The sequence below is a fragment of the Orcinus orca genome, chromosome X, assembly GCF_937001465.1.
Source record: "Orcinus orca chromosome X, mOrcOrc1.1, whole genome shotgun sequence".
In the NCBI taxonomy this organism is placed as follows: Eukaryota; Metazoa; Chordata; class Mammalia; order Artiodactyla; family Delphinidae; genus Orcinus; species Orcinus orca.
The window spans coordinates 52,739,423-52,811,070 of NC_064580.1; the positions used below are offsets into that span (position 1 = coordinate 52,739,423).

At 41.9% G+C, this 71,648-nt stretch overlaps 3 protein-coding genes and 1 long non-coding RNA gene across 12 annotated transcripts; 1 reads left to right on the forward strand and 3 right to left on the reverse strand.

The window, feature by feature from the left end:
• Nucleotides 1–18,238: 18,238 nt before the first annotated feature.
• Nucleotides 18,239–19,525, reverse strand: LOC101277243 (actin-like protein 7B). The gene is given in 1 exon segment (XM_012539082.2): nucleotides 18,239–19,525. A coding segment is annotated over 1 exon segment (1,254 nt). The 5' UTR covers nucleotides 19,493–19,525.
• An 8,181-nt stretch (nucleotides 19,526–27,706) lies between these two features.
• On the forward strand, nucleotides 27,707–34,085 carry LOC101277491 (actin-like protein 7A). Its single transcript, XM_012539083.1, has 2 exons — nucleotides 27,707–27,785; nucleotides 32,722–34,085. Exons 1-2 carry the CDS (start codon nucleotides 27,707–27,709, stop codon nucleotides 34,083–34,085), a joined length of 1,443 nt encoding a protein of 480 aa, XP_012394537.1.
• Nucleotides 34,086–38,723: 4,638 nt separating this feature from the next.
• On the reverse strand, nucleotides 38,724–45,098 carry LOC117198801 (uncharacterized). The gene is made up of 2 exons (XR_004480034.2): nucleotides 42,588–45,098; nucleotides 38,724–39,235 (listed from the first exon to the last, which is right to left on the reverse strand). It is a non-coding gene; the product is annotated as an uncharacterized LOC117198801 (long non-coding RNA).
• A 4,735-nt stretch (nucleotides 45,099–49,833) lies between these two features.
• On the reverse strand, nucleotides 49,834–58,903 carry LOC101276490 (protein Abitram-like). Of its 9 annotated transcripts, none has more exons than XM_049704660.1 (7): nucleotides 58,651–58,892; nucleotides 57,469–57,520; nucleotides 57,228–57,335; nucleotides 56,735–56,864; nucleotides 54,513–54,589; nucleotides 51,052–51,243; nucleotides 49,834–50,259 (listed from the first exon to the last, which is right to left on the reverse strand). In XM_049704660.1, exons 1-6 carry the CDS (start codon nucleotides 58,745–58,747, stop codon nucleotides 51,054–51,056), a joined length of 654 nt encoding a protein of 217 aa, XP_049560617.1. In that variant the 5' UTR covers nucleotides 58,748–58,892; the 3' UTR covers nucleotides 49,834–50,259; nucleotides 51,052–51,053. The 9 variants fall into 9 exon arrangements, 6 of the variants coding, with proteins under 6 accessions (XP_049560617.1, XP_049560616.1, XP_033272532.1 ...); XM_033416641.2 differs by lacking the exons at nucleotides 49,834–50,259; nucleotides 51,052–51,243 and adding exons at nucleotides 52,972–54,268; nucleotides 54,364–54,433 and having other exon boundaries at nucleotides 54,513–54,580; XM_033416640.2 differs by lacking the exons at nucleotides 49,834–50,259; nucleotides 51,052–51,243 and adding exons at nucleotides 52,972–54,268; nucleotides 54,364–54,433.
• Between the last annotated feature and the right edge of the window lie 12,745 nt (nucleotides 58,904–71,648).

A 71,648-nucleotide genomic window follows, 5' to 3' on the forward strand; every position in this document is an offset into this window, starting at 1 on the left:
AGAAAGCTGATTTGCTCAATTAGGAAACTGTCAGAAAAGGAAAAGAGATGGGGAATAGTTCTACAGAGAAACTCTGTGCCCAATCCAGTAATTTTCCAAAAGGGGTTTTGCTCAAAATATCACTCACTTCCTATTATGCTCTGCCCATTGAAGTCAAAGTAAAGGATAAGCTTCTATATCCAAAAGACCCCCAAAATATTGTAGTTGAAAGGAGATGGAGATTTGTTTTTCTGTCACTGATGGCCCTGCGGTCTAGATTAGTGAGTGGTTTCCCTCCATGTAACCCTTCAGGAATCCAGGTTCCTTCCATCCTATTGCTCTGCCATCATCAAGGGCATTATTCTTGTCTGCATGGTCAAGGCTAGGTCACAGCACATTCATGTTCTGGCTCAAGGAAAGAGGAAAGGGAAAGCTATTCCAGAACATCTTCTTTTAAACTGAAGATGACCCAGAAGTTGCACACAGCATTTCCATTCACACCTCATTGGCCTGAATTTAGTTCCATGGCCACACCACACTTAGCTGCAAAGGAGGCTGGTAAATGCAGGCTCCAACTGGGCAGCCATGTGTCCAGCTAAAAATCCTATCGAAGAAGAGGAATGTTTTGCTAAATGACTTATTATTCTCTGCCATGACCTTCTTCCTGCTTTACCCATCTTCACCAAGAAGGCTTGGCTTGTTCTTGATCTAGCTGTGAGCCTATGCCATTTGTGGGAAGTGTGTTTAATGCCATCACACCTCTTGGTGAGATACAATTGGCCATGTGAGCTCCCTAACACTGATGGAAAAGCTGGGGCCCAAAGAGGGTGCCTGGGAACTCAGGCCAGAGCACCACCACACTGTCTTCTGAAGATATGGTTTTGATGTGTGGAGTCTTTTCCCCCAGTATTGTGAGAGAAACTGGCTTGGCTGTTACTGGAGGTGACTCATTCCTGCTCTCCGCAGAGGGAGCACAATCACATTGTTCCTGCAAAGAGTGCACTCCTGTCAGGTCACTTGAACTTGCAGACAAGTCTGTTGCTTAAGTGATTCTTAAAGGATTAGAAACCAGTGCAAAGGCTTTGGATGTGCCAAGCTGCATATAGCTGCACCAGAATCTCCAATGCTGTAGAGAGAGTGCAGGACCAGACCCTGGGGAATCTCACAATGGTCCCAGCTCCTCCATTTGCCAGTCATGTGTCCTTGGGCAAGCTGCTTCCCAACCCAGAGCCTGTTTTTTCATCTAAAAATCATCTGACCAGGTCATTTATGTTTCAGTTCCCCAGTTGTTCATGACCTTTCCTTATCTATTTCTTGCTTGGAACACTTCAGCAGTAACTACAGGAGAAAGGCAAATTTTTCCTTCTCATCTGTTTCTCCTATGTCCATTACCAGACTTGGGAAAGTCCAAGGTTCCCAAAGTGACTCACCCCTGTGCACCTCCTGGGGACCAGGAACTTGGGCTGGCACTTTGGGCCAGTCTCAAACAGGTGTCAAATGAATTTTAATACAGTGTTCACTATTGGTCCCCACAATCCAAGTCTACAGAGAGACTGATGTAGACAGCAGGCACTGAGAGAAATGAAAAATGTGTGCAATGGTTAGAACAATATTTTCTCCTTAAGCTAAGACTGTATGGACACACCCAAGGCATGACACATCCTGAGGCATAAATCTTTGTTTCTAAGGGTGAAAGTGACCAAAACCATAGATCTCCACAAAACCCACTCCAAGATGACTAAAGAAAGAATGAAATGTAAATGAGAGCACTTTTTTCAGGCTCTTACACTATGTTACCAAAATTTCTAGTGTTTTCTCCTTTTCTTAAAAATAAATTTCATTCAAATAGCACTTTTACTTGGAGGAAAAATAAAAGGGCATAAAAGGATATAAATTAAAAAGTAAGTTTTCCTCCCACCATTTCCAGGTCTCTTAGTTCTCATCAGAGCCTGCCTTTCAGAGACGGCCCATGTCCACACATCCATAAGTGCAGGTCTATAACTTTGGGGGACCTCCATGGTTGCCTTGTTTTTTATGAAACTGCCTTACTGAGTGTAAACTACATTAAATACTAAGAATAGCTATGAGTTGCAAGCAGAACATTGGCAAGGTAGGACTTTAGCATTCTTATTCACTTCTCATTCAGTCCTTGGGTGATTTCATTCATGCCCTGGCTTTCCTCACCTCCAATCTTAAGCCTCCCAAACCTCTACCCCCGGCCCTGCTTTCTTTCCTGATTCCAGCCACATCTCTCCACCTGGAGTGGGCACCCCAAACTCAGGTGCCAATGGAATTGGTCACTTTCCCCCAAACCAGCTCCTCTTCACCTCTTGCCAGGCTCCAGCTTTTCCCACTCACCCCTGTTAGGAATGTGTGTCACTTCTCTTCCCCTCCACCTTCTGCCTCACTCCTCTGCTCCCCCGGTCAGTTGAGTCCAGTAACGTGACCCTCTGGAAAATCCCTTCCTCTTCCTCAGCTTTTCCCTTCCTTAGTTAATTTCACTGTCACCTCTCACTGGAGGAGATACATACATAGTGCTTACTCTGTGCCAGGCACTTTCCTAAGTGCCTCACACATATAAACTCATTTTATCCTCACAAAAATCCTACAACAGGCATGCTATTATTACCCCCATTTTACGGATGAGGAAACTGAGACCGAAATGATAAATAACCCCATTCCCTAAGCTCGCTGGACTCTATTGTGCCTCCTTTGACTACATTTTCTATGGCCTCTACTGCCTTCAAGACCCAACTCAACTGTTACTTATTCCAGGAAATCCTCCCAGAATACCCACTATTTGTCACAATAGTTTCAGACTTTTAGTCTACTTTCCTCCATGTAAAATACTGCCAGATAAAATTGGATGGGACATGTTTATACTGAAAATTACTTCTTATTTATTGAAATTCCAATTTAACTGGGTATCATTATCATTATTTGCTAAATCTGACAACCCTACCCCGACAAACCATAAATAACTTGACAGCAAGGCTAATCCATCTGTCCCACCCACCCACCCTCACGGGCTAGAAGAGAGCCTGGATCAGGTGGGTGCTCAGTTCAGTTTACTGTATTGAATTAAAGTCAGATGCTCAGCGAATGGTGATTGTCTGCCCTCTTAGCTTTTACTATGCTTTGCATGGGGAATGATATGTCCCTTATGTCCCCCCAGCGCAGCAGACACAGTGCTATGTGCACAATAATTAAATTCAATGTATCTTGGAGCCTCACTTTTCTCATCTATAAAATGAGAATACTGTTCAACACCCACTCCCCCACACTTTCTTCTAGGCTACTTATAAGTATCAAATGCCACAGGTGAAGTGCAATGGTGCTTTGAAACTGAGAAAAGCTGCAGTTTGTGAAAGATGACTACGATTACCAATATTAGCATTTCTAACATAATAAAAGGGAAATATACAGCCTATATCTAATCTGATTTTTCAATAGTTTTAAATATTGAAAGCTACTAATTGCTTGCTAAGAAACAGCATGGCAAAGGAATTGAGACAGTGAGAAAATCCAGGGGTTCCCTGATAGCTAGGAAGAGGGTAAAAAGAAGAGCAGAGGGGAAGTACCCATTGGAGACAGAAGCAGATACTGTCCTGACAGGTGCCTCACCAGAAACCCCAATGCCCAGTGACCCAGGCCAATGCCAAGAAGATCCCCGAGATTGCCAAATGGTTTTCCATACCATGTTTCTTATTACCATCTCACAAGTTTAGGAAAATAAGACCAAGAATGGTAAAATTCCATGTCCAACTTCTTCAAGTCTTAGATGTCCTCAAGTTAGGACTGAATCCGGCCACTTCCCCCAAGACCTGGGTCAGTAGGAAGGTTGCTTCTTGGTTTCAAAAGGAAAAAAGGAAAAGGAATAAGCTGCAAAAATAGATTCCTCATGTCTTTACCTTCCTCTTCCCCCATCTCTTAAAATTCATCCCATGAGTTGCTGCCAATTCACTGAGCTAAAACTTTAAGGATCTAATTTACTTGGGAATCTGTACCAGAGATTATAGTGGATGGAAAAATATCATTCAGAGGTGGAAAGATGGTGGCTAGTTCGTGCAAAGCTCCAAATTCTTGAAAGATCATTAGAGAAACGTTGCCAGGTGGCCAGCATTGAGGCTGATCCCTTGTTCCAACTCCATCTGGGAGGTAGAAGACCTTGAATTACTTGGTCTCTATTTGCACACACATGGCTGGTCAATAAAGTAATTGTCTTAATTCAAAAAGCATACCAGTGACCAAGATATTTTCAGCTACATATGTGGACTTTTTAACATATAATTGTCTCAGTTCTCGGATCTATTTGGAACTGATCCCTCTTAGACTTTATTTTTACAAATGTTCCAGTAATTAATTTAATTTATAACAGAAGCACATAAAAAGGTGAGAGCTTCCTTCTCTCCTCTACATTGGCACTTATTTTGTAGAAGTCTGATGCCAGCCAGAATCACCTTTTCCATACTTAAGGCATTTTTAACTTCCTTCCTAATCAAACAAGGGCATAAAGAGGGATTTAACACTTGCTAATGGCACGCCACAAGCCCTAACTCATTCTTACCCCAGGTGGCCTCTCTTCTGGCTTCATGCTGGGAATAAATCATTTGGAAACCAGATGCTTTCTTATTCTCAATTGTTTTTCTGTTTTCCTCACTTATACCTAGCTTCATCTGTATAGGAATATGAAGTGAAGAATTCAGACTATTACTCAGATAATTCAACAGAAATTACCCTTACAGGAATTTTATTTGTTTGTGTGTCTTAGAAGTGAAAGTAGGGGCTTATCTTTAAACCTAAATGACTTGACATCTGCTGCTGTTGGGCAAACCCATGGCCAGTGAGTGGAGTTTTGCTGGACTACAATCTACTTATACTCCTAACACCAGGGGTGTTACTATTTATCTCTATGAGCCTCTTGCTCCTCCTCTCTGTAAAATCAGAATCACAATTCCTACATTGCCAGGTTGTTGATGAAATTAAATGAGATAAATATGAAGATTTCTGCATGCAGTAGGTATTCTGTACATATTTAAAAACACACTTGCACATATATACAGCACACACTGTACGTTGATCAGAACATTTATATTGCACTTTACAATTTATAAAACACTCACCTACATTCTCTCTTTGATCTTCAGAAAAACGCTGGGAAGTGTAAGGACAGGTAGTCACCGTTTTTACAAATGAAGAGCCTGAGGTTAAATGAAATTAAATGGCTTTTCCAAGACCACACAGCTGGTCTAAGTTGTTATGTACAAGCACTGAAGCTCTCCACCACCTCTACACTGATGCCACATGCTCCACACAGGTGTCTAAAAAACTGGCTCTTTAATTTGGCTTCACACTGAAACTACATGGAAAACTTAAAAATAAACACTAATACCTGGTCCCACCCCCAGAGATTTCTATTTAACCACTCTAAAGTGTGGCCTGGGCATGAGGATTTTTTCTCAGTCTATCTCTTCATTTTCAATTAAACTTTTATTGTGAGATAGTGGTAGATTCACAGGGAGTTGTAAGAAATAATATACAGAGATCCCATTTCCCCCCAGTAGTAACACCTTGCAAAGCTATAGTATAATGTCACAACCATGATACTGACACTTACACAGTCAAGATGCAGAACACTTTCACCACCACAAAGATCTCTTGAATTTTCCTTTTATAACTACACCTAGCTCTCCCTACCTACCTTTCCCTAACCCCTGGTAACCATTAATCTGTATTTCTTTTTCTTTTCTTTTCTTTCCTTTTTTTTTTTTTTTTGGCTGCATTGGATCTTTGTTGCTGCGTGCGGGCTTTCTCTAGTTGTGGCGAGCAGGGGCTACTCTTCATTTTCGTGCGTGGGCTTCTCATCCCAGTGGCTTCTCTTATTGTGGAGCACAGGCTCCAGGCACGTGGGCTTCGGTAGTTGTGGCTAGCAGGTTTCAGACTCAGTAGTTGTGGCACATGGGCTTAGTTGCTCTGCAGCATGTGGGATCTTCCCAGACCAGGGATCGAACCCGTGCCCCCTGCATTGGCAGGAGGATTCTTAACCACTGCACTACCAGGGAAGTCCCATCTCTATAGTTTTTGTCATTTCAAAAATGTTATATAAATGGAATCATGCAGTCTGTGACGTTTTGGGATTGGCTTTTTCTACTCAGCATAATTCCCTGGAGATTCATCCAAGTTGTGTGTTTCAATAGTTCATTGTTTTTCATTGCTAAGTAGTATTTCCTGGTATGGATGTACCAGCTGATTTAACCACTGAAGGACATCTGAGTTATCTCCAGTTTTTGGTTATTATGAATAAAGCTGTTATGAATATTTGTGTACAGGTTTTTGTGTGAAGAGAACTTTTAGTTTCTCTGGGATAAGTGTCTGAGTGCATTTGCTGGGTGATACAGTAGTTAACATGTTTAGTTCTGTAAGAAACTACCAAATGGATTTCTAGAGTGACTGTATCATTTTACATTCCCATGAGCAATGTGTGAGTGATCTACTTTCTCATCCTCACCAGCTATGGTGCTGTCATCATTTTTTCTTAAAAGCCATTCTGATGTGTGATAGTTCTCATTGTGGTTTTAATCTGCATTTATTTCTCTAATGGCTAGTGATGTTGAATACTTTTTCATGTACTTATCTGCCAACTATATATCCTTTATTAAAAATTTTTATTGGAGTGCAGTTGATTTACAATACTGTTTTAGTTTCAGGTGTACAGCAAAGTGAATCAGTTATACATATACATATATCCACTCTTTTTTAGATTCTTTTCCCATATAGGCCATTACAGAGTACTGAGTAGAGTTCCCTGTGCTATACAGTAGGTCCTTATTAGTTATCTATTTTATATATAGTAGTGTGTATATGTCAATCCCAATCTCCCAATTTATCCCTTCCCCCCTCCTTACCCCTCGGTAACCATAAGTTTGTTTTCTACATCTGTGACTCTATTTCTCTTTTGTAGGTAAGTTCATTTGTACCCCTTTTTTAGATTCCACATATAAGTGATATCATATGATATTTGTCATTCTCTGTCTGACTTACTTCACTCAGTATGACAATCTCTGTGTCCATCCATGTTGCTGCAAATGGCATTATTTTGTTCCTTTTTATGGCTGAGTAACATTCCATTGTATGTATGTACCACATCTTCTATATCCATTCCTCTGTTGATGGGCATTGAAGTTGCTTCCATATCTTGGCTATTGTAAATAGTGCTTCTTGAACATTGGGGTACATGCATCTTTTCAAATTATGGTTTTCTCTGGATATATGCCCAGGTGTGGGATTGTTGGATCATATGGTAGCTCTATTTTTAGTTTTTTAAGGAACCTCCATACTGTTCTCCATAGTGGCTGTACCAATTTACATTCCTACCAATAGTGTAGGAGGGTTCCTTTTCTCCACACCTCTTTAGCGTTAATTGTTTATAGATTTTTTTTTTGGCGATGGCCACTCTGACCAGTATGGGGTGATACCTCATTGTAGTTTTGATTTGCATTTCTCTAATAATGAGTGATGCTGAGCATCTTTTCATGTGCTTTTCAGCCATCTGTATGATTCTATGACATCCCTATCAAATTACCAATGGCATTTTTTCACAGAATTAGAACAAAAACTTTTACAGTTTGTATGGAAAAACAAAAGACCATGAATAGCCAAAGCAATCCTGAGAAAGAAAAACAGAGCTGGAGGACACAGGCTCCCTGACTTCAGACTATACTACAAAGCTACAGTAATCAAAACAGTGTGGTACTGGCACAAAAACAGAAATATAGATCAATGGAACAGGATAGAAAGTCCAGAGATAAACCCATGCACCTGTGGTCACCTAATCTATGACAAAGGAGGCAAGAATATACAATGGAGAAAAGACAGTCTCTTCAATATGTGGTGCTGGGAAAACTGGACAGCTGCATGTAAACGAATAACATTACAACACTCCCTAACACCGTACACAAAAATAAATTCAAAATGGACTAAAGACCTAAATGTAAGGCCAGATACTATCAAACTCTTAGAGGAAAACATAGACAGAACACTCTATGACATAAATCACAGCAAGATCCTTTCTGACCCACCTCCTAGAGTAATGGAAATAAAAACAAAAATAAACAAATGGGACCTAATGAAACTTCAAAGCTTTTGCACAGCAAAGGAAACCATAAACAAGACCAAAAGACAAGCCTCAGAATGGGAGAAAATATTTGCAAATGAAGCAACTGACAAAGGATTAATCTCCAAAATTTACAAGAAGCTCATGCAGCTCAATAACAAAAAAACAAACAACCCAATCCAACAATGAGCAGAGGACCTAAATAGACATTTCTCCAAAGAAGATATACAGACTGCCAACAAACACATGAAAGAATGCTCAACATCATTAATCATTAGAGAAATGCAAATCAGAACTACAATGAGATATCATCTCACACCAGTGAGAATGGCCATCATCAAAAAATCTAGAAACAATTAATGCTGGAGAGGGTGTGGAGAAAAGGGAACACTCTTGCACTGCTGGTGGGATTGTGAATTGGTTCAGCCACTATGGAGAACAGTATGGAGGTTCCTTAAAAAACTACAAATAGGACTACCATATGACCCAGCAATCCCACTACTGGACATATACCCTGAGAAAACCAAAATTCAAAAAGAGTCATGTACCAAAATGTTCATTGCAGCTCTATTTGCAATAGCCCGGGGATGGAAACAACCTAAGTGTCCATCGTCAGATGAATGGATAAAGAAGATGTGGCACATATATACAATGGAATATTACTCAGCCATAAAAAGAAATGAAATTGAGCTATTTGTAATGAGGTGGATAGACCTAGAGTCTGTCATACAGAGTGAAGTAAGTCAGAAAGAAAAAGACAAATACCGTATGCTAACACATATATATGGAATTTAAGAAAAAAGAATGTCATGAAGAACCTAGGGGTAAGTCAGGAATAAAGACGCAGACCTACTAGAGAACGGACTTGAGGATATGGGGAGGGGGAAGGGTGAGCTGTGACAGGGCGAGAGAGAGTCATGGACATATACACACTAACAAACTTAGTAAGGTAGATAGCTAGTGGGAAGCAGCTGCATGGCACAGGGATATTGGCTCGGTGTTTTGTGACCGCCTGGAGGGGTGGGATAGGGAGGGTGTGAGGGAGGGAGACGCAAGAGGGAAGAGATATGGGAACATATGTATATGTATAACTGATTCACTTTGTTATAAAGCAGAAACTAACACACCATTGTAAAGCAATTATACCCCAATAAAGATGTTAAAAAAAAAAAGACAAATGACAGCTTGGGAAAAATAGCTGCAACACATAAAGATAATAGCTCCCAGAAATTCCTAAGAAAAAGGCAAACAATCCCAGAAAAATGGGCCACTGATAAAAATGAGTAACAGAGGAAGCAATCCAAAAAGCCAGTAAACACACCCCTGCTAGTAGTCATGAAAATAAAAAAAAGAAATAGTAGAAATGAGGTAGCATTTCTCACTGATAAGAGTGGAAAAAATTCACACACTTTGTGTGTTACCTTTGGATGGTGGGATTTTAGGTGGTTTCCCATGGATTTCCTTATACTTTTCATTATGGTTTGAATCTGTTTTTACAATGAGCGCACTTTAATTATATAATAAAAAAGACAAAGCTAATTTTTATTTAAAAAGGAAAAAAAAAATAAACCAATGGGACCTAATGAAACTTCAAAACTTTTGCACAGCAAAAGAAACCATATACAAAACAAAAAGACAACCCTCAGAATGGGAAAAAATATTTGCAGATGAAGTAACTGACAAGGGATTAATCTCCAAAATATACAAACAGTTCATGCAACTCAATATCAAAAAAGCAAACAACCCAATCAAAAAATGGGTGGAAGATCTAAATAGACATTTCTCCAAAGAAGACATATACATCCTTTTTAGTGAAATGTCTGTTCACGTCTTACATCCATTTTTTAATTAGATTGTTTTTAACTGTTAAGTTTTGAGAATTCTTTACATATTCTAGATACTAGTCCTTTGCTGGATATATGGGTTGCAAATATTTTCTCCCAGGCTATAGATTGCCTTTTGTTTGTTTGTTTAAAAGATTTTATTTTTAAACAGTTTTAAATTTAGAGAAAAATTGAGCAGATAGCATAGAAAGTTTCCATGTACCACCCCCCCACCCATACACATTTTCCCTATTACTGACATCTTGCAGTACTGTAGCACATTTGTAATAATTAGTTAACCAATACTGACATATGATTATTAACTGAAGTCCATAGTTTTTATTCCTGAATAATGTTTCATTGTACAGATGTACCACCATTTATCCATTAACCTATTTAAGGATATCTTAGTTGCTTCCAGTTTTTCGCAACTAGAGTAGAGATGCTATAAACATTCATGTGTAGGTTTTTCTGTGGACATAAGTTTTCAGTTCAATTGAGTAAATATCTAGGAGTGTGATTGTTAGATCATATGGTAAGAATACATATAGCTTGGTTTTTAAAAACTTGCCTTTTAAAGTGGATGTACAATTTTGCATATTTTATATAGGATGAGCATCTCTTCATATGTGTATTTACCACCTGTATGTCTTCTTTGTTGAAATGTCTGTTTAGATCTTTTGCCCTTTTTTTTTTTTTTTGCGGTACGCGGGCTTCTCACTGCCATGGCCTCTCCCGTTGTGGAGCATAGGCTCCGGACGCGCAGGCTCAGCGGCCATGGCTCACGGGCCTAGCCACTCCACGGCATGTGGGATCCTCCTGGACCGGGGCACGAACCCGTGTCCCCTGCAACGGCAGGCGGACTCTCAACCACTGCATCACCAGGGAAGCCCTCTTTTGCCCATTTTTTAATTGGATTGTTCATTTACTTACTGTTGCATTTTAAGAGTTCTTTGGATACCAATCATTTATCAGATTATTTGTTTTGCAAATATTTTCTCCCGTTCTGTGGCTTGTTTTTTCATTCTCTTAGTGTCTTTCACAGGGCAGTTTTTCCTGTTAATAGAGTTCAACTTATTAGTTCAATTTTTTCATTCATGGATTGTGCTTCTGGTGTTGCAGCTGAAATTTCATCACCAATCCCAAGGTCATCTAGATTTTCTATGTTGTCTTCTGGAAGTTTTATAGGTTTGTGTTTAGGTCTATGATCCATTTTGAGTTGATTTTTGTGAAGGGTGTAAAATCTGTGTCTAGGTTTATTTTTTTGCAAAAGGATTTCCAATTGTTCTACTCTATTAAAAAATTATCTTTTCTTTATTGAATTGTCTTTACTCCATTGTCAACAATCAATTGATTATATTTGTGTGGGTCTATCTTGGAGCTCTCTATACTGTTCATTGATCTACTTGTCTATTCTTTCACCAATCCCACACTGTCTTAATTATTGTACCTTAAGTAAGTTTTTAAGTCAGATAGTGTTAGTCTTCCAAATTTTTTCTTCTTCCTCAGTGTGGTATTGGCTATTCTGGGTCTTTTTCCTTTCCATATAAACTTTATAATCAGTTTCTTGATATCCACAAATTACTTGCCTCCAAGTGGGGGTGTAAAATCAGCTTCCCACTGGGCCCCCTTGTCACCAGAGAATGAAGAGGAGAGAGGTAAGTGCCAACTAGCCTCACCTCTAATCACCTTTTTCTGCCTCATTGTTGCTGCATGAGGTTGGAGGTACAGCAATGCTGGACCCACTGACACTACCCCACTGCATGGCACCCACTTCCATGCCACAGGAAGATGGAGTGGGAGATCAAGTCTGCATTCAGCCCTATTGAAACCCACTCTGTGTTTTCTTTTCTTTTCTTTTGCTCTATTTTTTTGGTCACGCTGCTTGGCATGTGGGATCTTAGTTCCCTGACCAGGGATCGAACCCACACCCCCTGGAGTGGAAGCACAGCATCTCAGCCACTGGACAGCCAGGGGAGTCCCAAACAGAGTTGTTTTCTTTTTTTTTTTTCTGGCTATGCCATGCGGCATACAAGATTTGTGTTCCCTGACCAGGGATAGAACTCTTGCCCCCTGCACTGGGAGCAGTGAGTCTTAACCACTGGACAACCAGGGAAGTCCTAACTGTGCTTTCTTAGAGTCTGTGTTTGTCTATTTGGTATCCATTCATCACTGGGCCAATTATATTAAAGATATTTTCTTATTTTTTAAAATTTGTGTTGCTCTGGCATTTGGGGGCGTTACGAAAAATAAGAAAATATAGTTAATATAAGTAATTTCTAAAGATAATAACAACTTGCCTACAAGTACTTCTTTCACTTTTTGGAGTCTTCCTATGTTTATTTGGTGTGTCATATTATCAAAGTTAAACAAAGGTAGACATTAGTTTAAGTGGTAAGAACAGATTTTAACCAATAAAATACTATTACAGGAGAGAAAAGAGTTCCACTTTGATTTACATAGAGGTGACTGCATTTTTTTTTAAAGATGCTCCTATTGCTCTTTTTTAAAAAAATATATTTATTTATTTATTTTTGGCTGTGTTGGGTCTTTGTTGCTGCGCGTGGGCTTTCTCTGGTTGTGGCGAGTGGGGGCTACTCTTTGTTGTGGTGCGTGGGCTTCTCATTGCGGTGGCTTCTCTTGTTGTGGAGCACGGGCTCTAGGAGCGCAGGCTTCAGTAGTTGCAGCACGTGGGCTCAGTAGTTGTGGCTCGTGGGCTCTAGAGCTCAGGCTCAGGAGTTGTGGTGCATGGGCTTAGTTGCTCCGCAGCATGTGGGATCTTCCCAGACCAAGGCTTGAACCTGTGTCCCCTGCATTGGGAGATGGATTCTTAGCCACTGCACCACCAGAGAAGTCCCAAGGTGACTGCATTTTAAAGGGAGAATGAAGGCATAGGGAGGGAGTCAAGCAGGGGCTTAGGAGAGTCAGAGAAGTGAAAAAATACAAAAATGCAGGAAGCAGGGGCTGGTCTCTGTGAAACCCATCTGGGTTTGCCAACTGGCACTTATTGAAATTAGGCTCCTACCCTCTCACAGAGGCTGGGAGACAGGGAACCTATCTTCCTTCGGGTGTTGGCTTGAGCAAACAGTAAATTCTTTGGGCATCCTTGAGTTTTCTCAGACAAACATTCTACGGGGGTATGGGGTCATCCTATGGATGCAGCCTTGAGCTGTTAGAAACTATTTTAGTGTTTTTTCCAGTCTTTATAGGCCAAGGTTGAGGTTTAGTTAAGAAAGGGCTCAGGGGACCCTGGCTAGAGTTTGGTCAAGGAGAGAATCTCTGTCAGTGTCCAGGGGGCTTTAGTTGTAAGAGGGAGGACCTGAGAGAATAAGGTGACTCCATGAGCCAGAAGTTCTCAGCATTAAGTTTTGAAAGCTCCTCAGGTGACTCTAATAAGCAAAAAAATTTGAGAACCACAAGACCAAGACAAGAACTTTGCCCTCCATTTTAATGCCCCCCTTCACAAAGAAATAAATTCCTCTAAGGAGACTGCATGCCCTGTGTACATGCCTGTACATGTATGTATAACGGTTTGTGTATATGCAGGTATGCATGCACACACCAGGGTGAGAGGTGGAGAAGAGGCCTGGTCCTCTCAAACCACAAGAAGATGAAAAAAGTGCTTAGAGCTATGGAAATGTACCAAGCTGCCTTCGTTTTAGCGATGGGGGAGAAAGGGATCCTGGAAGAATTCAACCCCATATCCATTTATTTGGCCATAAAAATGAGGGAGGGGTGCTTCTCAAGGCTGTGGTTGAGGGGTTACATTCATGCTAGCTCTTGCTGATCCAGTTCCTATCCTCACGGTTTTCCCTGCTGGACGCTTCCTTCCTGAGACCACGGAAGTGGCTCTCAGTCTCTGCAATTGCTCAAGGGTCATCCGTAAAGCACTGCTTTCTGGCCTGACTTTCCAAGAACTCACTAAGCATAGTCCTATTGCTTCTTCTATGACTCATTTAGATCCTAATTATTATTCTACATATTTATGCAAATGCAGAAGCCGGGAGGGGTGAAACTCCTTTCAGAAGCCATGCAGTGGTCTCTGGAATGTTAAAGGCTCAGAAAATTGGCAGATTCTCAGGTTCCATCTCAGGAAAAGAACATTTTTCTAGACCGAGTGCTGCCTGAAATGTTTGGCATTTCTGCTCATGAAAATGAAAGACTAGGTGGGGCCTGAGGCTTCCCTAGGGCAGTGGTTCCCACATCAGAATCACTGGGGGCCTGTGAGATCACACTGGTGCTTCCACTCCACCCACACATTCTGATTTAATTGGTACTGAAGTTGGGCGTGGGTCTTTCTTAAAAGCTCCCAAGATGATTCTGACAGGCAGCCAGTTGAAAGCTGAGAACCCTAGAAATTCTGCAGAGTTCTGGGAGGAAAGAGCAAAAGGTCCAGGACTAGCAAATACAAATTAGGGAGCCTCTGAGCAATACATAGAGCATACTTTCCCCAGGGCACCTACTCTGAGCCATGACACAGAGATGGAAAAGGCACAGTCCGTCCTTTCTGCTGAGTTTGGTGGATGATAAAGCCAAGGCTGGTGTGTAGGCCACAGTGGTGGGAAGTGGCATTGGGCTGGGCCTTGAAGGTAAGTGGAACTGGGACAGGTGGTAAAAGGCGTTCTGACCTTATAGAGCTGTGTCTTTATGAGGAAGCAAACTTTATTTTTAAGACAGGACAAGAAAAAATTAACATGAAATTTTTATCTGCCGTTTGAGCCACTACCCCCTCCTCTTTAGTGTGCAATGTGCATCTGCATTATACATGAACTAAATCCCCTTAGAAGACACAGGAATGCCTACTTGCAAAAAAAAAAAAGGCAATACTTCTACCTTGGCCTATTTCAAGCTACCAACATGGTTTAACTGGCTTGCTAAATTCCTGACATTAACAATGGACTGTCACAAGCCATTAAGAGCTAGCTCCAGCATCACCAATACCCCACATTCCCTCTCCTCACTGGTTAAGAACCACTACATTACAAGAAAATGTAGGATTTAAAAAAAAACACTTATCAAATAAAACACCATTAATGGTTTGTATTATAATAAAGTGAATTGCTGAAACCCACCTTTTGCAGCTAATTCTTAGGACAAACTTGGTAATACATTTGAGGGAGAGAGATCAGGCTGCCCAGACAGGCAGTGAGGATAACAGGCCTCTTGTCATGTCTAAATAGTAGGACATTACCACATGATGTCACTCTAATACTTGCTTATTTATGTCTCTGGGAGTCTCAAGCAAGTTGTCTCTCCTTTGCTAAATGATTGGCATTCTTAACTTTTATACCTTGGGATGATTATGAAAATTACATCATACCTGTTGTTCATTACTTGAAAGGAATCTTTTACACATATTTTTTTTCTTGTAAAAGAGACTGAAAATTTTCAGAAAGGAGATAAGGGCAGAGACGCATTTTGGAATCACAGAACTTTGATTTAGCACAAGACTGTGATTTACCAGGTGGGTAAACTTGGACAAGATTCTTAACTTCTACTAGCTTCAGGGTCCTCACCTGTAAAATATGGAAAGATACTTGTAACTTCTACCTCACTGACTGGGAGTAAGTCACTTCCATTGGCATGTACTAAACACCCACCCCATGCCATTTCTCTGCACTGGGCCCAGAGAAAAACAAGATGAGGAAGTCCGAGTTCCTGCCCTTAAGAAGCTCAAGTTTAACCTCGAGGACAAAAACCTAAACAAGAGAATATAGAACAACGGCCAATTGACATGCTTAGGTTAGCACTCTAAAGTGTGAATGTGTTATCTGACATTCTCTAATACTGTGACAAAAATTCTTCATGTGTAGTAGCTTTTTTGTTGGGAAATAAATGAAGTGTTGGTCTTAATATTTCAATTATAAGAGTCACCAGAGATTAAGTGATTAGTGTTTTTATAACATCTGCCACACAGGGATGCTTTTAGAGGAGAGGACCAGGAGATGAGGGCACTGAAGCTGTGACTGTGGAGACAGGAGGAGTTGCTGAGAATGTGGGGAGTAAGGAAGAACAGATTGTAGAGGCGGGGAGGTAGACATAGGCATGGTTTTCAGAGATAGTCAAGATGAGCACGTGGAAGAACGTGCACATGCAGCACTAATTTACTGCCTGTGTGATTTGAGGCACATCACTTTCCCCTCTACAAGCCTCCATTTCCCTCTCTATAACTCATCAGGTATTTAGGATAAGTATTAAGCAAATGTTCTTGGGTTGCAAGCAGCAGAAATGAATGCTGGCTAATAAAACAAAAGTTATGTTGAAGCAGCAGGTATATATGAAGACATCAGAGTGGTAGAGACTTTGGCAACACAAGAATATAGGCCCCACTGAAAGAATTCACATTCCAGAAAAAAATTTATACACTTTTCTGGCCGAATAAAATGTGTCTACTGGCACCATCAGCCTCCAGTCCTCCAGTCTGCAACTCTCTCTACAGGAAAGAGCCCAGGTTCCTGCATAGCACCAAGGCCCTGTCAGCCCCAGAGGAACTCAAACTCCAGGCTAGAAACCCAGTTCTAGGCAACAGGGAGGGCCTAGATGGCAAGGCGTTAGGTGATAAAGACCATGTCTGGTTCTTTCCCAAAGCTGCAGCTCCCGCACAAGGCCAGGGACAGAGGCAGCCTCACAGATTGTCCCCAAATCCGGACTCTTTGTCTAAGGTAAGAGTTGGCTCACAGATATTTGATAGCCCATCAGATTACGCAGCTCACCAATGTCTGATTTCACAGACAACTGCTCATGGACCCCTGGTCATGGGCCGCATCAGGAGGTGGGGTAGGAGAAGAGGCAGGAACCACCTTCTTCTAGGCAGTCAGTCATTCACCAGCTAAAATCTCACAAGACTCGATGGCTTCTCCCTCAGCCCTAAAGCTACTAAGTGGTCACCACGCCTAGCACTTCTTTCTCCATTTGCAGCTTTCCAATACACCGCCTCCGCCTTCCTACCCCCAGGAACTCTGAGCTCAGCCACCAACGTGACTGTCCACTGGATCCCCCACTAGCTGTGTGTAATCCCAAGGGAAGGGCCATATTCTGGCCATTTCTGTCTCCAGCTCTGGGCCTCACCCATAGTAGATGCTTGGTAAGTGCTTAATGGTTGCTAACCATTAAGAACCATTGCTATAGATTGAGTGTTTGCTTCCACCCTCCCAATCCCCCACCCCTCCCTCCAAATTCATATGTTGAAAACCTAATGCCCAAAGTAATGGTATTAGGGGAGACCTTTGGAAGGTGACCGTTGGGAGGGCAGAGCCTTCATGAATGGCTTTAGTGTCTTTATAGAAGAGGCCCCAGAGATACCCCTCATCTCATCCACCAAGTGAGAGCACAGCCAGATGTCAGGAGTTTGTAACCCAGAAGAAGGCCTTCACCAGAACCTGGCCATGCTGGCACCCTGATCTTGGCCTCCCAGCCTCCAGAACAGTAAGAAATAGATTTCTGTGGTTTATAAGCCACCCTGTCTGTGGTATTTTGCTATAGCATTCCAAACTAAAGTAACCATGTTTGCCCTTCTAGAAATAATCATGACCTGGGTCAGGAGACCTAGGCTCAACCACTGACATGGCCCCTCTGTCCTGGTCCTCAGTTTCCCCATCTCTACAGGAGGGAGAGAACACATGATTTCTAAATGGCCTTCTGGTTTCTCTAACACCCTCCTGATTCAGTGGTTATTTGTGACTCTGTAAAAATAGCTGCAACTTTGGCAGGTGTCTAAAGGGAGAGGGCCACCGATGGGTAGAAATGGCCCCTCCCACTCAGGAGACACCCATGGACTGTTCCTTTGAAGGGGGCAGGTAGTGAGGGTTGGTTAGTGAGGCAGTCAAGCAGTGATAAAGCTGGGGACAGGTGACCATCAGGGGCAGAAACAGGTGACGGAAATCAGACACCTAGTTGTGAGTCTCCCACCCACCACTTAACTATGTGACCCAAGCTTGTCCCTTAATCTGAGCCTTTGTTTCCCCCTTGGTCCATGGGTGAGCAAGCAGTATGAGTGTCTGTTGGATTGAATTTTGAACCCTGAAGAGCTAATAGAACAGGAAGCTACATTCTGGGCTCTATGATGATGTTGCCCTCATGGGGAGAGCAGAGGGGGAGGGCCCAGTGAGCCTCCCCAACCCCTGCTGCTCCCCACCCAGCAGAGCAGAAGGTGCTGATATGCCTAAACCCAACTCACCATCACCTTCTGCTACCACACTAGAGCAAGAAATCCAGACCAGACAAGAGGCATTGCATCTTAAAATTTTATGTGAAATTCTGTAAATGTGTATAGAGTGGCCTGTGGCTGTCTGCACACAGGCCTGGACTGTAGGGACACCACTGCTCAGCCCTTGCTGTAGATAGCTGCCCTGCCCCGCTCCTCAAACTCTTCCTTGCTGACCCAAAGCTGCTGGATGGCCTGCAGGGAGGCCAGGATGGAGCCGCCGGTCCACACGGAGGTCTTCCTCTCAGGAGCAGCAGCCACTGTGGGGCTGTCCCCCGGGCAGGGGAAACTCAGCTCCCTCTGGAAGCACTCTGGGAAGCCGTCCAGCATGGTGCAGCTGCCACACAGCAGCAGGTTGGCTGCCATCTCCTCCTTGAAGCCGGCCTCCTGGCAGTGGTTCAGGCAGGCGGCCATGAGCTTGGGGAGACCAGGCTGGTTGCTGCCCACCAAGGTGGGCTTGAAGAGCATCTCGGTGAACAGAAAGCGCTACTGACCGATGGTGATGAGCTTGCCGTTGGGGAGCTCATAGTCCACACGCAGATCCTCCAGGCACAGGCCAAGCTCCTCCACTGGCTTGAGTGCCGAGTAGCAGCACTTCTTCTTGATGTGCTCGATGATGTGCAGGTGGTTGTCCGTGAACTTGTGGCCGGCCTCATTGAGCAGCTGCAGCAGGTAGTTGGTGAGGTCACTGCCGGCATAGTCGGCACGACTTGTCAGGCCTGGCAGCACGTCGCCCTTGGAGATGGGCACCACATGTGAGACACCGTGCCCACTCTCCACCACCAGCCCAGAGGTCTTGCCATAGGAGTAGATGGACAGCAACGACTGGGAGGTCACGTGCATGGCAGGGATGCCAAAGGTCTCGAACATGAGCTCTGCATACTTCTCACGGTTGCTGGTGGGGCTGAGCAGGGGGTCGGAGACCAGCACAGCATGCTCCTCGGGGAGGACCTTCATGGCCGTGTGGAAGATGTACTCCCAGATGTTCTGGACACAGTCCCAGTCCACCACGATGCCGTATTTTAGCGGATAAATCAGCTTCAGAGGCACCTCCATGTTGAGCAGCTCGTGGCCCATGTAGGTCTGCTTGTGGGTGTCACAGGCGTCAGCTGCCTCAGAGCAGAGCTTGCCCACAGTGGAGGAGATGAAGTAGGTCGGGCTCGGCTCGCCCACATAGCCACACTTACAGTACTGGGAGCCCAGGTCAATGATGAGTGCCTTGATCTTACTCACCTTCTTGGGCTTCATCTTCAGCTGAGTGGATGAACTTGTGTCCCGGATGCCAGCCTCAGGACCTGGCAGCGTGCCTGCCTCTCCAGGGTCCCCCTGAGCCGTGCCCATGGTCTTGGGGCTAGGGCTGTTCCTTGTCTCCATTTGCCTTCCTTGCTCACTTTTCTCACATCCACATCCTAGAGCTCCGTGGGGAGAAATAAGAGGTCCACCTCCAGCAGTGCCTTGGCAACCCCTCAGGATTGTGATGTCACCACGGGCTAGTCCATTCTGGCAGCCCAGGGAGGGCTTGGCCTTGGCAGGCCCTTGATCTATCACCCCCACCTCCATTGGCATAACTCGACTTTGCTCCCAGACAGACCAGGTGGCCAGCACAGTTTTAGAAGTCCAACCACACTTGGGTCTCAGAGGTTTCTGCTCCCTCTCCTTATATCCTCACTCCTAATCCCTCGTTCACTAGCTGAACACCTCTTCCTCCTCAGCTTCTTGGCCAAGAGGGTGATAAATACTTGAGCAGTATTGATAAATACTACAGCCAAACACTGTAGCAGGCACCTCACATGACACTTCACAGAATCTTGGGAGGTAGGCAGAGCTAAGGAAATCAAGGCTCAGAATGCAAATGACTTGCCCAAGAGAAAACAGCTCTTGGAGTGTTTGTTTGTACTTTAACCCAAGTTCCTCCAAATCCAATGTACCAGGTCACCTTAAAGAGTGTGTAGGTGGTAACTACAGCTAGAGGGGAAGATGGTAGAAGAGTAAGACGCGGAGATCACCTTCCTCTCCACAGATACACCAGAAATACATCTACACGTGGAACAACTACTACAGAACACCTACTGAACGCTGGCAGAACACCTCAGACCTCCCAAAAGGCAAGAAACCCCCCATGTACCTGGGTAGGGCAAAAGAAAAAAGAATAAACAGAGACAAAAGGATACAGACGGGACCTGCACCAGTGGGAGGGAGCTGTGAAGGAAGAAAGGTTTCCACACACTAGAAAGCCCCTTCCCGGGCGGAGACTGCGGGTGGCAGAGGGGAGGAGCTTTGGAGCCGCAGAGGAGAGCACAGCAACAGGGGTGCAGAGGGCAAAGCGGAGATTCCCGCACAGAAGATCGGTGCCAACCGGCACTAACCAGCCCGAGAGGCTTGTCTGCTCACCTGCCAGAGCGGGCGGGGCTGGGAGCTGAGGCTCAGGCTTCGGTCGGGGCGCAGGGAGAGGACTGGGGTTGGCGGCGTGAACACAGCCTGCAGGGGGTTAGTGCGCCACGGCTAGTTGGGAGGGAGTCCGGGGAAAAGTCTGGACCTGCCGAAGAAGCAAGAGGCTTTTTCTTCCCTCTTTGTTTCCTGGTGCGTGAGGAGAGGGGTTTAAGAACGCTGCTTAAAGGAGCTCCAGAGATGGGCGTGAGCCACGGATAAAAGCGCGAACCCCAGAGACAGGCATGAGAGACGCTAAGGCTGCTGCCGCCGCCACCAAGAAGCCTGTGTGCGAACACAGGTCACTATCCACACCCCCCTTCAGGAGAGCCTGTGCAGCCCGCCACTGCCAGGGTCCCGGGATCCAGGGACAACTTCCACAGGAGAACGCATGGCACGCCTCAGGCTGGTGCAACATCACGCAGGCCTCTGCCGCCGCAGGCTCGCCCTGCACTCCGTGATCTCCCCTCCCCCCGGCCTGAGTGAGCCAGAGCCCCCGCATCAGTGGCTCCTTTAACCCCGTCCTGTCTGAATGAAGAACAGACGTCCTGCGGCGACCTACACGCAGAGGCGGGGCCAAATCCAAAGCTGAGCCCCTGGGAGCTGTGAGAACAAAGAAGAGAAAGGGAAATCTCTCCCAGCAGGCTCAGAAGCAGTGGATTAAAGCTCCACAATCAAAAAAAAAAAAAAAAAAAAAAAAGCTCCACAATCAACTTGATGTACCCTGCATCTGTGGAATACATGAATAGACAATGAATCATCCCAAATTAAGGAGGTGGACTTTGAGAGCAAGATTTATAATTTTTCCTTTTTTTGTGAGTGTGTATGTGTATGCTTCTGGTGAGATTTTGTCTGTATAGCTTTGCTTCCACCATTTGTCCAAGGGTTCCATCCGTCCGTTTTTTGTTTTTGTTTTTTTTTATTTTTTTCTTAATAATTATTTTTATTTTAATTATTTTATTTTACTTTATCTTCGTTCTTTCTTTCCTTCCTTCCCTCCTTTAGAAAACGAATCATCCCAAATTGAGGAGGTGGACTTTGAGAGCAAGATTTATGATTTTTTCCCCATTTCCTCTTTTTGTGAGTGTGTATGTGTATGCTTCTGTGTGAGATTTTGTCTGTAGAACTTTGCTTCCACCATTTGTCCCAGGGTTCTAACCATCCGTTTTTATGTTTTTTGTTTTTTTTTCCTCTTAATAATTATTTTTTATTTTAATAACTTTATTATATTTTATCTTACTTTATTTTTTTTACTTTATCTTCTTTCTTTCTTTTTTCCTTCCTTCCCTCCTTCCTTCCTCCCTCCCATCCTCCCTCCCTTCTTTCTTTCTTTCTTTCTTTCTTTCTACTTCTACTAATTGTCACTTTCTACTTTTTCTCCCTTTTCTTCTGAGCCATGTGGATGAAAGACTCTTGGTGCTGCAGCCAGGAGTTAGTGCTGTGCCTCTGAGGTGGGAGAGCCAACATCAGGACATTGGTCCACAAGAGACCTCCCAGCTGCACATAATATCAAACGGAGAAAATCTCCCAGAGATCTCCATATCAACACCAGCACCCAGCTTCACTCAACGACCAGCAAGCTACAGTGCTGGACATCCTATGCCGAAAAACTAACAAGACAGGAACACAACCCCATCCATTAGTAGAGAGGCTGCCCCAAATCATAATAAGTCAACAGACACCCGAAAACACACCACCAGATGTGGAACTGCCCACCAGAAAGACAAGATCCAGCCTCATCCACCAGAAAACAGGCACTAGTCCCCTCCACCAGGAAGCCTACACAACCCACTGAACCAATCTTAGCCACTGGGGACAGACACCAAAAACAAATGGAACTACAAACATGCAGCCTGCAAAAAGGAGACCCCAAACACAGTAAGATAAGCAAAATGAGAAGACAGAAGAACACACAGCAGATGAGGAGCAAGATAAAAACCCACCAGACCTAACAAATGAAGAGGAAATAGGCAGTCTACCTGAAAAAGAATTCAGAACAATCATAGTAAAGATGATCCAAAATCTTGAAAACAGAAAAGGCAAAATGCAAGAAACATTTAACAAGGACCTAGAAGACCTAAAGATGAAACAAACAATGATGAACAACACAATAAATGAAATGAAAGATACTCTAGATGGGATCAATAGCAGAATAACTGAGGCAGAAGAACGGATAAGTGACCTGGAAGATAAAGTAGTGGAAATAACTACTGCAGTGCAGAAAAAAGAAAAAAGAATGGAAAGAACTGAGGACAAGTCTCAGAGACCACTGGGACAACATTAAACGCACCAACATTCGAATTATAGGGGTTCCAGAAGAAGAAGGGAAAAAGAAAGGGACTGAGAAAATATTTGAAGAGATTATAGTTGAAAACTTCCCTAATATGGGAAAGGAAATAGTTAATCAAGTTCTGGAAGCACAGACAGTCCCATACAGGATAAATCCAAGGAGAAATACGCCAAGACACATATTAATCAAACTGTCAAAAATTAAATACAAAGAAAGCATATTAAAAGCAGCAAGGGAAAAACAACAAATAACACACAAGGGAACCCCCATAAGGTTAACAGCTGATCTTTCAGCAGAAACTCTGCAAGCCAGAAGGGAACAGCAGGACATATTGAAAGTGATGAAGGAGGAAAATCTGCAAGCAAGATTACTCTACCCAGCAAGGATCTCATTCAGATTTGATGGAGAAATTAAAACCTTTACAGACAAGCAAAAGCTGAGACAGTTCAGCACCACCAAACCAGCTCTAAAACAACTGCTAAAGGAAATTCTCTAGGCATGAAACACAAGAGAAGAAAACGACCTACAATAACAAACCCAAAACAATTAAGAAAATGGGAATAGGAACATACAGATCGATAATTACTTAAATGTAAATGGACTAAATGCTCCCACCAAAAGACACAGATTGGCTGGATGGATACAAAAACAGGACCCATATATTTGCTGTCTACAAGAGACACACTTCAGACCTCGAGACACGTACAGACTGAAAGTAAGGGGATGCAAAAAGATATTTCATGCAAATGGAAACCAAAAGAAAGCTGGAGTAGCAATTCTCATATCAGACAAAATAGACTTTAAAATAAAGACTATTAGAAGAGACAAAGAAGGACACTACATAATGATCAAGGGATCGATCCAAGAAGAAGATATAACAATTGTAAATATTTATGGACAAAACATAGGAGCATCTCAATACATAAGGCAAATACTAACACCGTAAAAGGGGAAATCGACAGTAACACATTCATAGTAGGGGACTTTAACACCCCACTTTCACCAATGGACAGATCATCCAAAATGAAAATAAATAAGGAAACCCAAGCTTTAAATGATACATTAAACAAGATGGACTTAATTGATATTTATAGGACACTCCATCCAAAAACAACAGAATACACTTTTTTCTCAAGTGCTCATGGAACATTCTCCACGATAGATCATATCTTGAATCACAAATGATGCCTTGGTAAATTTAAGAAAATTGAAATTGTATCAAGTATCTTTTCCGACCACAACGCTATGAGACTAGATATCAATTACAGGAAAAGATCTGTAAGAAATACAAACACATGGAGGCTAAACAATACACTACTTAATAACGAAGTGATCACTGAAGAAATCAAAGAGGAAATCAAAAAATACCTAGAAACACATGACAATGGAGACACGATGACACAAAATCTATGGGATGCACCAAAAGCAGTTCTAAGAGGGAAGTTTATAGCAATACAATCCTACCTTAAGAAACAGGAAACATCTCGAATAAACAACCTAACCTTGCACCTAAAGCAACTAGAGAAAGAAGAACAAAAAAACCCCCAAAGTTAGCAGAAGGAAAGAAATCATAAAAATCAGATCAGAAATAAATGAAAAAGAAATGAAGCAAACGATAGCAAAGATCAATAAAACTAAAAGCTGGTTCTCTGAGAAGATAAACAAACTTGATAAACCATTAGCCAGACTCAACAAGAGAAAAAGGGAGAAGACTCAAATCAATAGAATTAGAAATGAAAAAGGAGAAGTAACAACTGACACTGCAGAAATACAAAGGATCATGAGAGATTACTACAAGCAACTCTACGCCAATAAAGTGGACAACCTGGAAGAAATGGACGAATTCTTAGAAAGGCACAACCTGCCAAGACTGAATCAGGAAGAAATAGAAAATATGAACAGACCAATCACAAGCACTGAAATTGAAACTGTGATTAAAAATCTTCTGACAAACAAAAGCCCAGGACCAGATGGCTTCACAGGCGAATTATATCAAACATTTAGAGAATAGCTAACACCTATCCTTCTTAAGCTCTTCCAAAATATAGCAGAGGAGGAACACTCCCAAACTCATTCTACGAGGACACCATGAACCTGATACCAAAACCAGAGAAGGATGTCACAAAGAAAGAAAACTACAGGCCAATATCACTGATGAACATAGATGCAAAAATCCTCAACAAAATACTAGCAAACAGAATCCAACAGCACATTAAACGGATCGTACACCATGATCAAGTGGGGTTTATTCCAGGAATGCAAGGATTCATCAATATACGCAAATCAATCAACGTGATACATCATATTAACAAATTGAAGGAGAAAAACTATATGATCATCTCAATAGATGCAGAGAAAGCTTTTGACAAAATTCAACACCTATTTATGATAAAAACCCTGCAGAAAGTAGGCATAGAGGGAACTTTCCTCAACATAATAAAGGCCATATATGACAAACCCACAGCCAACATCGTCCTCAATGGTGAAAAACTGAAAGCATTTTCACTAAGACCAGGAACAAGACAAGGCTGCCCAATCTCACCACTCTTATTCAACATAGTTTTGGAAGTTTTAGCCACAGCAATCAGAGAAGAAAAGGAAATAAAAGGAATCCAAATCGGAAAACAAGAAGTAAAGCTGTCACTATTTGCAGATGACATGATACTATACTTAGAGAATCCTAAAGATGCTACCAGAAAACTACTAGAGCTAATCAATGAATTTGGTAAAGTAGCAGGATACAAAATTAATGCACAGATATCTCTGGCATTCCTATACACTAATGATGAAAAATCTGAAAGTGAAATCAAGAAAACACTCCCATTTACCATTGCAACAAAAAGAATAAAATATCTAGGAATAAACCTACCTAAGGAGACAAAAGACCTGTATGCAGAAAATTATAAGACACTGATGAAAGAAATTAAAGATGATACAAATAGATGGAGAGATATACCCTGTTCTTGGATTGGAGGAATCAACATTGTGAAAATAACTCTACTACCCAAAGCAATCTATAGATTCAATGCAATCCCTATCAAACTACCACTGGCATTTTTCACAGAACTAGAACAAAAAATTTCGCAATTTGTATGGAAACACAGAAGACCCCGAATAGCCAAAGCAATGTTGAGAACGAAAAATGGAGCTGGAGGAATCAGGCTCCCTGACTTCAGACTATACTACAAAGATACAGTAATCAACACAGTATGGTACTGGCACAAAAACAGAAAGATAGATCAATGGAACAGGATAGAAAGCCCAGAGATAAACCCAGGCACATATGGTCACCTTATCTTTTTGATAAAGGAGGCCGGAATATACAGTGGAGAAAGGACAGCCTCTTCTATAAGTGGTGCTGGGGAAACTGGACAGCTACATGTAAAAGTCTGAGATTAGATCACTCCCTAACACCATACACAAAAATAAGTTCAAAATGGATTAAAGACCTAAATGTAAGGCCAGAAACTATCAAACTCTTAGAGGAAAACATAGGCAGAAATCTCTATGACATAAATCACAGCAGGATTCTTTTTGAACCACCTCCTAGGGAAATGGAAATAAAAACAAAAATAAACAAGTGGGACCTAATGAAACTTCAAAGCTTTTGCACAGCAAAAGTAACCATAAACAAGACCAAAAGACAACCCTCAGAATGGGAGAAAATATTTCCAAATGAAGCAACTGACAAAGGATTAATCTCCAAGATTTATAAGCAGCTCATGCAGCTTAATAACAAAAAAACAAAAAACCCAATCCAAAAATGGGCAGAAGACCTACATAGACATTTCTCCAAAGAAGATATACAGACTGCCAACAAACACATGAAAGTATGCTCAACATCACTAATCATTAGAAAAATGCAAATCAAAACTACAATGAGATATCATCTCACACCGGTCAGAAAGGCCATCATCAAGAAATCTAGAAACAATTAATGCCGGAGAGGGTGTGGAGAAAAGGGAACCCTCTTGCACCGTTAGTGGGAATGTAAATTGATACAGCCACTATGGAGAACAGTATGGAGGTTCCTTAAAAAACTACAAATAGAACTACTATATGACCCACCAATCCCACTACTGGGCATATACCCTGAGAAAACCAAAATTCAAAAAGAGTCATGTACCAAAATGTTCATTGCGGCTCTATTTACAATAGCCCGGAGATGGAAACAACCTAAATGCCCATCATCAGATGAATGGATAAAGAAGATGTGGCACATATATACAATGGAATATTACTCAGCCATAAAAAGAAACGAAATTGAGCTATTTGTAATGAGGTGGATAGACCTAGAGTCTGTCATACAGAGTGAAGTAAGTCAGAAAGAGAGAGACAAATACCGTATGCTAACACATATATATGAAATTTAAGAAAAAAGAATGTCATGAAGAATCTAGGGGTAAGACAGGAATAAAGACACAGACCTACTAGAGAATGGACTTGAGGATATGGGGAGGGGCAAAGGTAAGCTGTGACAAAGCGAGAGAGAGGCATGGACATTTATACACTACCAAACGTAAGGGAGGTAGCTAGTGGGAAGCAGCCGCATAGCACAGGAAGATCAGCTCGGTGCTTTGTGACCACCTGGAGGGGTGGGATAGGGAGGGTGGGAGGGAGGGAGACAGACGCGGGAAGAGATATGGGAACATATGTATATGTATAACTGATTCATTTTGTTGTGAAGCAGAAACTAACACACAATTGTAAAGCAATTATACCCCAATAAAGATGTTAAAAAAAAAAAGAGAGTGTGTAGGCCCTGATGAAAGAAACCTGGCCACAAGCAGTGCCCAGTCTAGTTGGGAAGAAGATGAATGGATGCAGAGGAGTTTGCAGGTGTACGTCTATTGGGAGAACAGAGGCGCACAATGGAGGGAGGGAGTCAGAAGGTTCTTCAGAAAGGTGCTGCCTACGTAGAGTACTGCAAGATAGGTGGATATTTGTCAGGTAGCTAAGGGGAGGGAAAGCCATCCAGAGCAGAGAGCACAGCCTGAGCAAACACTCGAGGGAGGCATGGTGGAGAGCTTCCAGTAGTTGAAGTGTTTGGAAAAATAGATCAGGATAAGGCAGTCATGGGAGCAACTAGGGAGGACCTCAAATGCTAGAGGTTAGGGCTTGGATTAAACTGACAACAGCTGGGGAGCCAATGAAGCCTTTAAGCAGGTGAGTGGTCAGATTTGGTTTCCAGGACAAAATCTTAGAATGATTCATGTTTAGCTGTAATATGGAGGGACAAGTCTCTGAGATCTAAAAGGAGGATGTTGAAGAAATTCTTGTAAGGCTTGAAGGTGGCCTAAGCTAGGGCTGTGATAGTGTGGAAAAAAAAGGAAGGGGCAGGTTCTAAAGAAATTCAGAAGGTAGAATCTAATCTAATTTGTTGGTTCTCAACTGTCCTCAATTCAATCCAAGCTTTTAGTCTAACATTTGAGACCCTTTCACATAGGCTCCTGTGACATCTCTAGCCTCTAGCATTGCGTTTACATTAGATGATTAGATGTGGGGAGTGAGGAAGAGGGAAGGATGAATCCCTTTCCTCTGCCCAAGCAAAGATGGTCTGTCATCCAGAACAAACAAATTCATTAGGTTCCCATAGGGTCCTCTGTACCAAACTGTCACCGCTCTAAAAAAAAGACAGATTAGGGCTTTGGTAAAGAAACAGGAGGAAGAGGGGAAGAGAAACAACTGGGGCTAAGGAAGTTTTCTGGGAAAATTAATAAGGGCAGAAGTAGTTGAAGGATTAGGTGACGTGGATAGGAAAGAAAAGAGGGATTGTTAAGACATAAGAAATACTGCTGTGGAACATTAATAAATAACTCGTGGGGATTTCTGTTTGCTGAATTGTTTCTTGGAACTGGATTATGTGGGCAACAACTTTATAAGGATTACAGTTATGAGCACCACCAAGTTCCATTGGTGGTGTCTCAAAATCACAGAACCTGAGGATTAAACACTTGATCTGGCACAGACAGCTGTGAGGGACAAACTTTTCCTCACATTGGATTGACATCTGTACCTCTCTGAAGAAGCCATTAATTGGTCTTGGGTCTACTTTTGAGGTCGTGCAAGGCAAGCTAATTCTTCCATGTGACAACACTTAAGCTATTTAAAGGCGATGCTTGTGGACCCCCCTAAGCCTCCTCTTCTTCCACTCCTTATGGAAAGGCAGTACAGAATAGAAAGAGGAGTAAGGAATTGGACTCAGAAGACCCAAGTTCAAATATAGCTTCATTATTATAATCTGAGCTTGGGCAAACTACTCAAAATGTTAGTCGAATCTGATTTTGATAGTGCTATATCCCCTCATCAGCTTGATCCCTATCCACTGCCTCCAGGTTTCAGGCTTGAGCATCTAGGTGGATGGTAGGGCTCCTCGTATATAGACAGAGGATACAGGGGCAAGACGGTTATACAGGGGAAGGCAATGAGTTCCATTTGGGGCATGCTGACTTAGAGATGTCCAGAGGCCACTAGGCTGTGGATTATGGAGCTCGGGAAAGAGAAACAACAGAGTATCTCCACCTTCTGAAGACAGCTCCTTTCCCTTCCACCTCGAGGGAACTGGTTAGTCTTAGAATTGGGGTTATCACACTGAGGGCTGAGCTTTGGGAATGAGGCTCACTGTCTGTCTGACAAGGAATTCTTTTCTTTGCTGGGAGCTTGACTCAGTTTCCCAAATGTCAACATATTGAAGAGTTGGATTCCTAGGTCTCAACAGTCCTAGGCTCGAAACATTCAGATTCAGTAAGGTGGGAGTGGGATCTAGGAATCTGCATTCGTGAAAAGAAATGTTGTACACTGGCCTTTTCCTTACTAGATTCTCTTTCTTCCCTCCATAGCTGCTAAAGCTACAGGGCCTGGTTCACCTTTCCTCCAAAGGTCAAGGGTGGGTGGTGTCCCAAAAAACAAAACTAGGAGCAAGGATACCACCTCAGGGAGAAATGTGTTTCTTGGTCTAATTTTTTCACGTTTTCTTTCTCCACGATAGGGGAGAGCCTCAGCGTTGCTTTCCAGAAGGATCATCTCATGTTTTTTTTGGTCTTGGGCCAGAGGAGCAAAAGTAGGTGTTATCCCATGAGAAAATACGGCCCAAGAAAGTATGAGCAACATAGAGTGTCTCTACCTAGAGGGACCTCACCAGAGACCCCAGGAGCCCACATACGCCTTAGATGGCTGGTGACAAGTGTGCAGGGTTGCATGTGCCAGGCAGTGGAGGTTTTGGGTTCAGTGTGCCAACAGTCTTTATATCTTTCCGTCATTGATACCACTGTGTGCTGACCCAGAGAGAAGGGTCACAAAGGGTGACGTGAAAGCTAAGGGGAAAAGGGTTTCCATCAGGAGACAGCATCCAAGTATGCATAATCCTGAGAGGTGAAGTAAAAGGAGTGAAATGGGTCCATTGGCTTTAGCCTGAAGGATGTGGGGATGGACCCTGACAGTCCCTGTGCCCATGGACCTTACAGATGGAGCAATTGGCCTTAAGCTAGCACATCACTTCTCCCACCTATGATGACAGAAAGCACTAAGGACAGCAAGCATGAGCAGTGGGGGAGGAGCCTGTGAAACAGAGCATTTCATGCTCTGAGTGTCTTAGTGAAGTGGGATGCACAGGTCGAGTGACAGAGGGTGAATAATGGTCCCCCAAAGATGTCCACATCTGAATCCCTGGAACCTGTGAATATGTTACCTTTCATGGTAAAAGGGACTTTGCAGATGTGAGCTAAGAAGTTTGCAATGGGGAGATTAACAACCCTTGATTATCCAGGTGGGCCCAAAGTAATCAGAATTATCTTAAGAAGAGGGAGACAGGAGGGTCAAGTTCAGATAAGGAGATATGACAATGGAAGCAGAAGTCTGAGAGGTCTTGAAGATGAAGGAAGGGGCCACAAGCCAAGGAAGGCAGGCAGCATCTAGGAGCTGGAAAAGGATTATCCCTTAGAGCCTCCAGAAGGAACGAGGCCCTGCTGAGACCTTGATTTTAGCCCACTAAGACTGACTGTGGGCTTCTAACCTCCAGAATTGCAGGATAATAAATTTGTGTTTTAAGCCATTAAATTTGTGGTAATTTGTCACAGCCTCAATAGGAAACTAGTAGAGCCTCTTACAGGACTCCAGGGCAGTAAAAATGTACTAAGCAGCTGCATATTTCTCAGAAATCAAGAGGTGGGTTGAGGAGAAGGAAAATGGATGATTCTAAACTAAATACACCTTTGGTTGTCATACAAGTTCTCTTGAAATAAAGTCAGACAATCCAAGTTGGCCATGCAAACCCCTGAAAAGCAGAGGTAAGTAAGCTATTTCTCAGGCAGCCAGGCATAGAGAAAAGTACTTTCCTATTCTTCTTTCAAAGTTCAATACCATCTCCTCCTCTACCCATTGAACCAAGAAGCTGCCCCTATCACATAGTCACAAGGCTCATGAAACTAGACTTGGTCCTTTTCTTCTCTCATACCCCAAAAGGAGTAAAGAGCATCCCCAGTAACTTCCTTAAAGGAGAAAGCCCACCATTGTAGTGACTGCCTCCTTATTAAGAGCACAGTGCTGCATAACATAAGGATGGATCCTGGGCGCCTTGAGAGCAGCAGGTGTCAGCACCAACAGGCCCAGCTTCAGAGACGGCATGTGATACAGTGGCCAAGCAGCCTCAGAGACACATGTTGGGTCCCATCAAGGGACACCCCTGGGAAGAAGTCACAGTCAGCAGAACTTGGCACTGCTGGCTGGATATCCTTGGGTGAGCTATGTACCCGAGAGCCTCAGTGTTCTCATCAGTGGGACTGTAGGGTCTAATTTCATTGTCAACCCAATGACCTGGACAAAGGAGGAGTATGTGTGCAAATATGTGTCCAAAAATAATTCCTCTGCAGGTTGCCCTAAGAAATAGGCGGGACAGAAGTGCTTGGCACGGTCACCATAGCAGCCATTGGTCCTGCTAAAATCTAAATCAAATGGTGTCAACTCTCTGCTCAAAATTCTCTAGTGCTTTCTGACTTCACACAGAGTTAGAGCCAAAGTCCTAGCAAAGGCCTATGAGACCTAACGTGAGCTGCTCTCCCTCCCCCACCCCTTCTCCCATCTCTACTTTTCCTTGCTGTCTCCACTGCAGCCACACTGGTCTTCTTGGAATCCTCTAACTTGGGAATAGGCAAACTTTTTCTGCAAAGGGCCAGATAGTCGATACTCATTTTCAGCTTTGCAGGCCATACAGTACTTATTGCAATGACTCAACTCTGATGTTGTAGCACAAAAGCAGACATAGACAACATGTAAACGAATGAGCATGGCTGTGATCCAATAAAACGTTATTAAGAAAAACAGGCTGCAGGCCTGAGTTTACAGACCCTGCTCTAACCCACAGTCGTCTGCACCTGCTGCTCCCCGATATACACATGGCACTCTCCCTCACTTCCTTCAGGTCCTCACTCAAGTGTCACTGTCTCAGGGAGAAAACTACATGGCACATTAACACAGCCACCCTCTCCCCAGCCTTCCCTGCTTCCTTTTCTCTTTTGCCATTAACATCTTCTAACATATATTTATTTTGTTTATTGTCTGCCTCTCCCCAACCCCCACTGATTAGAATGTAAACTCTACAAGGGCAGAGATTTTTGTCTTTTTTTTTCACTGCTGCCTGCCTTGCACATAGTAAGCACTCAATGTATATTAATTGATTGGATAAACCAGGTTTACTACAAAATTTAGTAAAAAGTAAGTCCCTTCAGAAACACTATTTCAAATCTACCCTAACACAGGAGGCTAGGTTCCCACACAAACCCACACAAAGGTTCCCAGTATCTAGAAAGCCCTGGGACACTGGATTATGTCATAATCAGTGGTGTCATCACTGGGGAAATTCTCAAGTTGCCCTCTGACTTAAGCCTTTCAGGCCTTGAGGCCAGTGGGATTGAGGAACTTTCTGAGAGCAAAACAGCTCTTGAGAGCGTGTGGGCTCCACAGGCGGCAATCATAGGGGATTGGCCTTCCGAGAGAACGGGTGAACAGGACTCCCTGCAAACACAGGTCCTCCAGACTGCCTCGTTAAAGGATGGCCCAGCGAAGCAGGCAGTGTGGGTTCGCCGCAACCGTTCAGAGCCAGAAGAACCTACAAAATCACCTGTGGTCAATAAGAAGCCCAAGCTAGAGTTGACCAAAGCAGTGGTCGTGGACCTTGGCACGGGCTACTGTAAATGTGGCTTTGCCGGGCTGCCAAAGCCCACCCACATGATCTCACCCACAGTGGGCAAACCCTACATGGAGACGGCCAAAACCGGGGACAATCACAAGGAGACATTTGTGTGGCACGAGCTTATCAACCCAGAAGTTTGTCTCAAGCTAATTAATCTTCTGCGACATGGCATCATCATGGGCTGGGATACAGTACAGGATATCTGGGAATATCTTTTCCATCAAGAGATGAAGATTGCCCCAGAGGAGCACGCCGCCTTGGTTTCAGACCCACCCCTGAGACCACACACAAATAGAGAGAAGTATGCTGAAATGCTGTTTGAGACCTTCAAAACTCCCGCAATGCATATCGCCTACCAGTCCCGCCTGTCCATGTACTCCTACGGAAGGACCTCTGGCCTGGTTGTGGAGGTCGGCCACGGTGTGTCCTATGTAGTTCCCATCTACGAGGGCTATCCTTTGCCCAGCATCACTGGACGGCTGGACTACGCGGGTTCTGACCTGACAACCTACTTAATGGGCCTGATGAACAATTTGGGGAAACACTTCACTGAGGACCAGCTGGGCATTGTGGAGGACATCAAGAAGAAATGCTGCTTTGTGGCCCTGGTCCCCACTGAAGAGAAGAAAGTCCCAGCTACTGAGCATACAATCCAGTACACCCTGCTGGATGGGCAGGAGATATACCTGTGCCAGGAAAGGTTCCTCTGCTCAGAGATGTTCTTCAAGCCTTCTCTGATCAAGTCCATGCAGCTGGGCCTCCACACCCAGACAGTGTCCTGCCTTAACAAGTGTGACATCACCCTCAAACGAGACCTCATGGGGTATATCCTACTCTGTGGGGGGAGCACCATGCTCAGCGGTTTCCCTAACCATCTGCAGAAGGAGCTGAGAAGCATGTGTCCTAATGACACCCCCCAGGTAAACGTGTTGCCCGAAAGAGACACTGCAGTGTGGACGGGTGGCTCCCTCCTACCATCGCTTCAGGGCTTCCAACCACTGTGGGTCCACCGCTTTGAGTATGAGGAACATGGGCCTTTCTTCCTCTACAGAAGGTGCTTCTGAACTCCGATGAAGCATGGTTGCTGTGGTGGCCATGCGTCAGCTTTGCTGGGTGAGCACCCATCCCATACATAGGGAGCTGAGCCAGCCAGTTCACCCCTGCAGTATTAAACAATCCTTGCGTTTCCTCCACAATGTATTTCTCTATTTCCTCATGCAATGAGAACTTCATACATGCAGCATCTGCCTTAAAATGTCCATTTGCCAAAACAACAGCGGGGGCTGGGTGAAGGAGACGGGCAGTGCGGGGGGTGGGGGGGGAGAAGGGGGGAGTGATTATGGACCAAAAAGACGTAGCTTATAGTTTAATTGCTTAAGTATTGGGGGGAGAAACTACCTCTAAAATTATTCTGTCCCTTATTTTGTATATTCCCCACTTTAGGTACTACAGTATTGTTAAACTCTGCTTGGAAGGGGGAGTGTGATAAAGATTAGGTAGATAGAGCAAATGCTGTTGTGGCCTATAAGAAGATCCCTTTCAATAAACACCAACAGGAAGTATGCTGTAATGGTTCAGTCGCCCACAAAGCAGCAGAGTGCATTTCACACTTGATCAGTGACTCTGAAGGCTTGGAAAGAGCTGATGAAGATGTCTGATGCCTGCTTTAACTGTACTTTCTTTTAGTTCCAGTAGTCATTTATGTCTCGATACCAGTTCTTACCAAGCCATCATGGTGACTGGCTGCTGAAGCCTGGTGTATTATGAGCAAGATATGTGTATCTTAAGGGAAAAACTCTTCAGGGAATAGATGCTATATAGATTTCCCCCTTTAAAAAAATTGGGGGCAGATTTGTCTTGGGTTATCAGCACTAAGGTCATGAGGATGCAACCCACAGCCATTCTCCAGACACTTCAAGCAGCAGATGCTCCTCTCCAACCAGACTGGATTCTCCATCAACCTGCAGGGTATACAACTGGAGTCTGGAATGGGTGCGGGATAAAGGCTGCCAGTTCTGCAGTGTGGGTTTATGGGAGGCTGGTCCATGCTGGTCATTCTAACCCAACTAAGGAACTGAAGGAACATAAAGATCTTCATGGTCCGGGAAGCCTTTCCAGAGCCCAGCATGTTCTGTGGCATTTCCTGCAGGGCAGTTTATAATTGGACCTTCCGTTTTTTAGAGGAGTCCCCAGTACATTCTCTGCCCTGTCTCCAACACTGGCAGGCAGTATAAAATAGTGGAAAGAACATGGGCTTTAGACTCTGTGATTTGAAACTGTTTTGCTACCAACTAGCTGTGTGACCTGAGTCTGCTCACCTGTAAAATTGAATTCAAATGCCTACCTCACACAGCTGATGTAAATATCAGAGGTAAACACCTGAATACCAGTGTGTGGCCTCCAGGAGGTGATCCCAAGGGTTGTTAGCTAGTATTATCTTGTAGAATTCTACCTCTTATAAGGAGTCCAAATGCCTTACTATGATCCTGAGCCACACGTACACCCAAAGACACACACATTCAATCACTCATAGGAGAGCGATGGCATCTCTACCATTCCCAGGGAGAAGCCCTACAGAACCACCCTCATAGCCTCCAGGTTTGCCTAGACAGCCTTGAAAGACCTAAATCCTCCACCCTGGAGGCCTGGTAAGTAAGCACAGCTGGCTGGCACCAGCAAGCTAGAGTAGGGAAGCAAAAATAGCCACAGAAGAGCTTAGTCAGCAAGGACTAAGCCTTACCCTGGAGGATCAGGGAATCAGCTAAGAGTTGGGTACATTGACTTGAGAGAGGTATGCCTTGTTCACCTCAGTTTCTGCCCAAACCACTACTGTCAACACTCTATGAGCATTCACTGATGGGTAGGTTGAAGTTTAGTTAATTCTTAACCTTTGGACCTCTTTGGCAGGGTGGTAAAGCCTATGGACCCCTCAGAATAATAGAATACTATTTTTAACTGTATCAAATAAAATACATAGGATTACAGAAATATTCTATTTTAGATCCCTTAAGGGTCTATGAACCCCCAGTCTATTACCCCGAAAAAGGTGAGGGTCTTGATGAAGGGGAGGCATGAGAGGTGGTTCTGGAGAATGGGAACTCCCAGGCCATCCTAGGACCAAATGCTATACGGCATTTTAAAATGAAAAATACCAATATAAGGGTAAACAACTGTGTAATCTCTTTCAAAGCACATTTATGAATTCTCTCACTTGATCCATATAAATCACCCTTGCAGAAAAAAAGAATCCTCCTCACACATTAAAAAAGATGAATAGTTTTTAGTAAGTATTTGGAAGTCATCTTAGCCCAATGGTTCTCAACTGAGGACAATTTTGAACCCCAAGGGACATTTGACAATGTCTAAAGATATTGGTGGTTATCATAACAGGAGTAGAGGGTACGTAGTACTGGCATCAAATGTGTAGAGGCCAGGGATATTGCTAAACATCCTATAGGCACAGGACAGCAAAGAATGACGTAACCAAAACTATCAACAGTGCCAAGGCTGAGAAACCCAGGTTATCCCAGTGGGCACACAAGGTTGTAGAAAAGCAAGATTCAGTGAGATTAAATGACTTTGTTCAAGGACACTAAGATGAGTGGACCCATGACTTTGTTCTTTCCGTATACCAAGAGGACATCTGTTGGTCTTGAAGTTCCTGGGACTTCAAAGCTAGTAAGAATAATGGTGGAACAGCCCACTGTAGGCATGAAGCATAGGCAAGGGCTTAGGGAGCACAGAGAAAATAGGAATCAAGAGCAGGCCTTCAGGGTTGCCAAACATCACCAATATAAACTTTGGCTTGTCTACAGATCTCGGATATTTATGGTTACCTAGCTTCTAAGATGTTCATCCTCAACTCAGTTACTACTAAATATGACAGAAAAGGAAGGACAGCCAAAGACTCCCAAGGACTTGTCCAGGTGGTGCTTCTAGTGAAGCAAAGAAGGTTATGGGCCAGCACAGGAGGAGGAAAAAAAGCTAATTTTGCTTCCCAAACTTGTAGTCACCTTAAATTACTAAGAGTCGTCAGTTTTGTTTATTTTTAAAAACATCCTCTCAATTATGGCTATGAAAAATCCCTCAGATGTGTGCACATGTATGTATATACACACATAAATATGTGTGTATATATGTAGATATATGTGAAAAATAAATTTATTTTAAAATATGCAGCAGTGCTAAGAAATAACACCAAGCTGTACTCATAAAGGCATAATAAAAACATTAGCTTCTGCCTCAGTTTTTCAAAAAGTCTAAATATAAAATACACTTTGATTACAGGAGACAATCCTCTGCAAGTTTCCTCTTGATGTCTGGAGCATCTGAACAAAGCTGATTCCATGGAACAAACTAAATAACTGAGGCTTTTAGCTTCCTGCAACATGAATTTGGGAAGAGCCCAAATTTGGGGGAAGAATTATATACTCCTCTTTAGAACTTGATAGACTCTTTCCCCAAAATTAAGCATTCATCACTCCCAGGAGTTCCTCCTTTGCCTATACACAGCATTTCCCCCCATAAATTCACCCTTGACTTTGCCTTCTGCCTTCAATTTGGATGGTCTGCTCCCACCTGCTCCTTCTCCAAATGAATAAAATTCCATCTCGCTCAGAGGAGAGAGTAATTGATAGTAATTTGTATTCACACAAATTCTTTCTTGCTGTTTCCATACAGTATTTCAAGGAAAGTGAACATCCACGCAAAGTCACACCATTATAAACAGGCACATTTACTTCTATTTCCAACCCATCAGCATGGGTCCCTTTACTATTATCCATAGCAAGAGTACTATAATATATTAAAATGTCATATAAGTTACCATGTTCATTAATCCACACCAAAGAGTAGTCAAAAAGCACTTGCAACCTTTCAATGTTGGGCACTTAATTATAGATCTTCTTTTTCTATTATTTTGTGAAAATTTTCAGACACACAGAAAAGTTGAATTATACAGTGAACACACCTAGATTCTATAGTTTACATTTTGCTATATTAGGGAAAGGCTTCTTTAGTTACACAATTCTGGGTATACCTATACTCTGACTTCCTGTTAGTCTACATAGAGTAATAAAGGTCTGGTTCTGGTATTAAAAGCATGAAAGAGATTGTTAACCTTACCCAAGAGTCAGCCACAAAACTGTTGTCAAAACAAACTGAGCTTTTTCTGGACTCACCAAAAAGAGATAAATTCTCATTTGCTTCAAAGAAAATAACTAAAAGACATAGGTCAGTTAAGCACCATAAAGAAAAATAAATGAAATGGCTTAGATACTGACAAAAACACTATGTTAAAAGAAGCAACATTTGGAGAAAAAGGAGTAACTTACTACTGTTCATGCCTATGATGCACACTGCTCACCATCCCAAATGTACGCAATACTGTTTCAGAAATTCTAATCTGTTCCAGCTCTAACACTGCTAACTCTAGCAGAACATTCACAGGCAATGAAAATAGTCCGTATGGACCCTGTAGTGATAGGAGGCTCAAACCAGTTATAACTGGAAGCACATGACCTGGCAAGATACTACAAAATAACCGCTGTCAGCATAGAAGGCTTAGAATATCAAAGGATAGATTTCGCTTTTCATTCTGCTTTAGTTCAAGGTGAAATCATTTAAATGATGAAATTTGACCAAATGTTAGGAGCACTAATAGCCATGTTGTTTATATATAATGCTTTCCTCAAGGAACATAAAACAGTTTAAAAACATTACTTTACTTTTCTTCACACTTTTGAGGTAGCAGCCACGAAACATTCCCAATTAACTGAGGCACAAATCAATTCTGTGATTTGTCTACAGTTCCAGTATGATTCCAACCTGTAGCTGGGAATGAAACCCAATGTCCTGATTACCATAAATACCAGAAATATGCTTTCAATAAGCACTAAGTAAAAGAACAGTAATTTTTACAAAATGGTGCTATATGGGTTAAAGCTTAAAGTCTTGCTTAATGATTAAAATTATATGCAAAATAAAATAGAATTGGTGTCTGCTGAGGTCTGCTGTACAGATCAGCTCTCCGTAATGCTAAGGTAGATGGTCTTACTCTTCCCACTTCCCAACAGCCAGGCCTCGAGGAGTGAGGAGTGGAAGGAAAACAGCCTTCTCTGCCAGAGCCCTCCTAACTGGGGTCAGAGTCACTCTAGAAGGCTCAGTTTCCACTGGGTTCTTTTGTTGATCTTTGGTGGTATAAAAAGCTCAGCATCTGAAAGGAAAGAGAAAATGTGACAGACACACTCCTTCATGTTGGTGGGAGCTGAGGCAGTAACTCTAAGCTAAAGCTAGGCGACTGGGCTTTGCACCTACAAGACGACCATCAGAACCAGAGTTAATGTTTCTGTTACCCTAACAACCTCCTGGTCAGAGCAAACACAGCCTGGAGGCCCTGCCCCGAGAAGAGGAATCCCACTTCAACTTTAGGCATGTGGGAGGGTTGAAGAAAAAAATGCCCACTGAGTGATTCAAAGTGGAAGAATGTTCTGTATTTCAAATGGGAGGGGGTGGTGGTTGTGGTGCTTACGAGGCCGTATACATGTATTAAATTTCACCAAACTATACACCAAAGAGCTGTACATTTCACTGTATGTAAAATTTACCTCAATTATAAGAGTGGCGTGTATTCAGTAAGTAAAGTTAATGGACAGAAAACACTTATAATAAAAATTTCTACAAACACACTGATCAATAAAAATGTCCTTACTTAAAAAATAAATAAATAACTGGAAGAGGAGGGCGATGGTTGGGGGAAATTTGTCACTGTTAGATAACACTCCCAGGCCCTCTTTCAGTTAGATTTATGGAGTCTCTTACTTAAGTAGAAATCATACACAGGAAGTAGAGACATGAGAAAATATGTATATAGAGAGACATTCTTTCTCAGTATTATTCATGGTACACCTATACATATGACCCATACAGACATGAAAAATTCTTTTACTAGAATATTTTAAAATGTGAGAAAAATGCTCCAGATAAAATGTTTTAAAAACATGATTTTCATTATACATATACACATGCATGTACACACGTATGACTACAAATTATCAAGTCTTAATTTTCTTTGACATACTTTTCTATACAATCCAGATTTTCTCTACTAATCATAACAGTATTATAATTTCACATACAATTACTACTCCCTACACTCCCAAACAAAAATCTATTGTATATAGACAAAAAGACTACAAGAGGTTTTGCTTATTTAACAATATTGGAAAAGGCTACTTAAATTCATGGTTAACAAGCCCCATAACTTCATGTTAAATAGTAACTAAACTTTCAATGACACCTTATCTGCTTTTTAAAAAAGAAACAAGTTTTGAAAATAGTGTATCTTATTTTTAAAAATTAGGCATAAGTACAATTATATTTGATTCTTAGACTTAACTATGTATAAATACCAAGTACTGACTTATTGGCAGGAAAGAAATTATTCTGACAAACTGTATGACAGCAGGACATGACATCTTTCACATTTCCATATTTGAATTTCACAGCACAGAGGGAGTCGTTTCACAAAAATATTTTGAGGGTTTTATCAGTTTTTCCAAAGACTTCTCTTAATCCTTTGATAGTCAAATCATACTCATTTGAAGTAATTTTGTTATCAGTTATAACAAGTCTAATTTGGCCATGATTTAAGCGCTACTCTGGTAAAACGTTAATCCATTTTATGAAATGGATTACATTTTTGCAAGACTTGCAATCAACCTGCATGGTACTACGTTGCATCTTAACGTGAAGCAATCAGAAAATGCCCCATCAAGTCACTGATCCCCCTACTACTGTTATCTGGGAAGGGGCAGGTGAGGAATATTTGAGAGGAACTAATTTTGTGAGTAGCTCATCTGCCTCTTTTAGGATTATGAGAACTTCTCCTTTCCTACACAATCTACACTAGAGTTCCTACACAGGGACACTGATAATACATACTCTGATAATGAGAAGGCTCAAAATTTTAAAGTCTTTAAGGCTCAGCTGGGAAATGGAAGTGCTCTTTGATAAAGCCAACTAGACCACCCTAGAGAAAGCTGTGACTGAACTTGACCTGAAGGTCAACATCAAGCCAGCAGTAAGGAAAACAGGGGACAGAAATCACAACTGGATTAGACACATTACAAACTAAACAATTACCAAACTGCCTCTGGTCTGAGATGAATTGTTAGCATCTCAGAAATAAGTGTACGTTTTGGGGCTGATACCAAAGGCAGCTTGCCAGCCTCCAGGAAGAAGGGGATCTAGGGATACAGCAGTTAACTGTCTGGCTATTTGAGCTTAGCTGGAACGGAAGGTGGTTCATTTATTCCTGGTAGCAACATAAGCCATGAAAGTTAAACTTGACATGGCTCCCACAAAGTCTACTTCAAATGCCGTCAAAATGCTACCAGAGTGGGCTTCCCTGGTGGCGCAGTGATTGAGAGTCCGCCTGCCGATGCAGGGGACACGGGTTCGTGCCCCGGTCTGGGAAGATCCCACATGCCGTGGAGCGACTGGGCCGGTGGGCCCGTGGGCCACGGCCGCTGAGCCTGCGCGTCCGGAGCCTGTGCTCCGCAACGCGAGAGGCCACAATAGCGGGAGGCCACAACAGGGAGAGGCCCGCGTACCGCAAAAAAAAAAAAAAAAAAATGCTACCAGAGTATAGCATTTAAATGAAAAAATTTCAGAACGTTGCCTCTCACATGCCAGGAATGCAAATAGCAGCCGTAAAAATTGCCACCTTTTCAAAGCTAAAAAGAAGTTGCTATGCTTGATTGATCCACATGAAGGGTGAATACTGTGGCACCAAACTGATCTGTCAAAAGTTTTTTAGGGAATTCCCTGGCAGTTCAGTGGTTAGGACTCAGCACTTTCACTGCCAGGGCCCAGGTTCTTGGTCAGGGAACTAAGATCCCCTGCGGACAAAAAAAAAAAAAAAAGGAGCTTTTAACCGACTTTCAAAAGAAAGCCTTTAGGGCTTTTAACTTTGTTGAGGAATATGTAACCTAATTGAAGAGAATCCTCTCCCCCCAACAAATAAACAAAACATCCAAATAAACAAAACATTTTCGGTATAATTCAATAGGAAATGCAGGTGAAATGCTAATCTTCTTTGAATTTGTTTTCAAATTATACTGTCAATCCTAAGGATGACTAAAGAGTTCCAGCTCTTAAGCAAGGAATATGAAAATGTCCCCAAGACACAATGCAAAACTGCCAATAGCCAAAAATGATTCAGATGAATCCTTAAAATGTACATGCAAATTAGACTGTTTAGACTCAAACTTCAACTGTAATGTGCCTGTGTGGATGAGTGTATGCCACTGCACTGACAAGTGTGTATGTCAGAACAATTTTTAAAAATTATACCTTTAATGTCATGTTGGATTTCCCAGCCCTCCACCCAGGATCCCAACACTAAAGGCATTAAACTGATTTTAATAAAGATATAGTCTTAGAACTGAGGGAAAATTGTAGCGACTCCGCATTCTCTCCTAATACTACTAACCTTCTCAATACTTACAAAAAGATATTCCTTCTACTTACTAATGTAATAATTTAGAGTGAAAAAAAATACTAACCAAGAACAGGAACTGAAGTCTTCTCTTGATGATAAGAGACCATGATACCATTTGCAGTAGAACTGGGACCTAGAACCCAAGAATTGGGTTGGCCAAAAAGTGCCTTCGGTTTTTAAGTAAAAATAAAAGACTCATTTTCACCAAGAACTTTATTGAGCAACGTATTCACTCTTTTGTTCTACTACCTTCTGTCATTTTTCAGGCAACTTCATAATTCCATCTTCCCAAAAGGTTTTATCTTTTTGAGAAAAGAACTGTTCCAGGTGCCTTCTGCAGTCTTCCAGGGAATTGAATTTTTTTCTATTAAGAGAATTTTGTAAAGGCCTAAATAAATGGAAATCTGAAGGTGCAATATCTGGTGAATACAGCGGATGAATCAGAACTTCCCAGTCAAGCTTTTTTGCCTGGTTATCAAAGAAACATGCAGTTTTGCGTTATCCTGATGGAAGATTATGCACTGACTAATTCTGGACGCTTTTCGTCGAGTGCTGCTTTCAGTTGGTCTAACTGGGAGCAGTACTTGCTGGACTTAATCGTTTGGTTTTCTGGAAGGAGCTCATAATAGAGGACTCCCTTCCAATCCCACCATATACACAACATCACCTTCTTTGGATGAAGACTGGCCTTTGGTGTGGTTGGTGGTGGTTCATTTCGCTTGCTCCACGATCTCTTCCGTTCCACATTATTGTACAGTATCCACTTTTCATCGCCCATCACAATTTGTTTTAAAAACGGAACATTTTCACTATGTTTAAGTAGAGAATCGCATGCAGAAATACGGTCAAGAAGGTTTTTTTTTTTGCTTAACTTATGTGGAACCCAAACATCAAAGCGATTAACATAACCAAGCTGGTGCAAATGATTTTCAACGCTTGATTTGGATATTTTGAGTGTGTCAGCTATCTCCTGCGTGGTATAATGTTGATTGTTCTCAATTAATGTCTCGATTTGATTGCTATCAACTTCAACTGGTCTACCTGACTGTGGAGCATCGTCCAGCGAGAAATCTCCAGCACGAGATTTGCGAAGGCAAACCACTTTTGACATGCTTGATCCATCACAGCACCTTCTCCATACACTGCACAAATCTTTTTTTTTTTGCATTTCAGTCGCGTTTTTACCTTTCTTGAAATAATAAAGCATAATATGCCAAAAATGTTGCTTTTTTTAAAATTCCATCTTCAATGTTAAAATGGCTACACAAAAATTCACCAATTTAATGTCTTTTTTAAATGCACGCTTATACGACAGCTGTCACATACTATCTAACAAAGTTGTTTTGAGTGAAGTTAAAGACAACTAGGTGCTACTAGAGCCATCTTACGAAAAAAAAAAAAAAAAAACGAACGAACCTTTTGACTAACCCAGTAGAAAGTAGACTGAATCAGCAAAGATTATTTTATACTTCTGATGACTGCAAATACCCAAATCTCTGCCAGCAATAAATAGCCTTTCATTTTCATTGTGGTGTCAAACACTTATGTGATTTTAATTTGCCAGTTTCTCCAGTCTCAATTCAGACCACTACATCTCCTGTCCACCAGAAGAACAAGGTAATGATGGGGGAAAAACAGAAAAAGAAAATCTCAGTGATATATGCCTGGTCCTTTCCAAATGAGCGAGCCATACCCTGGAAGGAGGGGATATAATAAGAGGTTATAGAATACACAGAGCACCAGATCGTACTCAAAGATTTGTGAGAATTTTTACATTAAAACAATTCTGTGCATATCATGGAGGAGAAAGCAAACTCTGCACACGTGTTTAAGGTAAAACAAGAGACTTTGCAAGGGGCTTCCCTCGTGGCTCAGTGGTTAAGAATCCGTCTGCCAATGCAGGGGACACAGGTTCGGGCCCTGGTCTGGGAAGATCCCACATGCCGTGGAGCAACTAAGCCCATGCGCCACAACTACTGAGCCTGTGCTCTAGAGCCCGCAGGCCACAACTACTGAGCCTGTGTGCCACAACTGCTGAGGCCCATGTACCTGGAGCCCATGATCTGCAACGGGAGAAGACACAGCAATGAGAAGCCCACGCACTACAATGAGGAGTGGGCCCCACTCGCCGCAACTAAAGAAAAGCCCACATGCACCAACGAAGACCCAATGCAGCCAAAAATAAAAATAAACGAATGAATAAATAAATAAATAAATAAATAAGAGACTTTGCAGGAATTCCACACCTGCACGAGCCTCAGCAGGCACACTGTAGGCTCTCCGCCTCGCCTTCACTCAGGTCTGCGTGTTCCCTCCTGGCGCACTCTCAGCAGTGATGTCACGTGCTCAAAACACTGCCATGTGACTCATGGTATCCTGCACAGATGACATTACCATGCTTTACCAACCAAAGCAAAAACACAATTTTCCTGGTCATTTCTCCTAGAAGACTCATAAGTTGGTATCTTAGATGTTAACATGATCTGAATAGATGAGGATAAGGGAGGGCATGGGGAAGCACTATAAATTTTTAGCTTCAAAACCACTAGTTCTGAAAGTGATCACATTTCTTCTAAGAAGTACCTATTACAGTAAATTCAAGTATTTATGGGAGGCTAATTCTCAGTTGTTTTTATTTCTATGGCTTGTAAAATTCTTTTATATCTACCCTCTCATCTAACCTTCAAAACATTCCAGTGAAGTATACAGGGGAGTATTATCCCCATTTATAACTGAGGAAATCAAGACCCAGTAAGCTGATGAGCTGATTTCCAGCTTCTCTCTCAGCTCCAAACCCACCCTTCCTATACACTGCTCATGATTCTGGGACTGGGGGCCTGAGAAAACACCCCTCCTTTGACAGCTGTTATGCTCCAACAGTAGCAGACACCAGAGGGACAGGGCAAGGCTGGATAGAGGAAGGGGAAGGAATTTGTTCCCTTGTTCGCTTGCTTTCACTCAACAGTAGCTCTGTACCCCGCAGCAGCTGTTCGTTCAAGTTTCTGTTTATTTCTATACAGTTAGAACCAGTCTCATCCTGCCCTCTCGGAAATACCAGCTCCAGCAGGCTGCCACCCCCTTCTCAGAGGTTCAAGAACCAGTTCTGCAGGGGCCTCACCGCCAAGCGTCTAAATTCTAAGAATCCCAAACTCTTCCTTTTGTTCCTTCAGCCTTAGGGGTATAAGCGGCTTCCCACAGTTTCAATCTCAACGTTCCTTCTCTGTATTCCCTTTCTGCCTTCTCAGGCCTCTAGTACTTGGTTAACCAGTTCCATATGTTAAACTCTCTCTGATAAAATAATAGCTGTGGTTTTTGTTTTCCTTAATGGACTCTGACTGATAAATCAGGCTTTCTGAATCAAAATCAAAACTCTGAAAAATACACCTAAGGTGTAAGAGACTGAGCAGATATACACAAAAATAGATGACAGTATATTAGAATTCTTGATGGGAATGGCTAATGGAATAATGGTAATAGATAACACCTTGTGCCAATTTGGTAAGTCTTGGTAATATGATTGGGGTAAAATCTCAAGCTGGCTTTGCTTTCTACCCACCCTGTCAGTATACCTGTTTTTTCCCAAACAATTTTTCTGTTTTCTCTTAAGACGATGGTTTCCCAGCCTCATCTAATTGCTTCTTTCTGAGACTCATCTGTTAGTTTTCACTGGATCCAGTTTTGTAGTTTTCCTGGGCAATTCTATAGCTTTTCTTCAGGCTAGTGTTTAAGGTTGTCTTAACAATTTATATAATTTCTTTAGCATTTATATGCAGTTACTCATATTTCTTTATAATTTATATATTTTAGATTTTTTAGTGCATTATAGTTTTAAAATATTTCACACTTACCAGTGCCTTAGAGTTTTTAAAGTGGTTTCTGCTTCATATTTCATTTGAAGTTTATCTGAGAATAAGAATATTTTGTTCACGTCTCATAGCTATTAAGGGGCAGAACTTAATTCTTCTTAGTAGTTGTCAATGTGATATTCCCTAATCTTCTGATGAGAGTGGTAGCACAAATATTATTACGATTATTTTATAGACTCAGAATTGAAACTTAACTGACATGCCTCCTCAAAAACAACTGAATTCCTGCCAGAGTTGAAATTAGAATAAAAAGTGAGAATTTACTGATTTTTGGTCAGATCTTTTTTCCATTGTGGAACAAAGCTCTTTCAGTTAAGACATATTATCAGACCTTATATCTTTAATTTATGAAGCAAAATAAAAAAGTTTAAAAAGGAAAAATAAAACAACTATAACTTGTCACTTTTAAGTTTCTTACATTATAAAATGAACATATATAATGTTTACCTGAAATTTTTTGAAGTGCCTTAAGAAGTAATAGTTAAATATTAAAGTTGTTTCATCATCAAAAAATCTAGAAACAATAAATGCTGGAGAGGGTGTGGAGAAAAGGGAACACTCTTGCACTGCTGGTGGGAATGTAAATTGATACAGCCACTATGGAGAACAGTATGGAGGTTCCTTAGAAAACTACAAATAGAACTACCATACGACCCAGCAATCCCACTACTGAGCATATACCCTGAGAAAACCAAAATTCAAAAAGCGTCATGTACCAAAATGTTCATTGCAGCTCTATTTACAATAGCCAACAGATGGAAGCAACCTAAGTGTCCATCATCAGATGAATGGATAAAGAAGATGTGGCACATATATACAATGGAATATTACTCAGCCATAAAAAGAAACAAAATTGAGTTATTTGTAGTGAGGTGGATGGACCTAGAGTCTGTCATACAGAATGAAGTATGGCAAAAAGAGAAACACAAATACCGTATGCTAACACATATATATGGAATCTAAGAAAATGAAAAAAAAGGTCATGAAGAACCTAGGGGTAAGATGGGAATAAAGACACAGATCTACTAGAGAATGGACTTGAGGATATGGGGAGGGAGAAGGGTAAGCTGTGAAAAAGTGAGAGAGTGGCATGGACATATATACACTACCAAACGTAAGGTAGATAGCTAGTGGGAAGCAGCCGCATAGCACAGGGAGATCAGCTCAGTGCTTTGTGACCACCTAGAGGGGTGGGATAGGGAGGGTGGGAGGGAGGGAGACGCAAGAGGGAAGAGATATGGGAACATATGTATATGTATAACTGATTCACTTTGTTATAAAGCAGAAACTAACACACCATTGTAAGGCAATTATACTCCAATAATGATGTTAAAAAAAAAGAATACTCAAAATATTTTTAGTCTATTCAATATTATTCTTCAAAACTTGGGATATGTTAATGCATGAAATGCTCTAAAACTTTAATATAAAATCAATTCCCAGGCAATAATTTTTTCTTACCTTGTTAATAATTCATTTTATTTCAGGGGAGAGAGGCCACTAAAAACTTCGCAGGATTTAATTCATCAACTAGATGTAGATTTAATTTCCATTTCATGCTAATACTGTAGAATAAAAGTTGGGCTAAAAGTTGGTAATAGCTAGTTTTCTAAATGATTTAATGTAATTTTATGTTTACCTGTGCACACAACACATGTATACTATAGATGGTGGTAGAAAACTAGAGGACTTGCAGTAGCATTTTTTGGAGCCTTTTGGGTATCTTATTGGAAAAAAAACTTAAATATTATAGGGATAAAGTAGAATGGGCTTTGATAGTTACTAGATGCAATATTTTTAAGTTTTTCCCAAGTAGGTGAAAATATCCTATCAGCAAATGAGTATCTCTTATACTGCCCTGAATGCGAGGAAAGGTTTTTGGCTTCTTCATTATTGAATTGGATGAATGACATTGATGAAATGAGATAACACATAAGAAAGCATCTGTCATAGGGTTGAGACCATTACAGTTCTCAGTACATGTTAGTTTCCTTTTCTTCTTCCATATTCCTGATGATTTAGGGCATTCAGGGAGAGACCATGTACTGACACTCACCCTTCTGCCCTACGTGTCTCATGAAACTCCACATAGGCCTTGCTCTAATTCTCCTCACTTACCTGGAGGTTTAGATTGATAAGTGGATTACAAGAGTCCTTTCTTACTTCCCCTGACTCTCTTGTTAGTCTGTTTGCCTCTCTAGAACCAAGGGCATTCTGGCATTTGAAATTTGAAATTTCTATCACTTTATCAACTTTATGTATTTTCCTTTGGCATTCCCATGTGCTTTCACCTGAGCCTCTTCAGGAAAGGGATTTCAGCTTGAGAGGATGATTGTCAACAGAGTCAGAAGAATTATAGAAAATACTTCATGTGGAATTTTCTGTAAATTTGACTATAAGTGAGTTTTTCCCTTTTTAAAAAGTTGGAATAGGGGCTTCCCTGGTGGTGCAATGGTTAAGAATCTGCCTGCCAATGCAGGGGACATGGGTTCGAGCCCTGGTCCAGGAAGGTCCCACATGCCGTGGAGCAACTAAGCCCGTGCACCGCAACTCTAGAGCCCACGAGCCACAACTACTGAGCCCGTGTGCCACAACTACTGAAGCCCGCGCACCACAACTACTGAAGCCCGCGTGCCTAGAGCCCATGCTCCGCAACAAGAGAAGCCACCGCATTGAGGGGCCCGCATTGTTTTCCCTTTTAAAGGATAGGGAAGGATGCGAAGGACTATTTGACCTTGAGATCAGGTTATCCAATTATAGCAAGGCTGTTGGAAAGGGAATTAAAGTTAACCTTGACATTATTGCCTCCTTCTTCTTCATATGTTTTATCTAATTTATTACCAAGATCTATTATTTTTCTTCACAAATCACTCTCAGATTTGCCCTGTTCTTTTCATTCTTCCTGCTGCCACCTAAAGCTCAGTCTTCACTTCCCTGGTATCTCTCACCCTAAAACATTCTGTGTACCATTTAAAAGTAATCATCCCGAATATTCTAAAGTATTTTTCAGTATTCTTTCCCATCATCCTCTTCTCCTTGCTAAATTGTATAATGTATGGTGAATAGTGAAAAAATAATCCCCTCAAACGGCTGGTTGAAGAATGTGTATAGGTGACAAATTCTATCTTGCTGAGCTGGAAGCAGCAATGTTCTAACACTTTTGACCTCATCTAACCCTTTTGACCCCATGTTCCAAGATTCAGCACCCTCTTATAATTGGGGATATTATGAGATGAGCTTCGGATCCATCCAAAAGCCCAGGCATAATTTTTATGGCTAAGCATCAAATGTCTTGCGATCCTGCATGGTAATTGGAGGTGTCCCGGTGTAGGGGAGCCACTGCAGGGACTGATTCTGCACCAGGTCTGGGAAAACTGCTTCTGAATACAGTTAAACTCTTGTGTTTTCAGGGATACAACAAAAAACCACAGAAGTTCCATGACAGACCTTTTATGTTTAGGTTTTATTTTTTACATTCTGTATGAAAATTATCCATGAGTGTATTTCTTACCAACTATCTAGACAACATACACCTAACGTAGTGATGTTTTTCCTTTCTACCCAGTTTTTGCTGAAGAGGGTTTGAAGCTTGCTTCAAGTGTGCAAGTTTTCTCAAAACAGGTAATGCACGTATCCCTGCCTGGTGCTGGTGGTGATGTCGTAAATACCCACTTTGAGGGTATATTATTGAGGTATAAAGGTACTTAAGGTTTAAAAGGTGGAACTTCATTGGAGTTGTTATAACTTCCTTATTTACATTTCAGCTGAAAGATGATGATAAGCTTATGCTTCTCCTGGAAATAAACAAGCTTGTTCTTCTATGCCACCAGCTCCAGACAGTAACTGACACCCTTGCAGAATCAAGTGTTTCTAAAGGTAAAAGGGAGGGTGGGACATTCAGGAAAGCACTTGAGAAACTTTCACACTTCTTTTTTTATTAGGTTAGCTTCCAGTCCCTTTTTCTTCAAATAAAGTGTTAATACCCACAGAAGAACAATTTATTTCCATTTTTCCTGCCTTGACTGCAAGAACCATTTAACATCTGCAGTTACAACTGACCCCAGGAAGCAGTAGGTTCACCAAATAAATTAGCTTTTTGGACGTGATTAATACCATAGCACAGAGCAGCTACCCTTAAATCCCAACATCATCACCTGACTAACTAGGGCACAGACCCCTCAGAGTGAAGGGCTTCTATTGTTTGTTTTAGGGAGTCTCAGTGCAAAAAAGAGTGCAAGGAATTGCAAAGAAGGGGGTTCACTGCCACTATTTGGTGCCCTTTGAGAGGCCCCTAAACCGTCTGAAATAGAACAGGTTGATTTTCCATCCATTTTTCCTGGGGTTCCATGAAATTGGCATGAGACTTGGGCAACAGTCCCTGCTTCTGAGTTCTGGGACCTTAGGTCATCAAGTCAGCTCAGATGCCTTAATCTACATACCCTTTGAGATCCCTTAGAAGAAATGTTTACCATTTTCAAACTAAATAAACGATAAAGTCTTTTGAGGGCCTCCTTATAAGAATTTGATTTGCTTGCTTTCTGTCACTATGGTTGATAAGAGTATTACAAAGACAAGAGGCATAATGGCTATTTTGATCCAACTTCTCTCATTTTGCTATAAACTGTTGAAGAAGGTAAGATAATTTCTCTATCTTAAACTCACATTTAAAAACTTAGTCTAGGGCTTCCCTGTTGGCGCAGTGGTTGAGAGTCCGTCTGCCGATGCAGGGAACACGGGTTCGTGCCCCGGTCCGGGAAGATCCCACATGCCGCGGAGAGGCTGGGCCCATGAGCCATGGCCGCTGAGCCTGCGCGTCTGGAGCCTGTGCTCCACAACGGGAGAGGCCAAATTAGTCTAAAGGAAAATGCAGAAGAAAATAGATACTATTTAATTTTGCAATTTTTATTTTAAGAGTAAAGCAGAAACCAATTGTCTTAATTCTTTCCAGCTTCAAATGGAAAACAACCAATGGATCTCAGTTACAAATAAAGATTCTGTGGACGGTAAAACTTGAGAAGCTCCTGCGGTCAGATCTCTGGAACACCATGTGGCAAAGCTGACATTTTTAGAAAGCAAACGATCCTGTATATTTCAGAAATACAACAATTTTGTAAAGAAAACAAACTGAAATCTTGCTTTATTTTCTGATCATGAAACTGATTGTGAAGCTTTCTGACAACTATAAATGCCATGGTGGTTGCTATATTTCTAATTGAAGTGTGATTTTAAATGGGACATTGCCATGAATAGTGTTCTTTAAAAGGCAAACCGAATATCCTTACTGCCTTAATGACAATTTAATCCAAAGAAGCTATTTTGAAAATATGCTCACCTTTGGCACATTTGACCCTAACTTCCTATTTTTTTAAATTTAAGCTTATCATCTGGGACACTAATTTGCAGCAGAAGAGACACAGTAGTCTGGGTGATGCAGGGTTTTCCTTAAACCTGTGGACTCTTCTTCAATCCCTCTGTCCACTGAGTATGACTGGGCCTCTGCTGTCTCCTCTGTCATAGATCATGCATGCCAGGAGCACACGTTTGTTCTCTAGTAAGTGTTTCACAGAGCACAGGAAATCTGTTGTGATGCATGTCCCTCCCCCACCCAAAAACAGGGTCATGGAGCTCACTCCATGGAATCCTGGAGGAACTCACTAGGAGATGGTTTTTGTTCTTGTTCTAGCATAGCTGGCCTGTCTGCCCTTGATATTAGCTGGAATCCTAAGCCTATCTTACTGGCTTGAAAAGCAGTTTTTGTACTTCTCAGTAGTAATTGATGGAGCAGAAGATAGAAGACAGAGAACACTTGAACTAAGCTGTTCAAAATAATTTCTGAGTAAGTATACATATGTGCCTTTGGAATATTCATTAAATAAATGACTTTAGTCTTTTTAATTTTAGGGTTTAAAGCTTTTGTTTTTGTCGGGTGGGTTTTGATTGAAGGATCTGGTTATAAGTTCTGTCCTTATGATGTAGTATAGTTAACTTTGGTTTTTGGGGCTTGTATCCCAATGCTTTGAAATGTATTTTGAAATCTAACGGGACATGTCAGTTGCCAAACGGCAGTAGTTCTATAAGCTCGTCTGATGATCATTATCTGAGTCAGCCATCACAGTCAATATTCACAAGATCCTGAAGAACCACAGTGCTACGAATTAGCTAGTCAATATTTTATTGAAGGAAACTTGAATTTACTGTAGGCCTCGGAGAGAAAATGGGGTGCACTCAGCTTGGTTATGACCTTTATAAAATATTTCTTTATAAAAATCATCAAACATGATTTTTATTCCCTGAAACCAAAATATTCTTTTAAATTACAATGGAAATAATGGGAGAATGATGTGAGGTAATGTTATATGTAAAATAGATATATAATTCTTTTACTATCTTTAGTATTTTTGTTTTATGAAACCTTTGGGAACCCTTTGTGCTACCTGAAATGGGGATTTGCTGGTTTGTGCTTACACTTTCAGCTCACAACACTATCAGAGTAGATGTTTCTATAGTTACTACCTGTATCATGTCTAGTGGGTTTACTTAGGGGAGAGTTAGGGTTAAAAGAAGTTTCCTTGTGAGTCAAAAATAATTTAAAATTTTTATTTACAAAATACTTTACATACCTCAAATGAGAATATTCTCTAATTTAAATGCAAGTAGGGGTGGGGAAGGGATAACTTTTGACTTGAACAGCAAAAGACGATGGAGAACTAAAAGAATTTAAATTCAAGGATAATGGTTTTATTTAAAAACAGAAATGTTTATATGTATGTATATGTTGCAGCCCTTAAGGAAAAATAACAATTTTAAAAGAAGTCCTTTTATTTGAAATTCAATGTAAACAAGTATACAATCTTAAACCATGAATTCAGAGTTTTTTGTTTATTGTTTAAATGATGTGAAAGCTTTTGTTCTGTTCAAAAGCACCTGTGTCTTTGAATTCCAGGAACTTCTCGGGAACTTCTTCGCTGGTGACCCTGTAACTGGAGTGTGAGACTGAGTGACCACAAATGCACGTGTTACTTCATACCACATTATAATATTGATACTTCCATGTTAGCAAAGCCCCTTTCAAAGCCTTTTCATGTGTCCTTCATTAAGAAGCCAGTGTTATAGTGCTACATTGTTCAGAGCTGAAGGCCAACCCATAGACTTAGAGAAGGTACACTCTACACCCTGCCTCTTCCCGGTAACCTGAGGGAGGCAGTTGGGGCAAAAGGGGTGGGACCAGACGTTTCGGTCGTGTCACACTGAAGCAGACTGGGTAAGAAAGGCCAGTTGTTGTTTTTCAACTTCAAAGTGATGGAAAATTGAGGCAAAAACAATAACCATGACATAATATTCAAACAGAATTATATCAAAACCTAGTAGTTACTAATGGGTTACAGGATGATGGGTAAATTATTTTTACTTTTCTGTCTTTTCAAATTGTCCTCAAAGTGCTTTGTTTGTTGGTTTTTAATCAGAAAAATGCCTCTCACTTGCCAGTTGTTAGAAAGAGAAAAGCAAAAGAAGAGCAGAGTGAGTACATGGGCAGGCAGATCTGGGAGGTTGGAGACAAAATGGAATCAAGGCTTGTTATGCAAGATAAAGAAGGAAAACTAGGTCAGGTTTTAAGATCAGGCCTCCCTGCAGATAGCCCGGTGTGAAGGATGCTTCAGCACCTCTGGTTCTTCCTTAGTGTACTAACTCGTAGGCCAGGTAAGGATAAGAATGTCCTGTTGTTTTTACTCAATCTTAATCCTCATGAGGTAGCTGTTGTGGCATTGATGCTTTTCACCACGACTTCTTCATACTGTTTTTGTGTCAGTAACCCTTCTGTTATGCTTTTACTTTCCTCAAACTTGGGCAACACAACTGCAGTGTAGCCTTCGGTGGATGGCTAGAAGGGAAATAGAATACTTAATACGGTCAAACGGTAAAAAAAACCAGATAAAAAGTATGTGGATGGGATCTTACTTCCCCAGACCCTTTTACCTTCTCTTGAAGAATAGATGGCTTATGGAGAATGCTTTCATTCACTTCCATCAACCATCCTCTAACACAGCTATTTAAAGAAAAAATTGCTTTGAAGAAAAATATTACCTTCTTTGTTTCCCCAAAATTGTGGTTAAAAAGTAACTCACCTAGACATGGTGTATTCTTCTCCATCAGAGCAGTAAATCTTACACAGAGGTGCAAGTTCTGTTAGAAACTGTGCCCCCTGATAATAAAAGGGAAGAAAAAGTTAATTGATGTACATTTTCACTTTTCTTTGTGAGGCAGCCCTCAGAGTCACAATAGGATATATTCCTGGAATTAGCATTTTAAATAAAAATGACTTAAGTACAGAAAAACCATTGATTTATTCAAATACTTATATACTAAATGCCTCTATGGGCTAGGCACCACCCTAGGCTCTAGAGGAAAAAGCAGGCTAAGACAAATGTGATAATAGGTAGTTTAGTACATATTAAGAATATATTTTATCTTAACTTATTATACTTTATATTTAACTGTACATGAGAAAGCTGCACATAGCCCAGTGTAAAGATTTCAAAAGGGTAGGAAAATCTTACCAATAAGCAGTAATATAAAATTCAACATTATAGAGAATGACAGCAATATTGTACAAAGTTAGTTTCATTAAGATTCCTACCTTATTTTTATATTAGAACTTAACAGAGAAAGGAACTTCTTTATTAGGTCAATCACTAAGACTTTCTGAAGAAGGGATATTTTTCTAATTTAAAAAAATGCAATTTGAGGAATATTTGGAAAACAGAAAAGTTTTAAGTAGCAGATAAGAGTAACTTACCCATTATCCTATAACCCGCTAGCAAATACTACATTTTGACATATGTCTGTTTAAATGTTGTGGCACGGTTATACTTTCATGTACTCCACTGTATGGATACATCTGGGGAGGTTCTGACAAATATCTATTGAGTCGGCCAAAAAGTTCATTCAGGTTTTTCCCTAATGTGAAAAACCCGAGCGAACTTTTTGGCCAACCCAATACAAGGAGGCTCATGGGAAATGGATGCAAGCATGTCTGATGTGTTGCCCTTTTTTTCCCAGGAATTTTTACTGCAGTGAACATCTGAGGTCAAGATGCTGTTCTTTATGGCCTCTTTCCCACTCACAACATTATTAGACAGCATTCAGGTGTTACTGCATGCACTTCACTCCTCTGCCTGTGGGTACTTCGTTTCAAAATACTAGTCAGTGTGACTCCCCACTTTTAGGAGGAGGGGCTGGGGACTTGTCCCAGATGTTTTGTCTACCACTGGCTCTGTGTCAGAAAGAAGTGTTTTAACCCCTTTTTGTCACCTCCCATGGGAGAATAAATGATGGGCAGTGCTGAGATGTGATCAAAGCTTATCTACAGTGGGTTCCATATGCAGGTCTCTCTCTGTTCCTCAGAAGTAACAACAGTGTTACTATTTTGGACAAAGATTTATCACAGGAACATCACAAGCACTAACTGTTTTACTTGCAATTTGTAGACTTTTAAGAATGGTCTATGCTTTTTAAAGTCCACTTGCTTCTTGAGTGAGGAAAAATCAATAATTATAAGGCAGGTTATTAGGGGCCTTCAGGACTACAAAGGGGAGTATAAACAAGGGTCTTCCAGAACACTGAGGGTAATTAGCAGAAACTCTTAGTATGTACTCAGTAAATGAGGGACCTAAATCACCAACTGAAACTTTCCTATCCAGGGGGGTTTGTCAGGATAGTTTAGTATGGTAATGAGTTGTCCTTGGTGTGATACCCTCCTTTAACAATAAAATGTCCATCCTGCCTAAAGGTGTAGAGGGCAGAGGTAACATTTTCTATAACTAAATACTACGTGGAGGAGGAGGGTGTAGCTAGATGTGTATTAAATTGGCAGTGATTTAGGAATGGGAAATGATACGAAGCAAATACTGTATATTTTCTCAGATTGATTTTTTTTTCACTACCTCAGGACTTTTTTTACTTTTAAGTTCACATGTGAAAATATACGATAAAGAAGTATTGATCACCTAAATTTTATAGAATTCGAAATACTGGCTTAACAAAGCTAGAAAGGACAAAATATCTTGTTATATTGGTATTAGAGTTGTTCTTTCAAAGGCCCAGCTTCTCCATCCTTCATCCTGGAGATGATAGGGATGGTGGCCCAGAAGCTAATATGACAGATAATATACCTTCTGAAATACTTCATTTTGGGGGCCTGAGAATTTCTTTAGAGTTTACATAGTCTTAAAGTCATCTCTAACTGCCAGGGAAGTATGCTGAGCATACATTACTGGGTTCTAAGACTGGCTGGCTCTATCATTATTATGATAATAGAGGATTTAAATAGAGAAATACAGGAACATACCCGCTTAAATTTCCCAGAGACTTTGTTCTGAAGTCTGCTACAGTTGGAACTGATTTGATAGAAAATGCTTTTAATTGCTTTTCCACTTTGAAGAACTAGATGGGATCCTGCCAGTGTGATGACACATATTCTAAGAGGAGCAAAAATTGATCCTGTATTATTGCTTGGTATGATTCTTCCTCCTATAACACCGTATTCCTACTGGCACAAGAATAGCTGAGCTGACATTTGTTTAGTCAGCCTATCATTTCCCCCCATTTTCCTCTGGCTACTATTGTAGCTTAACTGAAGAAAAGAATGCAGTAATAAAAATGGAGAAAATGGGACTGAATTTCCTTCCCCCAAAGGGAAGAGTACCAGAGGTGTTTAGACAGCACTGAGGAGGAAGAGAGAAAAGTAAGGCATGCTGGTATGTACAGGATACCATCTGTGCTTCTACCCTAGCCCTCTCCATGGGCTTAGGCAATTCAGTGGTTAGGCACAGGCTGCTTACTTGAGGTAGTAGCCGACTGAGGGTGTGGTCCTCCATTTGGATGTTTGGGTAACCAAGTTTATTTGTTTAGCGTAGGCACTGCAAGACTCATTCTTGTCAACCAAACTCCTAGTATAAATAATACCATCTCAGTACAGTGGAAGATAATCATTTAATGAATATTTATTCAATACAAGACCGTACCAGGCTACAATGCCAGAAAAAATTTTTTTTGATAATTTAAAATTCCCAATTTTCTTACCGGTTAGAGTGTTGTAGTATACAGTGGTCCTCACAGGGTTTTCCTTTGACATCTAGAAGAAATGAATGAGTCTGATGGCTGTTGAATCAATATTTACTACCACTGCCTAGTACTTTCTTTGGTTCATAGAGGTAGTTAATTATGAAGGTTTGACACATACAACACTGGTATCCCTTCATTACTCAAAACGATATACCTAAAGGCTTACCATAAAGTATTTAAAGATATCTGGTCCAGATGGAATCCTTCATTTGATGTTAAAATGATGATTAACTCTTTGCTCCACCTTTTTTTATCCTCACTTTAAAATGAGTACAATCATTATTTCTATTAGAAAAAAAGTGATTAGTAATGTATTCTTTATTTAAGTTAGTAGCATGTTTTGTTGGTCGATTTTAGAGAGACGAACTTATCCTGGTTCGCCCAGGACTGTCCTGATCTTAGCGCTGAAAGTAATGGATTCCGTAAAACACCTCAATCCAGGGTAAACCAGACGGTCGGTTACACTAAGTCTGGCTAATAAAACGTATGCTATTGTAAAATATTTCAATATTGTAAAAGATGAGTACACCTCATATTATTCCTAAATGAATGGGAGGAAGTTGGGTTACAGGAGGGTCCCCAACGATGCTCTCATCACTGATATTTGCTGGGTACACAAAGCTATACAACAGGATACCTACTTCTAAGTGGCAAATGTGTAATACCAGCGACTTCCTTTAAGTAAAACTGTTAGATTCTGCTTTCTAAATGACTCTACTCTAACCCACCCTCTTCTCTCCATCCCTATGCCTCTACCTTAGTTTAGACGGCTACCATTTAAATCAGTTTATGTATCGCCTCTTCTTGGAGGACTGAGCCCCTCAAATCCCTTTAGGCACTCATGGAGATTGCAACCCAGCTCCTGCCTCCCTCGGGGATCTCACCTTAGTCTACCATCTTCCCGCAAGCAACCCAACCTCATGAACTCGCACTGCGCTCGCCCTACCCAGCATGCACCCTGCTGTTTTCCACGTCTTTGCAAATGCCATTCCCTTGGCCTACAGGGGAACAGAGAGATCCAGTTCCTTCTGACGTAGGGAGGAAGCGCTGGGGAGGGCGCGTGTGGCTTATGATCTGTCATCATAGTCCCTATACTGTCAGACAAATTGGGCCCAGAGGAGACTATTATTCTCCACTTACCCGCTTTGTACCAGCGAGTGAAGTAACGATCCACAAGCGATGGCACCGCGGGCTCCGCAGCCAAGGCGGCCTCAGGGGTCTCGGGCTCGGTAGCCATGGCGACCTCAGGTGCTGCAAACCCCGCCCCCTGGGGGCCTGTACTCTTCCTCCCGCATGCAACGGAGGAAGGTGTCTTTCCGGCGTGTAGCCCGGGACACGCGCTGTGCGCACGCCTGCTGCTCCCCTGGCTCTGCAGGCTCCACCTACCGGTGCCACTTACTGAGCTTTGGGGTCTGACGTCAAAGCGGGGTTCAAACACAATAGGCTAGTCAGTAGGATGTAGGGATAGGGGGCAGCGGCCAGCGCCGCTCCTCACAAATCTTTGCGGGGCGACGAAGAAGGCAGGCTACAGCCCCCCTGCCTCGCGGCGTCACTCCCGCGCCGCTCGGCGCGTGTCGGGGTATCTTCGCTTGCGAGTAAGTGTTTCGCCGGTCGCCCCTTCGCCCGGCTTCAGCCACTACCTGAGGGGGTCGAGCGGCCCGGCGGCTCGGAGACCCAGTGCGCGTCGCGAGAGCTCAGAAGCAGCGGACAGGGAGAGGCCCGTGCGCAGCCCTGGGCGGACGCACCGCTGTTTGGGGGTCCTCAGAGCGCGGCGTAGGTGAGCGTTCGAGCGACCTAGCTGGGGTGGGGGCACGGAAACGGGCCCTGTCCGCCAGAGGGTGTCCTGATGAAGGGGACCCTTTAGCGCCCAACCGCTGCCTGCTGCTGGTCTGGGAGTGAAGTGCGGCTTGACCACCTCTGCCCTCCTTGAGTCCTCTTTCTGCAGACTTGGCGCCTGCTGCACCCGCGGCCATCAGTGCGCTCTGCGCGGCGCGGCAGGAGGGGGAATGACATGCTGCTCCCCCAGCTGCACACTTACCCAGTCTCCGGATTCCTTGCAGTTGCAGACCATACCGCCGAACCAAGATATGCACCAATTAAAGCGCAACAATGCATGATAGAAGGTGACGGTAGTAGAGAGAAGTTTAGGTACTGTGCTGCGAGTCCCTTCTCGCATCTGCAACTTTTCCTTGGAGATGTTGTCCCCGTGCATTTCCATGTAACGTGGTATCTTATGTGGCCCTCTCCCCCGTTAAGCTGTGACCTCTGAGGAGGCAGTGACTGTCAGTCATCTCTTGTCCAGACTAGCACTTAGCAAGTGCTCAGTCGGTATTTGATGTAGGCCACAAACCGGATCGTAGGATTACGTACTATGTAAAGGATTCAAACTGTACACTGACAGGCAGGGCAGTAACCAGTGAATAGTTTACTGTGAAAGTGTGGGCAAAAGGGAAGCAGACACACAGTTTCAGCTTGGAGGACAGAGAAAGTAGGAATGCCATGTCCCCAGAGGGGAAATTAGTTTGGTGGAGAATAGCAGGTACTTCATTTAACAGGTTGCATTTGATGTGCTTTTGAGAAATCCCTGTGGTAACAGCAGGAGGTTGAGAATGTGAGCTTAGTGTTCAGTTTAGGGAGGGTCAGGGCTAGACATTTAGATCTACTAAGCATATTAGTGATCTGTTTGGTACTTGTGGTCATGGGCATGATAATTAGCCAAGAGGTGGATGGATGAAGGAGCAAGGGAAGAAAATAGAGGCGTTGTCAGAAATTTCAGAGAGGATCCAGAATTGATCTATGGAGTGGAGAGATCTTTAGCGCATTTAAGGGCTGAGAAAGGATGATTCATTTGAGGGCAGGGGAGTTTGGAGATTGCAGATGTAAAAGAAAGGGTACTGATAAGCCAAGGTCCTGGGGGAGTTTGGAGGGTTCTCCTTTGCTGGTCTTGAAAAAGAGTAGGACACTTCTGAGAAGGTAAGGGAATAAGGATGATAGGTGTGAAATTTTAGAGAAGTTCATTTTGAGGCTGGAAGGGTTGGGGAGGAAGGAGATGAATGATGAGCTGCCCTTGTGTCACCAAGTCTAAGCTTGTACTGCTCACCACACGAGAGGCCAATAATCGAGAGACGAGTTGCTGGGGCAAGGAATAACGACTTTATTCGGAAAACCAGCAAACCAAGACGGTGGGCTCGTGCCCCCAAAGAACCATCTTGCCTGAGTTAGGATTCAGGCTTCTTTTATACTAAAAGTGGAGTGAGTAAAGTCAAACATTTCCTGGTTCCCATCAGCCTCCAGAGGGTTATATGTTAATTTCTTCCTCCCTGCAGTCATTCACAGGTGGGCCTGGTCAGGATGTTTCTTGTGAGCTAAACAAAAGTATTTTAGCTTAATGCTCATTACCTGGGAGTCAGGGTTCTGAGAGTTGGGTGATTATGTATAATTTAAGCTTATAGGCTGCATCCCTTTACTGATTAACTTGTAATGGAATACAAAAGGTTCTTCCCTATTACACTTGGCTGGGGATTTTGAAAGCTCAGTGATTTGAAAACTCAGGTTGTTTGATATGTTTGTCAGTCAGGGTCCAGTCAGGAAAGCAGAAACCACACAATATTTCAACAGAATTTAAAACGAAGAATTGGTTAAATAGCTGCTGGAGGAACAAAGAGCAAAAGGGAGCAGTGAAGTAACTAAAAAAGTAAACTGATGGAAGAAGTTACAACACTTAGCTAGGTCTGAGGATCAAAACAAGGGAAGCCATTGGGGCTATCATGACCTAACCTTGGAGGAGAGGCATTATAAAGCTGATGTTGATAACTCTGGAATTCAGAGGAGTAGCTCCATGTTACTAGATTTCAGGCACCTGGAGGGGAGCACCTGCCTGGTTAGTGCTGGTACCTCTGGGGTGCTTGTTATCATGCTGGTCATGGGAGTGCTAGAGGCTGGGACCAAGGGCCCCTGGAAGGATGAAGGCCCATTGCTGGGGCGATATTGACTGAAACAGCAAGGTAACAGGAAAAAGGGAGTCCTCCTCAGCTCCTTCTGCCTTTGCCTTCCAAATTCTTATGCTGGGGTCCACGGACCCCAGAGCTCCACAGATTGTTGGTGAATAGAATCCAAGTTCACAGGGAGACATTTTGATGCTCTGATCATGGCAACAATAACAGCATAATTATTATTAGTTAAACCAGGATGAAATACACCTGGTCTTCTCTCGCCTGTTTTCATCTCTTGCTACTCTGTCCCGTGTTTACTCCCCTCTAGTCAGACATCCTCTCATCTCAAATCTACCCATCCTCTCAGATCTATGTCAGTGGTCATCTTTATGCTATTTCAAGATGAAAGATAATGTAATTTTTATATGCTTTCAAAAACCCAAGCTTTCTATATAGAATTAGATCTAAATAAAAAGTCTTCATGGTGTAATACAGGTTCGAATAATTTCTAGAAGTTCTTGAATATAAATGTCATGAAAGCTTACAAGACCATTGTTTGCCTTGATTCTCTTCCTCGCTTCCACCATGTGTGGGCTTGCCTTCCTCTTAACCCACATTTTATGTTGTCTCACTCATACTACACTTAACATTTTATCTGCTATGTAGTATAAGGGTTAACTCATGTTTATACTTTCATTGTCATAAGTATGAAATGCAAGATGAGAGAATTCACCTTGGATTAAGGTGGCAAGAAGGCCAGTGTGGACGGTGTAATTGTCACCCCTACCATAAGTTAGGGACTTCCAATTATAGTATAAACCTTAAAGGGGTATGGATATAAATATACAGCACGTTAACTTTTCTCTTTCCCTCTTAGATAATTTATATGTTAAAACAAGTCTGATTTTGCCAGACCAAAGTAGATTTCCTATTGATCGTTCTTTTCTCAGCTTTTCTATTGCCCTGGTGAAAATCAGGCCGGGAAAGTGGAGTAATGTGAAGTAGTTATATCTGGTTATCAAGCTCCTCGACTTGTTGGTCATCATTTTGAAGTATACTGTTGTAATTTCATAGTGTCTTCTTTTCTCCCTGAGAGCAATAAAAGCTTTCCTTTTCTTTTTTTAAAAACAAATATTTATTTATTTATTTGGTTGTGCTGGGTCTTAGTTGTGGCACTCAGGCTACTTAGTTGCAGCAGGTGGGCTCCTTAGTTGCAGCATGCAAACTCTTACTTGTGGCATGCATGTGGGATCTAGTTCCCTGACCAGGGATCGAACCCGGGCTCCCTGCATTGGGAGTGCAGAGTCTTAACCACTACGCCACCAGGGAGGTCCCATAAATGCTTTTCTTTATTTCTATGTTTGATTTCAATTTTAATTTTTTAATGAAGATATAGAGCCAGATTATAAATAAATGTAGTTGGTGGTATTAAAGTAATTTTATTTTCTTCAACTGCCAGGATATATATGTGGATTTTTATATTATTTTGTAAATCTGTCAAGTTATGAAAACATCCTTATGTGCAATAATAAAGTGTTTTCTCATTCATTGCATTCTTCTCAACTTTCCTGCAGAATAACTGATCTTAAATCTTTTTTGAAGAGAAAACTCTGAAGTTGAGAATCTTGCCTCTTTCAAAGAGTGAGACCGTAAAATAGATTTCACAGCCTCAATTTGTAGACCATAGATTTACACAATTGACTATGTTGCTACCACTCATCTCTGTGTGGGTTCAGATTAGATCATTTATTTTTCCTTTTTTTTCTTGGTTATTCTAATTTCTCTGCTCCCTGAATCATTTTGCTTATATTGGAGTGTCATTTATTGCTACTAAGCTGTTTCTATTTCTCAGAGAAATAAAAGCTTCATCCAGAGATATTTGTATATATTTGCCACATATATACAATGGAATATTACTCAGCCATAAAAAGAAACAAAATTGAGATATCTGTAGTGAGGTGGATGGACGTAGAGTCTGTCATACAGAGTGAAGTAAGTCAGAAAGAGAAAAACAAATACCATATGTTAACACATATATATGGAATCTAAGGGAAAAAAAAGGTCATGAAGAACCTAGGGGTAAGATGGGAATAAAGACACAGACCTACTAGAGAATGGACTTGAGGATATGGGGAGGGAGAAGGGTAAGATGTGACAAAGCGAGAGAGTGGCATGGACATATATACACTACCAAACGTAAGGTAGATAGCTAGTGGGAAGCAGCCGCATAGCACAGGAAGATCAACTCGGTGTTTTGTGACCACCTAGAGGGGTGGGATAGGGAGGGTGGGAGGGAGGGAGATGCAAGAGGGAAGAGATATGGGAACATATGTATATTTATAACTGATTTACTTTGTTATAAAGCAGAAAATGACACACCATTGTAAAGCAATTATACTCCAATAAAGATGTTTAAAAAGAGAGATATTTGTACTTTTCTTTCAGGAGTCGCTTCATCATGAGAAATCTAAAGTTATTTCGGAGCTTGGAGTTCAGGGATATTCAGGCTCCAAGGAAACCTCAGTGCTTCTCTCTCCGAACTGAACAAGACACAGTGCTCCTTGGCTCAGAACATGGACTGATAGAAGTAGACACTGTCACAAGAGAGGTAAGTTACTGATGGAGGATGCTAGCACTTGGCATGACTCTTGACTTGTCTTTTTCCAAACTTGCTTCCCCAAATACTATGTTCTTTAAATCTTTCTGAATTTATGTCCCGCCAAATGAATACTCCCTTCGCTTTATACTGATGTCATGTTAGGCATAACTTAACTAGTACCCTATCTTTTAGTCTGCTTCTGTTTTAATCTACGTTGGCAAAACTCTGACATTGTATTTTGTGGGGGTGCCCTACTTTTTACCCTTTCTACCATGTAAATACTATCTATTAACAGTTCTTAAGTGGGAATGCAGATGAAAATTTCCTGTAGGGCTTTTTAAACTGTTTCAGTCACCATCTCATGCCAACTAAATCAGAATCTTCACTTCTGGAGCTTGAGCTTATGTATATTTAAAAGCTCTTTAGGTTGATTCTGATATCTTCCCTTAATTATAGTTTGCTACTAATGTATTTTAGGTGATTACATTATTAGTCCCCTTTCCCCATACCGTGTCCATTTTAGGAAATCATAGTTATCAGCTTCATGTTTTATTGGATATTTTCAAAGATACCAGGCTTTTATGTTTGCGTGCCACAAAGGTCATATTAACTGTGTTTTGTGTTAAAGGTGGTAGTGTTGTGATATTTCTCAAATGAAAGTTTGGGTTTTAATCTAGGAAAAAACATTTTAGAAAGCTTTTATATTATAAAAGAAACATTAAAAAGTATTTCTGGAAGTGTTGTGAATTGTTTTTGAAAGTAGATTGACTTAATTTGCATATTTGTTTGTTTTGGTGAAAGGTGAAAAATGAAAAATGACACTCCTTTGGTGGCAGAAGTCTTTCTCCCAGAGGATGGAAGTGGCTGCACTGTTGGTATTCAGGAGTTGCTGGATCACGAGTCTGTGTGTGTGGCCACAGCCTCTGGAGATGTCCTACTTTGCAATCTCAACACACACCAGGTAAGTGGAAGAGACCAGTGAGGAGGAAATCTTAGGCATCCTCAAATGCCTTTTTTTGTTTCATGTCACTAGTTTTTCGTAGAAGTTTAAAATGTCAGGAGCCATAATATTTAAGCATTTTGCAAGTTAAAGTCTTTGCATTATATAAGTCTTTACAGAAAATTGTTGGCATGGCTTTAGCTATATTTCAGGATTCTTCTAAAAGTCAGTTTTGTCTAGTGCATTTATTAATTAGAACAATCAGAACATTCCAAATAAGAACTTAACAAAAACTCAAACCTGGCCATTCTTGTATGGTATAGCTCACCTCTTACTAGAATCTGATCCTGAGTTATAACCTTTATTTCTCGATTTATGAAGTCTTTGAAGTGTTTATATGGCTTATGTTTTCTTTTATGAATGCCGAGTAAGCCTCTCCTTGATGGCTAACTTTTAAGAGTCCCTGAACTACAGGTGCTAAGGTGATAATGCTATCATTATGTGCACATCTTGTGACTACCAGAGAAGATAGATTTCAACCATTTGCCTCCTTCTCTACTTAGCATAAGGCTGAGTTTCTGGATTTCTATCCTCACCTTCTTGACAGCTTTTTAAACTTTGTTGATTACTCCCTTAGTTGTGATCTCTTTAACATGGATGTATCACAAGTCATATTACTAATCATAGGACAATAATAGCAGCTGACATTTATTAAATGTTTACAATGTGCCAGGCACTTTTTCAAGTGTTTTTCACGCAAAATTGTATTTAATCTTCACTACAACCTTATGAGGTAGATTGTTGTTTTTCCATTCTTCAGAAGAGGAAATTGAGGCACAGAGGGCTTAAATGACTAGGCCAAGGTCAAACAGTTATCAGGTGGGATTTAAACCCTGGCAGTCTAACTCTGGCACCTTTGCTTTTAACGGTTCCATTTAGTCAAACAATAAATCTTGTTCTCAGTTCATGGTGATAAATATCAAAGCCATCAAGTATAACTTAATTAGCATTTCTCACATTTAAAAGGTATGCTTTTACTTTCAAAACATTTTGTAGAACTTTTTCCTAATTACTGAGCTCCTCCAATCCATTGGTCTCCACCAGATGGTGCTGATCCTCCATGCTTGTGGCATCACAGTGTCTGCAAGACAGAATCCATGTTCCTTATTGTGCCTTATAAGACCTTTCACTATCTGTTCCCCAAATTCCTTTTTAGCCTCACCTCCCACCCCCATCATTCCTGTGTGTATATATACCTTATGCTCTAGTTGCAGCTGATTTTTAACAGCTCTTTTTAACTGCACATTTCCCCCCCCCCCCAGTCTCTTCCTCCTAGCCCTATTCCTACCCTTCAAAGCACCTCCTCAGAGAAGCTTTCCTGGACTCTCCGGGGCCGTTTGTCAGTCTCTGCTCTGGGCTCCCACTTAATTCCCAGAGACCTCGGTTACATCCCTAACCCTGCTGTAGAGGCATCTTTTATCTCTCTTTTATCTCCTTAACGGGAGGAATGGAGTGGCCGTAGTCACCTCCAGTCCCTATGGTCTGTATCATGCCTGGTCTTTTAATACCTGTTACTGAATAAGTGTTCACTGAATAATTTCACCTTTGTGTGTTTTGTTAATTGTTTTGATTAAGGTCATAGTAAATATTTACTGAGACGCTTATATTTTCATATCTCCCTTAACATTTTGAAATGTCTCTCTCAGCTGGAATGTGTCGGGAGTGTAGCCAGTGGTATCTCTGTCATGAGTTGGAGTCCTGACCAAGAACTGGTGCTTCTTGCCACAGGTAAGCATGTCACTGGTCCCTAATTCTTGACTTTTATAAAACATGACTCCTAATATCTCACAGGCTTAAGTTTTAGGGTGCTTAGGTTTCAAAAAAAAAAACATTTCTTGGAACAAGGATACCAGCATGATAATCTATAGGGAATGTGGTGGTTTTGAGTTTAGTTTTACTTCTTAATATATAGTTTTTAAAAGTTGCTGCTAAGGTCCATAGTTATGGTTTAAAAGTCAGCAATATTTAATCTACTCTAAGAGGAAGAGTTGCTACATAAAATAAACTGATTCTAAGAACTGCTCTCCCAGTCCTATTTTTTTCCCTTAAGTCTTTTCATTCCAGATGAGTTTCTGTAAACTAGCACCCTGATGAGGTATACATTTGAAGAGATATCTTGCTGACTAAATCGTTGAAGTTAGTGGAGGAGGGCTATGTGGACTTTAATGTTAGCTTGACATACATAAATAGCTGAGAATAAGCACTAGGTGACGTACCCAGTCAAAACTTCTTTATAAAAATGAGAGTCAGAACATTTTGAATAAATTCTGTCTTCCCTGTTTTGACTATAAGCTCCTCCACTCCAGCTCAGTAGCTTCCAGTGCTATAGATACTTACGGAATGGCAGATTTGCTAAATGAGAACAAAATCATTCTTGTTTGTGCTCCTCCAAGGTCAACAGACCCTAATTATGGTGACAAAAGAGTTTGAACCAATCATGGAACAGCAAATCCACCAGGATGATTTTGGTGAAAGTAAGTGTAGCTTTGTTTGAAACATTTTGTGACTTGTCTTGCACACTAATAGGCGCGTCATAAGCCCAAAGAACTTAAACCCTTACTTAATTCACTGTCTGATAGCCCAATTCCTTTAGTTCATTCCAGATTTTAAAAGGCATACCTCTGGTGCCTCTCCAGGTCTCAGAGTTGGCTTGGTCAATAACTTGGGGAATAGGGATCTGTGCTTAGAATTATCTGGGTAGTTGTTGCCCAAACCCCAGGACAGGCTTAGCCGGGGTGTTTAATGGAAAGGACTGTACTAGCTAGAATAAGGAGAGCATTTCTGAGGTACAGTTTTGGGGAGAAGACAAGAGAGGCAGGATAGAGAGCTGATTTTTGTTCCTGCTGATTAGACCTGAATTTTCATGGGAACCATCATATTGTTTTCTTGCTAAGATCTAGCTGAGGTGATATGGGCATTAGGCTGTGGAACTATTGAAGGGGAGATGCTTATTGAGTATAAGAAGCTCTGGCCAACTTGAGGGCACCAGGAAGCTGGCCTGATTGAGGAGAAGGATAGGGGAGATGGTATTTTAACTTTTGCTGAGGTCTAACCTCATGACTTCTCGTTCTACTAAGTAAGAAATCATTTAGAAAGGTGCTACTCATTTATTCATTCAAAAATAATTTGTTTGTTCAGAAATAATGTTTGAGTAGGTAGTATGAACCCAGCAGTGTGTTTGGTGCTGTGGCTAATTCATCTTTTCCCTTAAGGAGTCAATAATAACAGGATGTGCAGGAATTAGGGTAGCATAAGGAGAGAAAGGGAGTAATGGGGACGGAAGACTTCCCAGAAGAGGCCGACTTGAGCTGAGTTTTGGCTGATTTGGTGTTGGGTAAATGAGGGTTGAGGGTGGGGGAGTGGTCCAAGCAAGTGAATTAGTTCATTCCAAGGCAGGGATGTTTCATAGAAGCCTTTGACACAGCATGGCCTATTCAGGCAACTATGAGTACTTCAGCATTACCTAGTGACAGGACATGGATGTGGAATGAAATAAAGGGGAGGGATTTTGATTAAGTTTGATAGGGAATTTGGACATTAAGTTATAGGAGATCAGTCATTAAAGGTTCTGATGATGCAAGATTGATTGATTGGTGGAGAGGGAAGAGACGAGACAGGGTTATCTGGTAGGAGGTTGCTACAGGAATCCAGGTGAGAGATAAAGAAGGTGGGTGTGGGACTAGAAAAGGGAAAAATGCAGGAAAATTTTGATTCTCAATGAGGATAGGAGTACATTTTTTGGAATTATGGGAAACTTTTTTTGAATATATGTGCATGGTTCCCCTCCTGCCCTAGCTAGTTTGAGAAGTACCAGTTTAGAAAGTGAAATAAATAGGCTTTGGGTATGTAAGGTGAAGAAGAAAGTTTAGTAGGACTCTAGCCAGAAGCTCAGGTGGTGGAAATAAAGATGTAAATATCTGAGAGGGAAGGTGGGGGAAGTGCTGGTCTGTAAAGGGTGGGTGATGAGTTCCTTTTTGGATTTGTTTAAGGGCCGTATGGGATCACCAAGTAAAGCAGGTGAGTAGAAGGGGCTGAAGCTCAGAAGAGGCCAGAGCTGTGGACTGGGTGTCATTGGCATGTGGGGAATCTTTATAGTCTTGGGATTAGATGTGCCTGCTCAGGGAGCAGGTATGGTGCTGGATCTAGGGCCCAGGGTGGGACTCTGGGGCATCCAGCTTTGAGGGTAGTCATAGAGGTAGTAACCAACACATCTTTGCATGGGAAAGTGCTCTGGACCTGGCTCATTCCACCGACTTTTCCATAAGAAGTCTAATAGAGTAAATCAAAGGAGAGGGAGTCCAAGTCAGGGTCTTAGGTCTCAGAAATGTATTTGTCAGTACAAAAAGTCACTCTGTGGAGTGGTGAATAGATATTTTTCTTCTAACCAGGGTGTCGACAAACTTGTTCTGTAAAGAACTGGATAGTAACTGTTTTCCGCTTTCAGGCCATATGGTCTGTGTTGCAGCTACTCAACTTTTTTTTTTTTTTTTTTTTTTTTTTTTTGCCGCACACGGGCCTCTCACTCTTGTGGCCTCTCCCGTTGCGGAGCATAGGCTCCGGATGCGCAGGCTCAGCGGCCATGGCTCATGGGCCTAGCCGCTCCGCGGCATGTGGGATCTTCCCGGACCGGGGCACAAACCCGTGTCCCCTGCGTCAGCAGGCGGACTCTCAACCACTGCGCCACCAGGGAAGCCGCAGCTACTCAACTTTGCTGATGTAGTATGAAAACACTCAAAAGACAGTACCTAAAGAAGTGTGTTCCAATACAAGTTTATTTGTAAAAGCAGATGCAGGCTGTAGTTTACTGATTCCTGCTGTAACTCCACCACTTATTATCTGATCCCACTGGAAAAGTTGTCTTGCTTTGCTCCTTGACCCTTTATCTCTCTGTGGAAACTTTCGGATAGAAGCCCAGGGGTCTGTACCAGGATAGGCACTACTGTTTGTATACAGCAGCAAGGTATGCTTTGGGGTACTACAATACTTGGATGTGCCCAAGCAGAGCAGACAGGAAATGGTCATGCTGACCCATAATTTATAGGAATTATAAACAGCCCTGCATCGTCAGAATCAGCATCAGTTATAGGAGGGAAATATTGGGTCCTGGATCTGGCCAATGCTTTCAGGGGCATCTCTGTAGTACGTCTTATAGGTGGATGTTAAGTCCTACCTTCAGCAACAGAAGGCTGCATTATTTCAAGCAACTCTGACTTTATATTTCAGGTAAGATCAGCATTATAATTTAGAAAGAAGCCCAGCCTGGAAGGCAGAAGCCCTGTGTTCTAATTTTGGCCTCTGTCACTAGGGGGTCTCGGTCTCTGTCTCTGTGAGTGGTTGAATTCCATAATCATGGTCTCTTCCAACACTAGCAGGGAGGTTGGATACATTTAGTGGATTGAACACTTACAATCGGAATTTTGTTCCCAGCTCTTGTCTTCTTGAGTTTTATGTTTTGTTATCTGTGGACGTATTGCATAGATTCTTCATGTTTCATTCTCCTTGTAAAGTGGGGATGGATTGCTGACTGTCATCAAGGGAATTTATATACGATGGCAGTAGAGCTCTTTCCAAACTAAGGGCATTTCAACGTCTTCAAAATCACTTCAGCATATAATGTGGAACATAGGTTTTTAAAATATTGACTGCTGGTCAATTTATTGAGAGGTCTCAGAGGACCCAACTTCATGAAGAATAGCTATGAAACTGCTTTTATTTTATTTAGCTTATTGGTTATCTTGCATATTCTCACTCAATTGTTCTCTAGGCAAGTTCATCACTGTTGGCTGGGGCAGGAAGGAGACGCAGTTCCATGGATCAGAAGGCAGGCAAGCCGCCTTTCAGCTGCAAATGGTAAGCTTGGTATGATGGATAAAGAACTTTCTTTGGAACAAATGGAAGTTCTGCTTACACACCAGGAGCTCTTAGGTGTCCAGGTGTTACCAAAAGTGGGGTCCAGCTGCTCGCCACTCTAAAGCCAATAAAGAGGCAAGGTTGGTGGAAAGGAAAGTTTGCTTTATTCCGCTGGATACCAGCAACCGGGGGGTGGGAGTGTTGGGGGCGGATTTTTGTGCAAAGGCCGACTCCCCTCCCTGACAACCAGTGGGCAAGAGCTTTTATAGGCCGAGGGAGGGGGCTATATGCAGAAACAGTACAGGCAGCTCTGAGAGTCATCTTGAAATTGGTGATGTGGGGGTCTGACCAGCATCATCTTGATTATTAAGTACAGTTAGTCTTTACTTCCAGGGTCGGCTTGTTCCCATTTCTTTGAGGCCAATTCTTGGATTTGTGGCAGCTTATGTCATGGCCACAGTCTGGTCATCATGTAGTTAACTTCTTCCACCCAGTGGGGGTTTCAGTATCTATAAGACAGTTCAAAGGATATGGCTGAGAATATTATCTATACCCCTTGAGGAGGAACTAAAAAAGTCCTTGACTGTGCTTAATGACTAAACTATAATTATGTAGTCATGTTGGACTGTTTTCCTTTGTTTCTGCATTTTCTCACTTCTCTGATTAAACTTATTGTTTGGCTAAAGGTTTTCTGCAGACAAAAGGCAGGCTGAGGGCTTCCCTGGTGGCGCAGTGGTTGGGAGTCCGCCTGCCGATG

What these genes read in the sequence shown, in the direction of transcription:
- LOC101277491 (XM_012539083.1), top strand. Translation starts at nt 27,707, where the DNA reads ATGGAGGGAGGGAGTCAGAAGGTTCTTCAGAAAGGTGCTGCCTACGTA. An exon ending in GATAGGTGGATATTTGTCAG is followed by an intron (nt 27,786 to 32,721) that starts GTAGCTAAGGGG and finishes TAAGCCTTTCAG; the next exon opens with GCCTTGAGGCCAGTGGGATT.
- LOC101276490 (XM_033416640.2), bottom strand. Translation starts at nt 58,747, where the DNA reads ATGGCTACCGAGCCCGAGACCCCTGAGGCCGCCTTGGCTGCGGAGCCC. An exon ending in ATACTACAACACTCTAACCG is followed by an intron (nt 57,336 to 57,468) that starts GTAAGAAAATTG and finishes TATTTATACTAG; the next exon opens with GAGTTTGGTTGACAAGAATG. An exon ending in TCTCTGGGAAATTTAAGCGG is followed by an intron (nt 54,590 to 56,734) that starts GTATGTTCCTGT and finishes TTTTATTATCAG; the next exon opens with GGGGCACAGTTTCTAACAGA.